Here is a 72,089-nt window from a genome sequence, read left to right as displayed (position 1 = left end):
ACATGTCCTGGCCACGTCTACCCACGGGCCTGCCAAGTTTCTGGAGATAACGAGGAAATTATAGATAAGGCCAGAATTACTCACGAATATATTCTTCCCTCCATTGAAATAGTTAGCTCGCGCCAACTCATTACTTTGTCCAAGACAAAAAACCAGGAAGTCCCGCCTCCTATTTATAGTCTCTGCAGATGTCACTGCATGACAATTATGACTTGGCTTTGTCCCAACTCTTCCGCTGCTGCGCACGGCGATTACGTCTACGTGACCTTGCATCGCTCCAAAACTGTTCTTGGGGCGTTGCCAAATCAGAAGGAGGCTCCATGGAATCAGGCTGTGCCGGCCCCTCCCCATCCCTTTGAGTGGGTGCCAGGGAGGGAAAGGGCTCAAGAGAAGCAGGGCTGGCCAGGTCTTCTCCCTCACTTTCTGAATCATCCGAGTCCAGGAGTCCGGGTCCAGGAACCTGGGTCACAACAGGAGGATAAGGCAGTGATGAAATCCATTTTTTTTTACTACTGGTTCTGTGGGCGTGGCTTGGTGGGCGTGGTATGGCTTGATGGGTGTGGCAGGGGAAGGATACTGCAAAATCTCCGTTCCCACCCCACTCATGGGGGAAGAATAATGCAAAATCTCCATTCCCACCCCACTCTGGGGCCAGCCAGAGGTGGTATTTGCCGGTTCTCCAAACTACTCAAAATTTTCACTACCGGTTCTCTGAACTGCTCAAAATTTCTGCTACTGGTTCTCCAGAAACTGTCAGTACCTGCTGGATTTCACCCCTGGGATAAAGAGTGGCTTAGGTGTCACTTCCACAAATTGCCAAATCAACATTATTGGGGAAAAATGCTTTAGTACACTCTCCAATATGCTGGATTGTAATAGGTAAAATTCCCATATTAATTGAAATATCTTTTACTTTGCTGTCCCTGTTTTGTTTTGTTTTTACCTTTTAACTATGCTGTACCTTGGATAAACAGTTTTACAGCATTTGGTTTTTTTTCTCAAAATAACAGGAATTTATATTGCACATTTTTGGCAATCATGCGGCTGAAACTTGGCCATCCAGAAGATGCTCCAGTCGGTGAGAAACAGACTCACCCGTCAGAAATTTGACAGAGTCGTGAAGTGAAGCAGCAAGCAGTTTCTGACATGTAAAATACATTCTTGCAAGAGCGGGTGGCTAGCAATGTAGGCACACAGAGGAATACATTTCTCCAGGTTTTTATTCCCTCCAGCTGAACCACAAATCCCTACCTGAAGCCCCCATTGACAAAGTTACACGGTTACAATCTTCCTGGAACCTCTATTTTCACTCTCCATGAATTTCCCCATTCTTAATCTGTTTCCCCATCTTATTGCCCAGTTCCCCCCCTTTTTAGACTACCTTTTGTCCTTTAAAAAAAAAAAATTCTTAAGCTACATTTCCTGTTCCCTTACAATCCTAGAAGTATAAACATAATGAATTGAAACAAACAGTTAATTTCTCTACTATATACCAGGCCAGGGGTCTCCAACCTTGGCTACTTTAAGCCTGGCAGACTTCAACTCCCAGAATTCTGAGAATTGAACTCCGTCAGGCTTAAAGTGGCCAAGTACAGGAAACCCCTGTACTAGGCTGTGTGGTTAAAACTGTGAACTATTCCGCTTGCCCAAGCTGACTCGCTTACCAGAATAGCAGACCCTTCCTTTTTTTTCAGTCATGACCTTTTTACCCTTAATGTCCCAATGTCCTACTGAACTTTTAAACCCACATCTTTCAAAAACGGTTTTCTTTGCAAAAACAACACTCGCTCCATCAGTTTCATACAAGTGGTTGTAGAAAAAAGTTGGGATCAGGGTCTTGCATAGAATATAGGAGACTATGATGTAATTTGGTTTAAGGCAGTAACACCAATTCAAAGTCCTATGTGGCATTTAAACTTTGTATTCCCCCCCCCCCCGCCATTTTTTAGATGGTCTTTTGCAAAAGCTTGCCAGACTAAAATAGAATCTGTTCCTGACATGGGTACGAACAGATCACCTTATTAAAGGTTGATGGCTAGACTGCAGCTTGAAAGGTCACTCAAACTGGAATATCAGTGCGGCAGGCACGTCTGCTACGTGTTTTATGCTGTCCTACAAAAGGGGGGGGAAAAGGCATCTTTACTTGGGAATGCATTTGTCGCTTCTGGCTGAGATTTAGACTTTAGCGAATGCTCTAGAGGATATTCAGCAAAGGCTGTGCTGGTTGCCTGCAGCTGTCATTGATTTTGAAATGAAGCAGAAAGGATTCTGCCGTGATGTATTGAATGTGGTCAAGATGGTTACTGCTATCCTGAAATGAGCAAGGAAGAACAACCAAAGGGGAGGGGGTGGGGGAAGGGAGATTGAGAAAGCAAACAAGAAAGAGCATTTCTCACAAATTGCCTGCCAATAGATATCTACCTTGATACTTTCTGCCAATGGTGATTTGGAAATAATTCTTTCCTTAGGGCAGCTACTGCAGCTTGGCTTCAAACAGCTTGAATTATATTCCCTCTTCTTTGGCCTTAATTTAAACCTTTGCAAGAGTATACTTTCTTGTTTGTTGAAATGGGAATGAACCAGTGGTGGGATTCAGCCGGTTCGCACCACTTCGGGAGAACCGGTTGTTAACTTTCTGAGCAGTTTGGTGAACTGGTTGTTGGATGAAATCGTTAGGACAGAGAACCGGTTGTTAAATTATTTGAATCCCACCACTGAAATGAACCACTGTTTCTGGAGAAAATGCTGAGTATTGATGTTATAAATAGCCATTTGGCCAGACAGTGCTTCAAATTCCAGGTGAGCGTGGCAGATGCGTGTGTTGGAACCCAGATATAATTTACAGAAATGCTAATTTGTCTTGGGCTTTGTGTTACTGTGCCATCCAGCTCTAGAAGATTAGTTTCTTTTCATTTTAGGCTAAGGTCAACCCTATTATACTAGGGTTAATCCAAATGTATTAAGCGCCTAATAAAATAAATTTATGGGTTGGGAAATATTCATTCCTACAGCACCGTTTTAACAGCTTTGTCTTTTTTTTTTTTATACTTTGTATGAATCTGATCTTAGATGTTCGGAGTTGTTACAATTTAACTGACATTCAAGCTGGAGCAAATAAAATGAAAATGAAATAAATTGAAACCAAGAGGAAGGTGTATTTGTGCTTTACCATGTTATTGAATCCTGGATCTATGATGTGTGTGTGTGTGTGCACAACAAGCCAAGATATCTTGCTGTTGCCTCTGCTAGTTTTGGACAATAGAAACACAAGTCTATTCTAAACACACGAGAAAGGCATTAAGTTGCCTACTTCCCTTATGTTTTACAGCTTTCATCTGGAATATATCAAATAATAGGATTGCTTTGAAAACCATTTTAAAACAAATGCAATAAAATGCTTTAAAAAGAAGAGAGGGGGAGGGCTGGTTAAAAACATCAGCATATGGTATAATCAGAATTTTAAAATGGTGATTCTGAAGTTGCAGCAAAGAAAACCTGCACAGTTCTATATAAAATGGGTTCTTATTTGTTTTTTCCCTTTTTCCCTCCCCATTTTCTCAATATGTCATCAGATTTACTTTTTTAAAAAAAAATTATACTGATCAGAATGCACATCCATCCCTCCACACCCATCATGTTATTCCCTTTCAGGATAAGCAATGTTGTGCAGAGCACAGATAAGAAAAATTCAGCCATAGAAATTAAAGGAGTGAGATAAGAAACAGAAAAGGAAATTTAGTTAAATGGAATATTTGTTCCATTTCCAGTAGTCCTAAAAGGGTTGGCTCATGATGATTTTGGAGGGCAGGTAGGTAAGCTATAAAACGTGTCTAGGTCCATTTCCCCCCCTTTTTCTTGTTACACTGATATTTTGAATAGATTTCTGAACTCCATAGCGAAATGATAGGACATGTTCTTTACAATGGTGATACATCACCTGCATTTCCAATGGGATAAAAGAGGGTTGACATGAAGGGGCCTTGGCGCTCTCTGAGCTTGTTTGCTTTCTTGCAGACATGTCATTACCCAAATCTTCATCAGTGCTAGTCAGCAAACAGGGTTGTTTGCTAGCCCGGTCAATCTGTTTTTCCGTGCAATTTGTTACATGCTGTTGAGGGTCTGGAGAAGGGAGTGAACGTCAGGTATCAATTGGATGGCTCTCTCTTTGATCTTTGCTGCTTAAATGCATGGATGACGTGACTCCTTACAGTTATTCAAGAAATCCTCTTTGCTGATGATCCCGGGGGCCGGGATAGCTCAGGCAATAGAGAAGCCTGTTATTAGAACACAAAGCCTGCAATTACTGCAGGTTCGAGCCCGGCCCAAGGTTGACTCAGCCTTCCACCCTTTATAAGGTAGGTAAAATGAGGACCCAGATTGTTGGGGGGGGCAATAAGTTGACTTTGTAAAAAATATACAAATAGAATGAGACTATTGCCTTATACATTGTAAGCCGCCCTGAGTCTTCGGAGAAGGCGGTATAAAAATCTAATAAAACTAAACTAAACTAAAACTGATGACACAAATGTGAACAGCTTCAAAGACTTGGGAAGTATCAGCTTGGAGTGATGGATCATTTGACAAAGAAATGTACACCAGGATCAGCAAGATCAGCCAGGCAACTGCCTACTACACTCTTCAATCGATGCAATATCCATACCTTCACAAAGCAAAAAGGCTACAAAGCCGTGATTATTCCTTCCCTCCTAAATGAATGTGAGTCCTGGACTCTGTACGAAAGGCTCATCAAACAACTGGAGAAATTCCACAGGTACACTTTCTGCTCCATCTTCAGCATTCATTGGCAAGACCATGTCTCTCCAACCTGGAATGCTTGGTTCATGTAGAGTTTATCAGCATTGAGTCTCCGATTCTTCAGAGCTCAGATGAGATAGAATGACTGCTGTATGTCTCATTGGTTGCTCTTTAGCGTACTGGAGTCTGGGAAGGGACCTTGAGGTCAACTATGGAAGTGCCACAAAGACACTGTAAAGAAAACTTTATGCCACGTTTGACATCAGCTATGAGAACTAGAAGCTGTGGCTACAGACAGAACCCACTGGTGAGTCCTGTGCATGAAGTTTCCACTGGCTTTGAAGAGTGGCATTGACTCCAAAGCCACCTCCACAGATGAACTGCACAACGTGTCTTCTTGGAACTTGAAGAATCTCTTTCTCTTTCTTTCTCCTTCTCTTATCCATCCATTATCTATCTATCTACCTACCTACCTACCTACCTATCAACTACAAGATCTGGAACTTGCCTAGAGTATCTTCAAGACTGATTCAATAGATCCAAATTACTGATTTGTTGTATAAATAACCAATAAATCATTTGAATCCAAATTTGGTTTTTGAGAGCTATTAAGCACGGTTAATGTCCTTTAAAATATTTTTCTATCCTATGTAAACGTGTGAATAATTGCTTTAATTGAATCCTTTTACTTTCATTTGCTTTTGCAAGAAATAACTTTCTCTCCATCTTCAGCATTCATTGGCAAGACCATGTCTCTCCAACCTGGAATGCTTGGTTCATGTAGAGTTTATCAGCATTGAGTCTCCGATTCTTCAGAGCTCAGATGAGATAGAATGACTGCTGTATGTCTCATTGGTTGCTCTTTAGCGTACTGGAGTCTGGGAAGGACCTTGAGGTCAACTATGGAAGTGCCACAAAGACACTGTAAAGAAAACTTTATGCCACGTTTGACATCAGCTATGAGAACTAGAAGCTGTGGCTACAGACAGAACCCACTGGTGAGTCCTGTGCATGAAGTTTCCACTGGCTTTGAAGAGTGGCATTGACTCCAAAGCCACCTCCACAGATGAACTGCACAACGTGTCTTCTTGGAACTTGAAGAATCTCTTTCTCTTTCTTTCTCCTTCTCTTATCCATCCATTATCTATCTATCTATCTATCTATCTATCTACCTACCTACCTATCAACTACAAGATCTGGAACTTGCCTAGAGTATCTTCAAGACTGATTCAATAGATCCAAATTACTGATTTGTTGTATAAATAACCAATAAATCATTTGAATCCAAATTTGGTTTTTTGAGAGCTATTAAGCACGGTTAATGTCCTTTAAAATATTTTTCTATCCTATGTAAACGTGTGAATAATTGCTTTAATTGAATCCTTTTACTTTCATTTGCTTTTGCAAGAAATAACTTTCTCTCCATCTTCAGCATTCATTGGCAAGACCATGTCTCTCCAACCTGGAATGCTTGGTTCATGTAGAGTTTATCAGCATTGAGTCTCCGATTCTTCAGAGCTCAGATGAGATAGAATGACTGCTGTATGTCTCATTGGTTGCTCTTTAGCGTACTGGAGTCTGGGAAGGGACCTTGAGGTCAACTATGGAAGTGCCACAAAGACACTGTAAAGAAAACTTTATGCCACGTTTGACATCAGCTATGAGAACTAGAAGCTGTGGCTACAGACAGAACCCACTGGTGAGTCCTGTGCATGAAGTTTCCACTGGCTTTGAAGAGTGGCATTGACTCCAAAGCCACCTCCACAGATGAACTGCACAACGTGTCTTCTTGGAACTTGAAGAATCTCTTTCTCTTTCTTTCTCCTTCTCTTATCCATCCATTATCTATCTATCTACCTACCTATCAACTACAAGATCTGGAACTTGCCTAGAGTATCTTCAAGACTGATTCAATAGATCCAAATTACTGATTTGTTGTATAAATAACCAATAAATCATTTGAATCCAAATTTGGTTTTTTGAGAGCTATTAAGCACGGTTAATGTCCTTTAAAATATTTTTCTATCCTATGTAAACGTGTGAATAATTGCCTTAATTGAATCCTTTTACTTTCATTTGCTTTTGCAAGAAATAACTTTCTCTCCATCTTCAGCATTCATTGGGGTTCATCTATCTATCTATCTATCTATCTATCTATCTATTCCACTAAGCTTTCTGCCCTGACTATTAGCCTGAATAAAACTGAAGTAATTTACCTGTCTGTGCCAAATAGCAATAGCACTTGGACTTATATACTGCTTTAAAGTGCTTTACAGCCCTCTCTAATTGGTTTACAGAGTCACCATATTGTGCCCCCAACAATCTGGGTCCTCATATTACCAACCTCGGAAGGATGGAAGGCTGAGTCAACCAAGTCTGTAAACAAAAAAAATCACCATTGATCCCAAAGGAGGTGGTTCGCAACTTGGGCGTCCTCCTGGATGGCCGGCTGTCCTTTGAGGAACATCTGGCAGCCGTCACCAGGAGGGCTTTTTACCAAGTTCGCTTGGTTGCATGATTCGTCCCTTCCTTGACCGGGATGCCTTATGCACGGTCACTCACGCTCTGGTTACGTCTCGGCTGGATTATTGCAATGCTCTCTACATGGGGCTGCCCTTGAGGTGCACCCGGAGGCTGCAGTTAGTCAGAATGCAGCTGCAGTGGTAATGGGAGCCGCTCGAGGCTCCCACGTAACACCTCTGCTCCGTGGTTGCACTGGCTTCCTGTGGTCTTCGGTGCGCTTCAAGATCCTGGTTACCACCTTTAAAGCGCTCCATGGCTTAGGACCCGGGTACTTACGAGACCGCCTGCTGTTACCGTATGCCTCCCATCGACCCGTACGCTCTCACAGAGAGGGCCTTCTCAGGGTGCCGTCCGCCAAACAATGTCGGCTGGCGGCTCCCAGGGGTAGGGCCTTCTCTGTGGGAGCACCGACGCTCTGGAACGAACTGGCTTACGTCAAGTTCCTGATCTTCGGACCTTCCGTCGTGAGCTAAAAACATACTTATTTATTCAAGCAGGACTGGCATAAATAGTGATTTTAAATTGGGGTTTTCGAGATTTTAAACATTTGTAAATTTTTTTAATTTTTAAATTATCGGCCATTTATTAATAGTTTCTTTTAATTTCTTTTAATTGTATATACTCTGTATTTTATTTCGGCTGTACACCGCCCTGAGTCCTTCGGGAGAAGGGCGGTATAAAAATCTAATAAAACTAAACTAAACTAAAACTGATGACACAAATGTGAACAGCTTCAAAGACTTGGGAAGTATCAGCTTGGAGTGATGGATCATTTGACAAAGAAATGTACACCAGGATCAGCAAGATCAGCCAGGCAACTGCCTACTACACTCTTCAATCGATGCAATATCCATATCTTCACAAAGCAAAAAGGCTACAAAGCCGTGATTATTCCTTCCCTCCTAAATGAATGTGAGTCCTGGACTCTGTACGAAAGGCTCATCAAACAACTGGAGAAATTCCACATGTACACTTTCTGCTCCATCTTCAGCATTCATTGGCAAGACCATGTCTCTCCAACCTGGAATGCTTGGTTCATGTAGAGTTTATCAGCATTGAGTCTCCGATTCTTCAGAGCTCAGATGAGATAGAATGACTGCTGTATGTCTCATTGGTTGCTCTTTAGCGTACTGGAGTCTGGGAAGGGACCTTGAGGTCAACTATGGAAGTGCCACAAAGACACTGTAAAGAAAACTTTATGCCACGTTTGACATCAGCTATGAGAACTAGAAGCTGTGGCTACAGACAGAACCCACTGGTGAGTCCTGTGCATGAAGTTTCCACTGGCTTTGAAGAGTGGCATTGACTCCAAAGCCACCTCCACAGATGAACTGCACAACGTGTCTTCTTGGAACTTGAAGAATCTCTTTCTCTTTCTTTCTCATTCTCTTATCCATCCATTATCTATCTATCTATCTATCTATCTATCTATCTATCTATCTATCTATCTATCTACCTACCTACCTACCTACCTACCTACCTACCTACCTACCTACCTACCTACCTACCTACCTACCTATCAACTACAAGATCTGGAACTTGCCTAGAGTATCTTCAAGACTGATTCAATAGATCCAAATTACTGATTTGTTGTATAAATAACCAATAAATCATTTGAATCCAAATTTGGTTTTTTGAGAGCTATTAAGCACGGTTAATGTCCTTTAAAATATTTTTCTATCCTATGTAAACGTGTGAATAATTGCTTTAATTGAATCCTTTTACTTTCATTTGCTTTTTACAAGAAATAACTTTCTCTCCAAGAATTTTACATTCTAACGCAGGAATACAGAATGCAATCATAACTTGATTGCAGTTAGATAATCAAACTGGTTAAGGTTAGGGTTAGGGTTAATTGAGAAGCAATGCCATGCTCTTATCTGAAACTTTATAGCTGATAGCAAGAAAAAAGTTTGTAGAATTTTGACTGTAAATGTTCAACACTAGCAGAAGGCTTTTTCCAGTTATGACTAGGTGCTCAGTTAACTTACTCATTCAAAGTAATGGAGTATAGCCATTTGAAAAACTGTTCCTTTACTCTAATACTACAGTAAATATTACAGATTTGGCTGGGCAGACATAAAGGCTTGATGTATCACTTTTCCAGGAGAATTTTTAGTGAGGCAATTTGGCTCAAAGCCTGACATTCTTCTAAACATAATGAAGTTCCTAATTCCTCAAAGTTTATTTTTCCATCGTATTTTAATCATTTCCATAGTCATTAAATATTTCCATATCCACTCGTCAAACAGCACACTTGTGGAATTGTCCCAGGTTTCTATCAATAGAGTAACATATATACGTCTGTCCTAAATAAATAGAGTTGTTAAGATCCCATGAAACTAGTCTTTCACTTATGACCTAAAATGTATGTAATAATGCTTCTTGTTTTTTCAGATGTTTCCTTGGAGCATGCTCATTTACAGAGTGTTCCCATGACGGAAAGTGGGATTTTGGCAGGGTCTAAAGCGTTCTGTGCACCATGCTGAAATCTGCTCCAGAACTCAGGGGATAATTTGGTGCACAGTGGTGAGATAGTTAGAAAGACAGACAGACAACCTATATTGTCCCTTTGAATCAGTGCTGATTCCTGGCAACTGCTTGGACTACTTGGTGCAATTTTCTTGGCAAGATTTCAGAAGTGGTTTGCCATGGCTTGCTTCCTAGGGCTGAGAGAGGGAATAACTGGCCCAAGATCACCCAGTTGGCTTTGTGTCTAAAGTAGAGCATGAACTCATGGTCTTCTAGCTGAGCCTGGGTCTCCAAAAAGACCATCCCTGCTTCCAGATACAGGGATACACTTTCTTCAAACTGTGCAACCTTCTCAGATCTTTCAAAAATCAGGTGCTAATGAGAGAAAAGGAGAAAGAGGCTGACTTTCAATCCAAGGGAGTCTTTACTCCATTCTTCCTGCTATTCTCTCTTTTTTTTTCCAGAGTCTCTTGTCTGATGAAACTACCTACAGATTCAAAACTTTAGCAAAACTTCTCATGAGCACTGAGTTAATTTAAGAAGGTATTCACTAAGATGGATTGTGTAATTGGTACAAGTGTATCAAGAATATCTACTCCTGTATTGAACACATCGTAAAACTTCTGCTGAAGGAGCACAAGCAAGAAGACATCTTCCCCTAGTTATTAATGACTAGCTTAAAGGGGAGGACAGTCCATACATTACAGATTCTCTTGTTTATATATATCAGCCTGTTCCTTCCCAAGGTGATTTTAGATAAAGGGTCTCTTCTCATGGATCACTTAAAGCGCTATCAATCCATCCTTGAGTTGGCCCAAAATACTGATGGGATAACATATGCTGCCAATCTCTATCTTGCTTCTGCTGCTTCTATTCTGCATCTCTGCCAAGTGGTATTGTTCTGATAGGCGGAAGATTGGTTTTGGCTCTGACTTTACTGCCCTCTCCTTCCACTAAGGCAGGGAGGAAAACATCCATCAACAGGGGTGCTACAGTAGGAATGAGGAAAGTCTGACCAGAACTTTGCCCATATTTTCTAGTTTGATTTCAATATCCCATTTGTCATGGTTCCAAGTAATGCTCCCAATCAATTCAAGACTCTGAGGCCTTGGCTTCCTCAAAAATCCTGTTTATTGGGTATATCATATCAGCACTGTCAAATATGAACCCAACACTGAATAATTCCCATGCTTTGGTATAATTAAAGAATAGATACTGCTCGCCCCAACCAAGCTGGTGATGAACTTCTTAGCACTCCCTCCTGCTGTTGCTAGGGCATGTTGATCTGGCCTTGGCTTTCAGGAGCCTTATCATTGTTATGTCTTGCACATTGGAGGAAAGCATTCTACATTCCATAAGTCCCACTCCCCCCCATAAGTATGGCAACTAAGAAACAAAGCAAGAAAAATATGGCTTCGGCTAGAGTCATTTCGAGAGTTGACACTCTACTCCTCTGCTTGCAACAGACTACCTTATGCCATCAGACTTGAAATTTTGAGATTAGACAATTTAGAACTATGCTGCCTTCGGTCTGACCTAAGCGTAGTATACAAAATTATTTGCTACAATGTCCTATCTGTCAATGACTACTTCAGCTTCAACCACAACAATACACGAGCAAATAATAGATATAAATTCAAGGTAAACCGCTCCAAATGCGATTGCAGAAAATACGACTTCAGCAACAGAGTGGTCAATGCCTGGAATACACTACCTGATTCTGTGGTTTCTTCCCCAAACCCCCAAAACTTTAACCTTAGACTGTCCACTGTTGACCTCACCCCATTCCTAAAAGGTCTGTAAGGGGCGTGCATAAGTGCCTGCCATCCCTGCCCTAATGTTCCCTTTTATTCGTATCCATTTCATGTATTCATAATCATGTTTATACTTATATCTGTTATCTAATACATGCTTGACAAAATAAAATAATAAATAAAATAAATAAATTTAGTTATGCCCAAGTCTACAATTATGCGAAATAGTAAAATGTAGGTAGAAAATGGGAGATAGGCCAGCCTAAGCTTCTGCAACCATCTGGCTCCTTTAGACCAGGGGTCTCCAACCTTGGCAACTTTAAGACTTGTGGATTTCGGGCTTCCGGGTGGCTCCGCTTCGTTAATGGCGGGCGATTTCAGTCCGCCAGTTCTGTGTGATTCTGTAGAGCTGTTTAGACAGCGTTAATCTGCTGTCAACAGCTCGTAAATCTCTGCCCTCGGGCAAAAAGGGAGAGATGAGCATTTGAGCTGAAGTAGAGCCCCCAAGAAAGGCCCCAGAATGATTTCTGGTGGTTTGCTGGGAACGCTCCTTCTATAGCTCGAAAAAAGCTCCAGAATCCAGAACGCTTCTGCAAAAGCAGAACAAAACGCAGCGTCCATCTCCGTGACTGAAAAGGATTATTGATAGATTGCCAACACGGAAAGAGCCGAAAATAGGAGGGCTGGCATTTGATTGTAAGATGATTTTAACTCCCTGACAGAGAAGGTATTTGTATTTAAGAGTGGAGATGATGAAAGATGGCGTTCTTGAAAGTGAAAGCTAAGATAAGCGAAAGCTAAGGAAATGCTGATTACAATTGCTGGCGTGGAACCTTTAAGAAGAATATAACAAGATTTTTTTTTATTTTTTTAAATGGAATTCTTTCTTTTTTAAAATCTCTTTTTTTATTATCTTTTTCTTATAGTGTTTAAGAAGAAAAGTTTATTGATTTTTTCTTCTTTTTATTCCTTTTTTTCTTCTTGAAAATTGATATTACTTAGTTTAAAAATGGCCTTTAAGCAAAGAGATTTAACCACTTCTAAAATATTGGAAATTTCTTCACTTCAGGTACGGAAATTGAGAGAGGATATTAAAGAAAGTCTAAGGAATTTTTTACAGGAGCTCATGGAGGCTCATCTTTCAGAAATAGATCAAAAATTTAATGAAATGGAGAAAGAAATACTGGATTTTAAAGATCTGGTGGAAGAGCAGAGGAGGGAGATGGAAAAATTAAAGGAATCTATTACCCCATTATTGTTATCTAGCACACAGACAGAAGAAAGACTGGATGAATTTAACCAAATTAATTTAGATTTGCAAAGGAAAATAGATGAAGTTCAAATTAATCTGAATTTAGAAAATAAAATAGACGATATTCAGGTTAAGGTTGATAAGGCAGATGAAGAAAGGGTTATATTACAATATAAATTAATGGAATATGCTATAAGGGTGAGAGGATTAAGAGAGTGTAAGGAAGAAAATTTGAAAGAGATTTTTATTCAGGCCTTTGCTCAGATAGAAGGAGTGGAACCAGAAGATTTTGAAGTTAATATTGAAAAAATTTATCGTGTTAATTCTTGGTGGGCAAGGCAGAAGTGTTTACCGAGAGATGTGGTTATTTATTTTACAAATAAGAAGATTAGGTATGGAATTTTGCAAGCATTTTATGAAAATAAATTTCAAATATTAGGACAAGATATAATAATGATGAAGGAAATTCCTCCTAAAATGTTAAGAAAGAGAAAAGAATTTGCTTTTCTGGTGGATGAGTTTAAGAAACATCAGATATATTTTAGATGGGAGGTTCCAGCTGGTTTAACAGTGAATTATAAAGGAAGAAAGTATTTTCTCAATACAATTTGTAAAGCACGAGATTTTTATACTAATGTATTAAAGATTGGGAATTCTTTATTAATAGATGCTAAGTTGAATGGTGAAAAAATGGTGGAAAATGTAAGACAGAAGAAGGGGAGGGAGAATGTTTAACTTTATTATATATGATTATGGTTAATTTTTGTAAATGATTTATTGTGGATATAAATGTGTAATTTTAGGGGTACTATTTGATATATTTAAGGTATAAAGGAATAGGAAGATGGAATATTGTTTAACTTTAGAGGATAGATAGTAAAATTTAGGAATTTGGATTAAATATTATATTTAAGAGATGGATGTAATGTTGTTATATGGCTAATTAGAATGTAATTGTTATAATAGATATATTTTGGATAAGTTATAGGTGTAATTTTAATAATGTTATTTGATATAAGTAAGGTAAAGTGAAGATTTTAATTATTACAATTGATATATTGGATATTTGTAATACTATTTGTTGTATATAAATGTTAAAGATTTATTTATTTATTTATTTATTGTTCACATTTATATACCGCCCTATCTCCCTAGGGACTCAGGGCGGTTCACAGGCACTTAAAAATACACATAAATACAAACTAAAATAACAAGTAAAAAACTTATTCCATAGCCGAATTGTTAAAACCATATAAATAATAAAACCCATTTAAAACCATAAAATTTAAAATCTAATCCAGTCCTGCGCAGATAAATAAGTGTGTTTTAAGCTCGCGACGGAAGGTTCGGAGGTCCGGAAGTTGACGAAGTCCTGGAGGGAGTTCGTTCCAGAGGGTGGGAGCCCCCACAGAGAAGGCCCTTCCCCTGGGTGTCGCCAGACGGCACTGCCTAGCTGACGGCACCCTGAGGAGTCCCTCTCTGTGAGAGCGCAGTGAGGTCGGTGAGAGGTGTTTGGTAGCAGTAGGCGGTCCCGTAAATAGCCCGGCCCTATGCCATGGAGCGCTTTAAAGATTGTCACCAAAACCTTGAAGCGCACCCGGAAAGCCACAGGTAGCCAGTGCAGTCTGCGCAGGATAGGTGTCACGCGGGAGCCACGAGGGGCTCCCTCTATCACCCGCGCAGCCGCATTCTGGACTAACTGAAGCCTCCGGATGCCCCTCAAGGGGAGCCCCATGTAGAGAGCATTGCAGTAATCCAGACGAGATGTCACGAGGGCGTGAGTGACCGTGCATAAGGCATCCCGGTCTAGAAAGGGGCGCAACTGGCACACCAGGCGAACCTGGTGGAAAGCTCTCCTGGAGACGGCCGCCAAATGATCTTCAAAAGACAGCCATTCATCCAGGAGGACGCCCAGGTTGCGCACCCTCTCCATCGGGGCCAATGACTCGCCCTCAATAGTCAGCCGTGGACTCAGCTGACTGTACCGGGATGCCGGCATCCACAGCCACTCTGTCTTGGAGGGATTGAGCTTGAGCCTGTTTCTCCCCATCCAGACCCGTACGGCTTCCAAACACCGGGACAGCACTTCGATAGCTTCATTGGGATGGCCCGGTGTGGAAAAGTACAGCTGGGTGTCATCAGCGTACAGCTGGTACCTCACACCGAAGCCACTGATGATCTCACCCAGCGGCTTCATATAGATGTTGAACAGAAGGGGCGAGAGAATCGACCCCTGCGGCACCCCACAAGTGAGGCGCCTCGGGGTCGACCTCTGCCCCCCTGTCAACACCGTCTCCGACCGGTCGGAGAGATAGGAGGAGAACCACCGATAAACGGTGCCTCCCACTCCCAATCCCTCCAACCGGCGCAGCAGGATACCATGGTCGATGGTATCAAAAGCCGCTGAGAGGTCTAATAGGACCAGGGCAGAGGAACAACCCCTATCCCTGGCCCTCCAGAGATCATCCACCAACGCGACCAAAGCCGTCTCAGTGCTGTAGCCGGGCCGGAAACCGGACTGGAACGGGTCTAGATAGACAGTTTCATCCAGGTGCAGGGGAAACTGATATGCCACCATACTCTCTACAACCTTCGCCGCGAAGCGAAGGTTGGAGACCGGATGATAATTACCTAAAACAGCCGGGTCTAGGGAAGGCTTCTTGAGGAGGGGCCTCACCACCGCCTCTTTCAAGGCGGCCGGAAAGACTCCCTCCAACAAAGAGGCACTCGTAATCGCCTGGAGCCAGCCTCGTGTCACCTCCTGAGTGGCCAGCACCAGCCAGGAGGGGCACGGGTCCAGTAAACACATGGTGGCATTCAACCTACCCAACAACCTGTCCATGTCCTCGGGAGCCACAGGGTCAAACTCATCCCAAACAATATCACCAAGACCGCCCTCAGACGCCCCATCTGAATCGCCGCAATTTTGGTCCAAACCGTCCCGGAGCTGAACGATTTTATCGTATAGATAACCGTTAAACTCCTCAGCACGTCCCTGCAACGGGTCATCCCGCTCCCCCTGGTGAAGGAGGGAACGGGTCACCCGAAACAGGGCGGCTGGGCGGTTATCTGCCGACGCAATGAGGGAGGAGGCGTAGCAACGCCTCGCTTCCCTCAGTGCCACTAGGTAGGTCCTAGTATAGGACCTAACTAGTGTCCGATCAGCCTCTGAACGGCTAGACCTCCAGGAGATGTGAAAAGATGTGAAAAGATGGACTATTGTTTACCTTTGAAGATTGGACAGAAAAATTAAAGAAATTAAGTTGGAAATATGAACTATTCTTGAGAGACTGCTTAAGGAAGAAAGACATTTTAGAAGAACCCTTGGTGAATATTGGAAGATGGAACGTTGTTCTGATATTGATTGATGAAGGTTGGATATTAAAAACTATGTACTTTATTCAAGAACAAACACTAACTCAATCGGAAATTTCTGAGAACTCTAGGAGTGGAATGGTCTGATATATAATGGATTGGAAGAAAAGTATCCTCTTTGTCTCTGGAAGGGGAGTGGAGGTTTTAAGGAGTGATTATGGATTATGATTTGTGCTATATTTTAATTTTTGTTGTTAGTTTTATACCCTGTATTCGGTTCTCGGAAGTCCCGGGGTGGGGAGGAAGGGAAGGGAGGGGAGGGGATGAGGGTAGAAAATGGATTGATAGTTAATGTACAAAGATGATTGAAGATGTATAATTAATGTAAGATCGGAGCTGCCTGGCTACCACTTCAGAATGATGGGAAAGAAGGAAGTAGAAGAGAGAAGGAGGTAGGAAAGAGAAGAGGAGGAAGAGGAAAGGAAGGAAGAGGGATAGAAGAGGGAGAAGAAAGGAGTAGGGAGGAAGGAGGAGAGGATGTAGATAAGAGAGGGGGAGGATGGTTGTGGAAAGTAGAAGAAGGTAGAGAAGGAGAGTAAAAGGAAGGGGGTGGTGACCGGGAAGATCCGATAAATTGTATATGATGGTACATTAAATATGTTAGGGGATATGTTATTGGATAAGAATGTTAAAATAAAACCTTTAAAAAAAAAAAAGACTTGTGGATTTCAACTCCCAGAGTTCCTCAGCCAGCTTTGCTGGGAGTTGAAGTCCACAAGTCTTAAAGTTGCTAAGGCTGGAGACCCCTGCTTTAGAGGGAGAAAACAGAAATAGACTAACTACAGGATTAACTGGATTAACTGAGGGAAGGGAGGGGAGGGGATGAGGGTAGAAAATGGTTTGATAGTTAATGTACAAAGATGATTGTAGATGTATAATTAATGTAAGATCGGAGCTGCCTGGCTACCACTTCAGAATGATGGGAAAGAAGGAAGTAGAAGAGAGAAGGAGGTAGGAAAGAGAAGAGGAGGAAGAGGAAAGGAAGGAAGAGGGATAGAAGAGGGAGAAGAAAGGAGTAGGGAGGAAGGAGGAGAGGATGTAGATAAGAGAGGGGGAGGATGGTTGTGGAAAGTAGAAGAAGGTAGAGAAGGAGAGTAAAAGGAAGGGGGTGGTGACCGGGAAGATCCGATTAATTGTATATGATGGTACATTAAATATGTTATGGGATATGTTATTGGATAAGAATGTTAAAATAAAACCTTTAAAAAAAAAAAGACTTGTGGATTTCAACTCCCAGAGTTCCTCAGCCAGCTTTGCTGGGAGTTGAAGTCCACAAGTCTTAAAGTTGCTAAGGCTGGAGACCCCTGCTTTAGAGGGAGAAAACAGAAATAGACTAACTACAGGATTAACTGGATTAACTGAGGGAAGGGAAGAGGGGAGGCATTGAAACTGATAAACACAGGAAAATGGCAAATGAAATAACGAAGGACAGTTCTCTTCTTTTCTCCTCTTGGAAAGAAATTAGTTTCAAAAGTGGAAGAGAGGGAGAGGGCAAGTGTCAAAAGAATTCAAGAAACAAACTGGTAATGAGAAAAGCAAAGGCTGAGAGGAAAAGGGTTGTTATGGATATTGGATGTGACTAGAAGGGAAGATGCTTGTTCACACATTCTGACATTCCCTAAACATAACTTTGATTTCACCAACGTAGCTCATCTGCCCTCACTTTCCAGATCATAAGTAATTAAGCATTACAGATTTTACAAACCACAGGACTTTCTTTTGGTGGTGTTGGCCCATAAATATCACATTTATATTGGATAACTTAAAGTCTTTTTCACTCAAGGGCTGGAGATGAAATAAGGACAAGCAGGGAAATTGATGTTACCAAAGCACGATGGTACTGTGGTTAAGTATTTATTTTGTTGACTCTACCACATCATAGACAAAATGAGGACCCATCTCTTCATAATTAACCATCATGATCATATACCACAGAACAGTTGAAAGCAATGCAGTTGAGAATCCTTCATGAGGGCAGAATTCTCTACATTTACCATTTAAACATTGTGAACCTTTTGTTAAGGTCCTGGAGCACTTTAGGAGAAAGAAAGTGACCTCTAGGCTAATCCAATTTTAGGGGAACTTTCTCTAGAACTGAAAATACGATGGTCTATTACAGGGATCTCCAGCCTTGGCAACTTTAAGCCTGGCGGACTTCAACTCCCAGAATTCTCCCAGCCTTGGCAACTCCCAGAATTCTCCCAGCCTTGGCAACTTTAAGCCTGGTGGACTTCAACTCCCAGAATTCTGGGAGTTGAAGTCCACAAGTCTTAAAGTTGCTAAGGCTGGAGACCCCTGCTTTAGAGGGAGAAAACAGAAATAGACTAACTACAGGATTAACTGGATTAACTGAGGGAAGGGAAGAGGGGAGGCATTGAAACTGATAAACACAGGAAAATGGCAAATGAAATAACGAAGGACAGTTCTCTTCTTTTCTCCTCTTGGAAAGAAATTAGTTTCAAAAGTGGAAGAGAGGGAGAGGGCAAGTGTCAAAAGAATTCAAGAAACAAACTGGTAATGAGAAAAGCAAAGGCTGAGAGGAAAAGGGTTGTTATGGATATTGGATGTGACTAGAAGGGAAGATGCTTGTTCACACATTCTGACATTCCCTAAACATAACTTTGATTTCACCAACGTAGCTCATCTGCCCTCACTTTCCAGATCATAAGTAATTAAGCATTACAGATTTTACAAACCACAGGACTTTCTTTTGGTGGTGTTGGCCCATAAATATCACATTTATATTGGATAACTTAAAGTCTTTTTCACTCAAGGGCTGGAGATGAAATAAGGACAAGCAGGGAAATTGATGTTACCAAAGCACGATGGTACTGTGGTTAAGTATTTATTTTGTTGACTCTACCACATCATAGACAAAATGAGGACCCATCTCTTCATAATTAACCATCATGATCATATACCACAGAACAGTTGAAAGCAATGCAGTTGAGAATCCTTCATGAGGGCAGAATTCTCTACATTTACCATTTAAACATTGTGAACCTTTTGTTAAGGTCCTGGAGCACTTTAGGAGAAAGAAAGTGACCTCTAGGCTAATCCAATTTTAGGGGAACTTTCTCTAGAACTGAAAATACGATGGTCTATTACAGGGATCTCCAGCCTTGGCAACTTTAAGCCTGGCGGACTTCAACTCCCAGAATTCTCCCAGCCTTGGCAACTCCCAGAATTCTCCCAGCCTTGGCAACTTTAAGCCTGGTGGACTTCAACTCCCAGAATTCTGGGAGTTGAAGTCCGCCAAGCTTAAAGTTGCCAAGGCTGGAGACCCCTGGTCTATTAGACTTTGAGCATGTATGCTGAACTTTCTGTTAGTGCATTCAAGAGGAATGTTTCTTAGTTTTAAGTGTAAACCCAGCCTGAACAACAGCCCACCTCCAGCTGTGGGACTTAAAAAATGATTCACCCTATTATGATCTCATCCATGCTTGTGCTCTGCTGACCTTCTGGCCTGCATCCAATGTACAGGCTTCTTTGCAGCTGAACTATCTGTGTTTCTGTGTTTCTCTTCTGTCATTCTGTGGTCAGACTGCCTAGGCATTACAGAAGAAATATGTGTTCCTTTCAGTAGGGCTTGTACATCGGAGTCTCAATATGAATTCTTCACTTTGTGAGCAACATAGTTGTTGCTTTTTCGTATGACCAAATATTTGAACACCAGACATTCAGATTGGACAGGAGTGGTACATAGAGGGACCTACATGTAGAAAGACATTCAATTGTTTGGATACTTTTGTTGCTGTTGATCCCTCAATGTCTTCAAGAACTGGATAGTTTATCCAAGGCTAAGTATGCCATGCTGGTCTTTTCTACAGCTCCTGCTAAATTTAAATTGCTTAAAATTGGTACTATGTTTTCCTTTTGTTTGGAGGTAGGAAGCCTTCAAAAATTCTTGTGAAAGAAAAGTATGCCAGCTATAAAAAGATACACTGGCTATAAATAGAACTAGACCTCAAGAGTTAAGCCAACTAATACGATTTTCCCCCCCACTGATTCTGGCATCTATTAATCAATGTGGCAATTAAGGGAAAATGTAACTTTAATCTGCAAACAGATTAAACTGTTCATACAACTATTTTAAGTCAGGATCTTAGAAAGGTATACTCAAGAAATGCATACTGTTAACCATTGTTAAATAATAACCCAACATCTCCATCTAAATTAAAAACACTTTCATCTTAATATTTTCCCATAAGAACACAATTATCTATATTCATGATGGCAAACCTATGGCATGTGTGCCAGAGGTGGCACACAGAGCCCTCTCTGTGGGCACACGAGCTGTCGCCCCAGTTCAGCTCTGCCACACATGCACACACACTCCTGCCAGCCACCTTGTCTCTGGGTCCCTGTGGGGCGGGGGAGCAGGGCATGCACGGGGGCTGCGCATGCATGCACGGGGCTGCGCATGGGGGTGTATGCATGGGGTGCATGCATGGGGCGGGACGCACATGCCCATTGCATTTGGGGAGTTTGGGCACACATGCATTTGCGCACCAGTGCATACTTGTACACACACAGGCGCTTTGGGCACTCAGTCTGGAAAAGGTTAGCCATCACTGATCTATATGTTTCATAATATAAAGTCTTTCCAGGGGTTTTTCCATGTTAGTTTGTTGTAGCAAAAGCAAAAGATATAAAGCAAATTTAAGGCTAATTAAACCAGATATTGCTATTAAGCTGAATGTTTATACATTCAATTACTAACAGAATTCCAGCCTGTTAGTAGTTGGGGGACACACTGAATGTGTATATGTTCATGAACGAACTTCAATGAGGAATGTCCTATTTCTCAAAGTATTTTTCTTAAAAAAATAAATATTTGAAGTTACTTTCTAATTTTCATGTATTTTCCTGTCAACAATTGGCAGTACAGGAATGTGTACTGCCAATTGTTGGCCATCATAGCTAAATGGAATGATGGAACCCTCAAGAATGTGAGAGAGAAATTAATTTGCAACTGTTGGTCTCTAAGAAATCATAACATTTATAAGCATAATAGGAAAAGGCCAAGGTATGAAATTTCATCGTCAGCTTTGAGTGATGCAAAGTATTGTGCAAGATGAAGTTCTGGTTAGGGAATTCTGGGAGGTGAAATCCACACATCTTAAAATTGCCAAGGTTAAGAGACACTGGTCTATATGATGCTGAAGCCTTTCTATTGGTTAATTTCTGAATCTCCATGGAAACAGTCACCAAGCTCAATTGGTTCTTTCTTTCCTCCTTTCTAAACCATTTAATTGATGGGCAAGAAATAATGACTGAAAACATTGGTTACTAAACTGTATAAGCTCAGGTCCACTGAAAACACTTCAGCAAAATTCCTCTTTGCTTAATTTCTATTTATCCAATTCTTTGGATTCAATGACCAATTCCATTTCTTTTAAAGTAAGAAAAGAGGTCAGCATATTTAATGTAAAAGTCTGATTATGCTTTACTTGAATTAAATCAGAAAAGTAATGGTTTGATATTTGTGATCAAGATGGGTTTTATCTGATTCATGTCCATATTGATTGGTCAAATTATTATTAATTAAATAATAACTTAAATAATTATTAGGTTAGATATTGTTAAATATTTGAGGGTGTAATTATGCCTGAAGAATCGTTTTGATATTCTTTTGTAACTTGTGTGGTTTCTTCTTTTTCTTTTTCTTTAAAGCACCACATTTATCATTTCGGGATTGCTAAATATTTTTGTTTACCCTTCTTCTTTCCTTTAAATTAGAGACAAGATCCGGAAGTTTCAGTTTTGGAATTTCACTCATCGTGTGCCAGTTTCCTTATGCTAGTAAAGAACTTTGAAAGACAATGGCTTCAGAGGTTTTTTCATGCAGAAGAGGTTTTTCTGGAACATTGACAATCTACTTTCGAACAAGAAAATTGGTTTGGCTAGCCCACCCTCCTTTTTATTTTGTTTTGGTATGACTGCATGTGTGATATTTGGAGTCAGTATTGAATTTTGATGCAAGAGTTTGCAAAAAAGAAGTATTCTCAAAGAAGTTTCTTGGCTATCCTAGGAAAGGCGGTATAGCGTTGCAATTAAGGCATTTGATTGAATTGTGGAAGTCCCAGTTCAAGTCCACCTTCAGCTGTGGAAGACTCCTGGATAATTTGTGCTCTTAGCTGCACCCACTGCATGAAGTTTTGACTGTGGGAAAAATGTAAGGAGGGAATGCTCCATATACCGTCTTGAGTTCCATGAGAAAAGGTGGGATTATCAATCAATCAAATAATCAATCAATCAATCAATCAATCAATCAATCTCCTGGATAAAATCCAGAAGTAAAAAAAAAGATTCTGTGGTCTCTTCCCAAAATCCCCGAAGCTTTAACCAAAGACTATCTACTATTGACCTCACCCCATTCCTAAGAGGTCTGTAAGGGGCGTGCATAAGAGCACCAACATGCCTACCATTCCTGTCCTAATGTTCCCTTTGATTGTATCCAATTTCTTATAGTTATTACATACTTACTCTTATATATATGCTTATATATCGTATAGTTATTTCTTGCTTATGCTTATATATACTGTGTGACAAAATAAATAAATAAAAATACGTCAGTGTTGGATTTTACTGTCTGTGGAACTTCCTGTCCTCAATGTTAGAAATGTCCTCTTAATATTACTATAAGTTATAATCATTCATTACATTAAAAAAATATTAGAGATAGCTCTCGTTTTACAACCATTCATTTAGGGACTGTTCAAAGTTACAACGGCACTGAAAAAAGTGACCTATGACAGTTTTTAACATTTACGGATGCTGCAGCATCCCTGTGGCCATGTGACCAAAATTCAAATGCTTGGCAACTGACATGTACTTACGATAGCTGCAGGGCCTCAGGGTCATGTGATCTCTTTTGTGACCTTCTCACAAGCAAAGTCAATGGAGGAGCCAGATTCACTTAACAATTTCAATGATACACTTAACAACTGTGGCAAGAAAGTTTGGGGTAAAAAGGGGCAAATTTCACTTAACAACTGCCTCAGTTAGCCATAGAAATTTAGTGCTCAGTTGTGGTCACAAATCAAGGACTACCTGTATTGTTTCATGGCAGTAAGCTAATTCATTTGTTTCTGTAATTAGCATCAATCTCAAACTAGTTAATGGTTAGGCTTTCTTTTTTCACTGTTTCAAGGAAATAAATGCTTTAAAACCAATGTTTGACCTGCCAGTTAACAAAATTAACTGCCCAATTCTGTTAATTGCTTAATTCTCCTGTTACTACTTTCTAACAGGATAAGAACCAGTAGTAATTATAACCCAAGAAAAGAGAATGGCTTTTTTTTTGCTTCTTATTTCTTGTTATCTTTGCTGGAATTGGATAGGAAATGTAATGCAAATTTTTACACAGTATTTAGGCAGTAATGAACCTTTGCTTCATTAAATCTGAATGCTAGTATCTCTATAGTATTAGCATCGAAGGACACCTATTATATATGATAGATGCTGGAAAGAAAACCAGTACAAAACAATCATGGTTTTTTTCCCTTCACAATGTGCTAAGTCAAGATAGAGTTTGATTGGTGTAAAGTAGCGTGTCAATGCAGCCAATGTGGCTTGTTAACCATGGTTTGTGGTTTAGTATGTTGTGTGAATGCAACAAATTGTGCTTTTTTTCAGTAATTCATGGATAAGCCAAAGAGGGCTTAATTATTGTGTGAACATAGTCATCGTGAAGATTCAACATTGTCTGGCTAAACTAGCAAAATAGGACCAGCTCCCCCCTTTTTTTTGGCTAAAGTACATATAAATAAAAAGGTTTTTTCAACAACCCCCCCCCGTCTCCCCCCCCTTTTTTTTCTTGCCAGAAAAGGACTAGAGCTAAAATTCTGCTAGATTTCCAGAGGAAATAGATATGCATCATCAGAAATATTGTTCTCTGTACTGATGAACTTTGGAATATGTACGTAACGTTTATTATTTCTTGCAATTAATAGGTTTTAGGCAGTTGTTCTCTTTTCCTTTTTATCTTCTTTTCTATTTGACATGGAATGTCAAATTTCTGGAATGCTAAATTTCATTTAGCATTAAATGAAAAATGACAACAATCTGAGTTGTTCACTTTTTTTATCCTAAAAATAAGCTGGCTTGGCATTGGAAGCCTAATTACCATTAACAATCCCAACACAATTGATTGTCCAGGAGAAAATCCAATTGCCATGGCAGCAGTATTAAATGAATGGTCCAAAAAGCTTCCAGGCTATTTATTAAAGTTCTTTGGAGCTTAGGACTAATTCAAGTCACGACAGGATGTGATGATTTGTCACCTTTTTAAAAACTCCCAAATAGACTTCCACAAAAACTCTTTGTGATAGTTTAGGAACTGGGTAGTAACATGTGATCCAGTTGATTCTGGAATCTGGGTTTTACTCTTAACTATTTATTTGAAACCAGAGAAGAGCTAATGATTTTATTGCAATCTTTGGTTCTATAAAACTTAAACGTGTAATTGTCCCATTGGTGACATTCACCTTCTGATTGCTGAATTCTATTGACTACAATTCCAGGTAGACAGAGAAGGAATGGTGACACAGGGAGTTGGGATGTTTACAAATGCTGTCTTGGTGATTTCTCCTTATAGCAATGTGAAAGGGGGAAATTAATTAATTCGATTTTCTTTTGTACCTTTTTTTTATCTTTCTTGGAGAGGGAGTGAATTTTTAAAAAAATTTCTTGGACTGATGATTCCTCAGAAGGGAGAATATTAACCAAACAAAAGTTCTTTGCTGTCTCTTGCAGTTCATCTTGAAGGAACGTTGATTGTGTGGTTTGCTGCTGTGTTCTCAGCATTCTGAGGTTGGCACAAGTTGAAGATGATGACAGGTAGGGTTGAAATTGGAGCAACTGAGAAGTGGAAATGGTGGTTGGGTGGGAATGCTCAAAGTCCGTAAACAGAGGATGATATCAAAAGGAATAAAAAAAAAAGACAAAGCAAAATTATGATTGGTTGTGGTGTAGCTGTTGATGTCTTCCATTCCACTGTTGGTCAGAGAGACATTTAGAGACATAGACTTCTACATTTCTTTTTGTACAGTTGCAGTTGCTACACATTATTCCCAATGAATCCAGTTTTCCCCTGGGTTTACCACATTCAGCTGATTAATGGTGTCTGGAGGAGTCCAAACTGAGTGAGAGGTTAAAGGAGGACTGTTTGTAGCAGCCAGAAACCAAAATCTAAGTGTTGTAGGTAGAAGTGGTTTTGGGAGCAGGGAGAATAGGAGAAAGCCAAAATAACTATGGCAGTGAAAGGCAGGAAAAGGAGGGAACGGCAAGGGAGAAGCTGAGAAGATTTGGAAAAGAGAGAAGTCAGTGCCACTTTGGAAATCTATCCCTTACTGCTGAAACTATTGCATTATGGAGCAGATGCATGGGCCAGTATATCAGCAGGTACACAGAGGTGTAGAAAGAGGGAGTTAGATTTGCAAGTAGAAGCCTTAGAAGATTCTAACATGAGAGTACGATCCAAAAGAGTAAAATCTTTAGGGATATAAGAACATCTACAATATCTATGCAGAATCAACAAACAAGACCCTGAAGCAGAAGACTTCACTGTGTTTTAAAATTATTATGAGTTTAATTCAAACAATTATTCTGAACTACTCTAATTTTGGCAATTTTCCACTCTGATAAGAATGCAAGCACAGACAGCACTCAAAAGAAAACAAAAGAAGAAAGTTCAATTAGGATTTTCTATAAACTAATATTCAAAGATAAAATTGTCTTTAATGGGCCTCCCCTTCTCTTTGCTAAATTCAGTCCTTGGGCATTTGTAGCCAGGCATATGAGTCTGTTCCCTCTTTCCTAGTATATAAATCCACTTTTTTCCCCTTATTATTTCCTTAACCATGTTGCTTGTATTTTTAAATTTTATTTTGTTCTGTTGTTTCCTAGTATGATTTGATTGCTTATTAGTAACCTATGACTATCACTAAGTGTTGTATCTTATGATTCATAATGAATGTATTTTTTCCCTCTTTTTTCTTTTATGTACACTGAGAGCATATGCACCAAAGACAAATTCCTTGTGTGTCCAATCACACTTGGCCAATAAAGAATTCTCTTCTCTTCTCTTCTCTTCTCTTCTCTTCTCTTCTCTTCTCTTCTCTTCTCTTCTCTTCCCTTCCCTTCCCTTCCCTTCCCTTCCCTTCCCTTCTGTTTTCTTCTCCTCTCCTCTCCTCTCCTCTTCATTATTATGATATGTGTATTTGTCTTTTGTATCCTCTATGCAGTGCTTAGGTTACATTAAACTTTGCAGGAACATTTTACGTTTCAAATAAGTTAATATTGGTAGGCAAAACAGATAGAAAGCTGATTAACATAACAATCATGTCATATCATGTCATATTAGTATGTAATTTACTAATGAAGTTTTGTTTGGTAACCCTCTCCAGAAGCTTTGTCACAAGGCCCTCCAGAAGTCATAAGCCAGTCCAGCTTTGAATTGTTAACCCCTGCCAGTAACCCTCACTCCTTTTCTCACCTTTATTATCATTAAATCACATGGCTCTAGCATTGCCAATCAGATACCATGAAGCACACCACATAATGTTTCCCCTAACCGGTAATGTCTCCAATCTGAGTTTGGTTCAGGACTATGCACATTTGCAATGACAATGGCTGGAAGATGCAAGCATTTAAGAATGAAAAGGAATGGAAGGCTATTTTGGTCAAAAGTGAAAAAGAACCTGAACCTGCAGTTTTGTCTAAATTCTTCCTAGCTTAAGGCTATTGAATTTTAGGACTGCGCTAGCTCAGTTTCTCGCTTTGGAAGGATTGATGAAGTTCTATTGGTACCATGAGGGAGAATGAAGCAGCTCATTACAGATGTCATTGGAGAACAGCAGAAGTGCTTGTTCTTTAAATGACTATTATTGTATTTTTGCTGTCAGTGAAAGAGAGAAATACTTATTGAATTTTCTGCCTCAGGTATCACAGCAGTTCAACCAGGTTTAGATACTGTATACTTTGGCTTGCAGGGAGAGGTCAGTTATTTATTTATTTTCCTCAGGTTCGGACAGCAAAATATCTCAGGCTATTCTGTCCTTTTTCTCTTTCATAAATTCCTCCTGGGTCAAGAAACAAGACACCCCATTTTACAGCATCTTAAAACTTGGTTGCTGTAATAGAATGTGTAAAACACACAATACAATATATTATTGCATTCTTGTATTCAGGAATACAAGGAGAGAAATGACAGACTAGAGAGATACAGACATGATAATAAAAACTTCATGCTGAGTACTTTTGGAGAAGGAACAGGTAAAATAGGTCTCTGCTCTGTTTTTAATTCTTGTTCTGTGAGGCATTTATATTTCTCTAGGTAATATGTATAAAGAAACAAACAAAATATTTATGTTATTACTTCATTGAAATCAGCAGCTGCCCTATTGATTGCATCAAGACAGGGAACTCCAATTGTAATTGTGGATTTAATTATGACATTCAAGTAATGTTACTTTACTTTAATAGCACATTCACAATGAGAAATTAAGAGTTCCATTCTTGACTAATTAGCTGATATTTTCACTGCAATCTTTTCTGAAGTAAACAGCAGTAAACAGATGGTTTGGAAACTATTACTTTTTAATTTTTCATATATTAAGATACAGCTTTGCTTAGGCTGTGCTCTTTCATTTACGTACTTATTTGGAAATGAGTCCTTTTGAATATAATGGGAATTAATTTTACAGATCTGTAGGTTGCAATGGTGAGCAGTTCACTGCTTGATAAAAGAACTTTGAACTTTGATTCAGCATGTTTCTTTCCTAAATTACTTCACAGTTATTTAATACAGAATTGATTTATTTTCAGGACAATTTGACATTTTAAATTCATTTGAAAAATAGCAGTCTGCTGCATGAGGAAGAAAACAGCTGATTCAATATTGAACAGCTGATTCGATATTAAGAGATTCTTCTATAAGAAACCTCTTGAATGTCTCTGTGTATGTAACTATATAGAAGAAACAATATAACAATATCTCTCTAGCTAACCCTAAAATTGATTTCAAGGCCTTACATTCCATGGAACCAACTATCAAAGACAGAAAAGTGCATTTCAAGGTCAGTATTGTCTTCTTGGAACCAGTGATTGATAGAATCTCACCACAAAAACTGAGAAAATGCCATTGGAGAAAAAGCAAAAGGATTATAACTTTAAGATTTAACACCAAGGGCTTAATTTCAGTGACTTCAGACATGCTGTCAATAAACGGGAATCTTGTGAAGTCGCTGTCCTATCAATACTTTTACCACCTTGAAACATTCCTGGTGTTACTGAACTGTGAAATATTGAACTGTAGTCAAATATTGACTACAGTTATATTCTGTAGGTCATCCAGTTGGAAAAATCTCCCAACAGTGAAGATGAAATCTATACAACAGGAAATATGTTTACGATATCAGGCCATTCTGTTGATAGTCAATGAAGAGATGACAACATGGGTATGATCTGACATGGGTTATATAATTCAAATATATCACATCAGGTGTTTTGACCTGACAGATATTTCATCATCCTTAGAAGCTGACTACCTAGTAGAAAAGATATACATATCATCAAGGTCCTTAGGTAAACTTGATATGAGCATGAATATGTCTATATAATATATATATATTATGCATAAATATATCTATATCTATATCTATCTATCTATCTATCTATCTATCTATCTATCTATCTATCTATCTATCTATCTATGTCAATGAAATGTAAAGGTTAAAGTACTGGACTAGGAGTGGGGAGACCTAGGTTCTAGTCCTCCCTTAGACACAGAAGTTGGTTGGGTCACTTCAGAGTAGTCTTTCTCAATAACAATAGCAATAGCACTTAAACTTATATACTGCTTTACAGTGCTTTACAGTCCTCTCTAAGCGGTTTACAGAGTCAGAAATTGCCCCCAACATTTTGGGTCCTCATTTTACCCACCTTGGAAGGATGGAAGGCTGAGTCAATCTTGAGCCTGATGAGATTTGAACTGCCAAATTGCAGGCAGCTGGCAGTCAGCAGAAGTAGCCTGCAGTACTGCACTCTAACCACTGTGCCACCATTGGTCATGGACCCAATGAGTCTTTGACTCACTGGAAAGTCAAAAAACTCACTTAACTGTCTCACGTAGAATGGAAACTTTGGACTCAGTTGTGGTCATAAGTTGAAGACTGCCTGAATTTGTGAATGGAACATCCAAAAGGGGTATTGCTAGTTATTCAACACCCCAAACAGGAACAGTCCTCTGTCTGTTGTTCCTTTTGAGGATGTTGTTTCAAATTCGGGGCCATCTTCCTTCTGGGTAACTATAATCTGGGTGGGGTTTTGTGTGTATCAGAGCAGCTCTCTCAGTACAATCTATTGAAAGCCATTCCTCAACACAAGCAGAAAACCTGGGGCTAAATCATTTATAGGAGACCTGATTTGGGGTCAGGGTTTTATGAGTACAGACAAGATATAAAATGCTGTCTTTGGCTGTTAATGCAGGTAGAAAATATAGCCTCTCACACACAGCTGGTGTCGTACAGTTCTTAGTATAAGTTGGCTCAGAATCAAATCTTTGCTCATCCAGATAAGCATGTCAGCCTCATCTTACTTGAAAGACTGTGTTAGAATAAAAAGGAGATGACGCAGGCACACCATGGATGAAGAATGAAATAAACATACCCCTAAAAAGTAATCCTTAATAAAAGAGGTCTTGTGATTTATCATATGGTAAGGGAACATTACTATCTTTCCTATTAACGTTATTTACAAATTACATTTTCTCATGAAATTATAATAGCAGTAACACTCTCTTTTCCTGATGCACTTTAAATATTTTAATTTATATGAATGTTTCCATCTGATTTAATTGATTCTTTGTGACTTTCTCATTCAGAATGATTAGGATTCTTCATTTGGGTGGTTTTTTTGTGGGGGCACCGATTTTATTTTGTTTTAATGATGAAACTCAATTCCCAGGGTTTAGATTTCAGTAGGGCAATTAAAAACGGGCAATTCTTAAGATGGGGAAGGAAAAGCAAACATCATTCTGTATTTAAAATTCCTGGCTGTTGAATACCTGGGAAACTTTTATTAGTCATGTGAAAAACAAAACCCGATGTGAACACAATTTCAAAAAGAGATAGACCATGAAATAATATGTTGTGTATGCTGGTAAGCACGAAGTAACCAAAAAGGTTTTTTATTTTTTATTTTTTTTATAATAAACAGTGTTATCTCTCTGGGAGGTAGACAGTCTGAAGTGCCAATAAAAACTGTAATTACACTCACAATAGGAAGCTGCATAGCAAGTGACATCAAGGCTTTTTCTCAAGACCTGTTTGGGTATGTTAAGATTGCAGGTCTCCATTATACAGTCCTGGGCCTCTGCTCTCATATTTTCCTTCGGAAGGAAAATGAGGGGGAGTGGAGGGTGGGGGGAGAGTTAATTATAACCTGTTCTGGGATAAATAGGACTATAATAGGTAGACATAGAGGAACCAGTTGTGAAGCTTCTTTCCTCGCAATTTTTCCCCCAGCCTTTCTATTTCACAAAGGTAAGGCCTGGGCCACATGGATGTTCCCCCCCCCCATCGCTTCTTGTTTAATCAGCTTGAATCTTCAGATAGCTGTCATATGATAAAGGTTGACCCAAATCACTCTCTGAGAGTGGAACAGAACATCATTTACCTCATGGCTGTGGAACTTCTAATTTCTTTTGTGTCCTTTTAGAAATCAGTGGGGCATCATTACGTAGACACATATTTCACCCTTGGCCTTGTAACTGTGGATCACCACAGAGAGACCTGCCAGGCTAATTCATGTTATGGCTTTGGCAGCAAGGGACTTTTTCTTCATCTCTTTCTGTGGTTCTCCCCAAGGCTGTTTCAGGTCAATAGCCATAACAATGGCAGTCAGCCCTATACCCACTGGAGGTCATACTATAGCAGAAGAGCAAGCTGAGCTGGAAAGCAGGGTTAAACATGTCATCAGTTTGGAATCATTGTGTTGCCACAAGACACCCAAGTCCAACACCCACCCACCCCAAATTCTGTTGACTCTTAATTAGTGCCAATTTAGCTTTGATTGTGAGTTGATTAGATTAGTGTCCGGTGCAAACAACTAGGAGCATTTGTTGAGTTCAAAGTCCAGAAGAGTTTATTGTTGCTACCTATACAGAAGAAGGGGATATGGTGGCTCAATGGCTAAAGACACTGAGCTTTTTGATCGAAAGGTCGGCAGTTCAATGGTTCAAATCCCTAATGCTGCATAACAGGATGCACTCCTGTTACTTGTCCTAGCTTCTGCCAATTTAGCAGTTTGAAAGCACATAAAAAATGCAAGTAGAAAAATAGGAGCACCTTTGGTGGGAAGGTAACAGTGTTCCGTGCACCTTTGGCATTTAGTCATGCTGGCCACATGACCACAGAGACATCTTCGGAAAGTGCTGGCTCTTCGGCTTTGAAATGGAGATGAGCGCCATCCCCTAGAGTCGGGAACGACTAGTACATATGTGCGAGGGGAACCTTTACCTTTATACAGAAGAATGCTGTCAACTAATGATCAAAGATAAATTGCTGCTAGATAAGGATCAACAGAATTCAAAGGGTCTCTTGGACTTGGGTCTCTTGTGGCAACTCAAGGACTCCAAACTGATGACATGTTTAACCCCATCTTCCAGCTCAGTCGCTCTTTTCCTAAACATAGTCTGTAAAGAAGAATCAGAAGGGAACTGAGCCAGAATGGCAGACACTCATAGATTCAAGTTAAAGAAGGCTTTCTTTCAGCCCTCTGCCCTCAAATTTCTATTTCTGCACCTTGTGTCTCCCAAGCTGCCATCTAATACAATATCTATAAAAGATAAATAAGCACAACTACTGTATATCTGCACACACTCACACACGGATGCCATAATTTTAGGAACATATTTTGTGAGCCGCCCAGAGATTTGAGGGTAGGGTAGCATGCAATCTATTTCCTTCTAGAGATTCATCTCAACAAAGTTCTTTGACTTGCCAAGGCCTGTTGCACCTCCAAAATGCTTTGTGAAACAGCTCCAAGCAAGTCAGATCACTCATGGCTTAGGAAATATCTGTACTGAGTAACTTAGCTTTATTGATTAGAAGTAGGGTGTTACTTCATTTTGTGAGAATTAGGTATACAACACTAATTGGAAGTGCCTTTCTCTGAAATGTTCAAAGTGTAATCCTGTCACCACTAGAACCTGCAAATTTTAGGCTGCTCTGCTGTGCATGTTGATCCTCCTTATGTATAGAAACAGAGAAACGAACAAGCTATTTGGTTGGGTTCTTAAGATAAACCTTCTGGATTGACATGTTTGGATTATATTCATGTAATGGCTGCCATATTAAACTAGCATATGCACAAAATGGCTGATGCAAAAGGCCAGTTTATCAGAAGACAACTTAAGCACTTTAGTAACATTTCATTAGGAGCTCTGCGGAGTCCAGAACAATTCTGCTAATAAAGATAATGCTTGAGATCTACTGCTTTGCTCTGCAGCATGGCAGTTTTCAATTTAATATTCAAAGCAAAATGAGTAAAGTGAGGTGAGGCAGAAAACCTAATAGGCACCAAAGGACGAATCTAAGAGCATGCTGCCTATCACTGAGTCAATAGGGCAGGAGTGGGGAACCATGCCCCTTTTATGACCTGTGCACTGCCTCTCCCAGAATTCCTGAGTCAGCCATGCTGTCTCAGGAATTCTAGGAATTGAAGTCTACAGGTCATAAAAGGGTCACAGTTGCCTACCCCTGCAGTAGGTGGATGATCTATCCCCAGGTTATTAGATGTCAAGACGAAAGTAAGTAACTTCTGAATGATTGTTCAGTTGTTCCAAACATATTTAATGGACTTAATGAAAACAAGGTGTTTTTTAAAAAAAACACTATTCCTCCGTTTATAATATCCAGCTTATATTTGGCTATTCTAGTATGCTTTACACCTAAAGGCAGAAATAATTGGAAATGCAACCAGGAGGAGAATACTAAACCCTTTGCTATATCCATACATTTTTTCTTGTTAATACTTTTTTACAGGAAAGTTCTTTATTCAAAAGTCCAGTTTCATGGAAGAAACAAACAGATCAAAAATGTCATTCTTCCATCTGCTAATCCTTTCCCTAGGTGCCCCCCACATTCAAATTGTGGGTCTCCAAAACTGTTATTTAATTGAATATCTATAAAAAACAGATAAGCGCATTAATGCATGCACATACTCACAGGCAATTTGTTAGAAATGTTGTATACAGCCCTACAAAACAAGCAGAAAAACACATCTGGACTGGAGTTAAGAGCTGGCAGGATATATGCCTAATATAATTATTTTCATTTTACTTGAAAACTGTGGTAAACACAAAATTTCTTTGTCAGATTTCAGCCATGACCTAAAAGTAGTTGTTAAAGAAAAATCTACATCGTATGACCCCAAATAAAACAATCCAACTGTCTTCTATTCTGAGCTAAATCAAAGCAATAAAGATAAGCTTAATTATTCATAGTACTATGCAGTAAAGAATACCAAAATGAGAGTTCAAATATTACAGGATGAATGTTGAACATAATAAAGGTGCAGCAAGGAAATTATTTTTTTCTAACCTTATAAAAAAATTATATCTGTGAAATGTCATTGTAATGAACCATAATGATAGGAAACGAGGGTCTAATTTCAGATCATGGTTTTAAAGTGCATTTTTGGAATGCATCTGGATCCTATTGGGAGTAACGAAGGAATCCACAAGGGACCACTTCAAAGGCCATTTCCTCACGACTAAATTATCACGCGTGAGCATTCTGTTGCATGTACCATGTTACATTATGTATGATTTTTGACTGCTCCTAATGTTCCATTAGTGATTTCCGTTCTAGCTGTAAGGCTTCAGACAGTTCCTTGCGCTTTTCCTTGTAAAATCAATAAAATCACATAATTTTCTATGTACTGTCCTAAGCAGCAATTCTGCTACATTTATTATATGCAAGAGGGGAACAATAATAATTTTGAAGGGAATATAATATTTAATATTATATTATTAAATTATATTGGATGGGGTGGCACTACCCTAAACAGACCCTGTGCATAATATGAGGGTTCTCCTGGACTCATGACTCTTGCTCGAAGAGAAGGTGGCTATCGTGGCCAGGAGGGCCTTCGTGCACTGTAGGTTGTGTGCCAGTTACGCCCTTTCCTGAACCAACAATCCCTACTCACAGTAACTCATGCCCTAGTCACTTCCCGTCTTGACTATTGAAACATGCTCTACATGGGGCTGCCCTTGAAGAGCATCCGGAAGGTCCAGTTGGTGCAAAATGCAGCAGCCCGCATGGTTTTGTGCAGACCCTGGTGTGCACATGTATCACCTCTCCTCTGGGAGCAACATTGGCTGCCGATTTGCTTCTGGCTGCAATTCAAGGTACTGGTTGTCACCTTTAAAGCCCTTCATGGCTTGGGACCAGGTTATCTGAGGGACTGTCTCTTGCCAGTCACATCTACCTGACCCATCAGAGCGGGGAGGCAAGGGATGTTATGAGTCCCATCCCTGAGGGAGATATACCTAGTGAGATCCAGAAGAAGGGCCTTCTTCATGGTGGCTCCCTCTCTTTGGAATATCATCCCCCCAGAGATTAGAACGGCCTCCACTCTAATACTCTTCTAGAAGGCGCTGAAGTCCTGGTTCTGCCAGTGGGCCTGGGGGACTTAGAACAGGATGGAGCCCATTAAATGGCTTGTGTGATCTGCTGTTGCTGGGTTGGAGTGTGTGTGGGGGGTGATTTTATTATATTATACTATATTAATTTATTTTATTCTTTTTATTAGTTTGTGGTTTTATATTCTGTAAGCTGCCTTGAGTCGCCATGGGCGAATAGGCAGCAATATAAATTTAACAAACAAAGAAACAAACAAACAAATATTGTACATAAAATATATATTCTGAATTTTCACTGTTAAAACAATAGCAAAGAGAAGTTGCTGTAAAAACCTTTGCACAATATTAACAATACGGCTAAAAGAGGGCCTAGATCAGGGGTGTCAAACTTGTGGTGTCATGGCAGAGTCACGTGACATATCATGACTCCCCCCCTTCACTAAACTGGGTGTGGCTGTGGCCAGCACATGAAGCATCTGGCCCATGGGCTGGGAGTTTGACACCCCTGGCCTAGATTAAAGAAATAATCTGGCACTGGGTTGATCCAACTTTATACCTCTTCTAGACAATTTTGGGGTCCTCACTATTTCTCAGTCCAACAAAAGTTGTTGTGAGGATTAAATGGGGGGGTGGGGGTGACATCCTATTGTGCTCTGCCTCTGTACATATTGATCAACCAGTTACTAGATCAAAAGCCATTCAGAGTGAAGAGAGTAGCCATAAACATTTTAAATAAGAATTATGACTCTACAATTATCCTGATTTGCACTTGGAAATAATAATAGCCAATAATGAACAACTATTATGGATTATGTTAAGTTCGGGAAGTAACGAGGCTGGAGACCAGGGTAGTAACAACAGCTCTTTAATATAGGGTGAACCCAGCAACAGGCTGGGGCAAAAACCTCTCCTTTTATACAGTTCTGTTGAGGTTTCCAATCAGCAACGTGCTGATTTCCGCTCAAATATTTAAAGGCACAACTGTTAATACATAACACTCCTCCCTCCCAGAAAACACTTGGTCTTATTTACATATTTATTTTATTTTATTTTATTTTATTTTATTTTATTTTATTTTATTTTATTTTATTTTATTTTATTTTATTTTATTTTATTTTATTTTATTTTATTTTATTTTATTTTATTTTATTTTATTTTATTTTATTTTATTTTATTTTATTTTATTTTATTCTTTTATTAGTTTGTGGTTTTATATTCTGTAAGCTGCCTTGAGTCGCCATGGGCAAATAGGCAGCAATATAAATTTAACAAACAAAGAAACAAACAAATATTGTACATAAAATATATATTCTGAATTTTCACTGTTAAAACAATAGCAAAGAGAAGTTGCTGTAAAAACCTTTGCACAATATTAACAATACGGCTAAAAGAGGGCCTAGATCAGGGGTGTCAAACTTGTGGTGTCATGGCAGAGTCACGTGACATATCATGACTCCCCCCCTTCACTAAACTGGGTGTGGCTGTGGCCAGCACATGAAGCATCTGGCCCATGGGCTGGGAGTTTGACACCCCTGGCCTAGATTAAAGAAATAATCTGGCACTGGGTTGATCCAACTTTATACCTCTTCTAGACAATTTTGGGGTCCTCACTATTTCTCAGTCCAACAAAAGTTGTTGTGAGGATTAAATGGGGGGGTGGGGGTGACATCCTATTGTGCTCTGCCTCTGTACATATTGATCAACCAGTTACTAGATCAAAAGCCATTCAGAGTGAAGAGAGTAGCCATAAACATTTTAAATAAGAATTATGACTCTACAATTATCCTGATTTGCACTTGGAAATAATAATAATAATAATAATAATAAAAATAATAATAATAATAATAACAATAATAATAATAATAATAATAATAATAATAATAATAATAATAATAATAATAATAATAATAATAATAATAATAATAATAATAATAATAATAATAATAATAATAATAATAATAATAATAATAATAATAATAATAATAATAATAATAATAATAATAATAATAATAATAATAATAATAATAATAATAATAATAATAATAATAATAATAATAATAATAATAATAATAATAATAATAATAATAATATAATAATAATAATAATAATAATAATAATAATAATAATAATAATAATAATAATAATAATAATAATAATAATAATAATAATAATAATAATAATAATAATAATAATAATAATTCTGTTGAGGTTTCCAATCAGCAACGTGCTGATTTCCGCTCAAATATTTAAAGGCACAACTGTTAATACATAACACTCCTCCCTCCCAGAAAACACTTGGTCTTATTTACATATTTATTTATTTATTTATTTATTTATTTATTTATTTATTTATTTATTTATTTATTTATTTATTTATTTATTTATTTATTTATTTATTTATTTATTTATTTATTTATTTATTTATTTATTTATTTATTTATTTATTTATTTATTTATTTATTTATTTATTTATTTATTTATTTATTTATTTATTTATTTATTTATTTATTTATTTATTTATTTATTTATTTATTTATTTATTTATTTATTTATTTATTTATTTATTTATTTATTTATTTATTTATTTATTTATTTATTTATTTATTTATTTATTTATTTATTTATTTATTTATTTATTTATTTATTTATTTATTTATTTATTTATTTATTTATTTATTTATTTATTTATTTATTTATTTATTTATTTATTTATTTATTTATTTATTTATTTATTTATTTATTTATTTATTTATTTATTTATTTATTTATTTATTTATTTATTTATTTATTTATTTATTTATTTATTTATTTATTTATTTATTTATTTATTTATTTATTTATTTATTTATTTATTTATTTATTTATTTATTTATTTATTTATTTATTTATTTATTTATTTATTTATTTATTTATTTATTTATTTATTTATTTATTTATTTATTTATTTATTTATTTATTTATTTATTTATTTATTTATTTATTTATTTATTTATTTATTTATTTATTTATTTATTTATTTATTTATTTATTTATTTATTTATTTATTTATTTATTTATTTATTTATTTATTTATTTATTTATTTATTTATTTATTTATTTATTTATTTATTTATTTATTTATTTATTTATTTATTTATTTATTTATTTATTTATTTATTTATTTATTTATTTATTTATTTATTTATTTATTTATTTATTTATTTATTTATTTATTTATTTATTTATTTATTTATTTATTTATTTATTTATTTATTTATTTATTTATTTATTTATTTATTTATTTATTTATTTATTTATTTATTTATTTATTTATTTATTTATTTATTTATTTATTTATTTATTTATTTATTTATTTATTTATTTATTTATTTATTTATTTATTTATTTATTTATTTATTTATTTATTTATTTATTTATTTATTTATTTATTTATTTATTTATTTATTTATTTATTTATTTATTTATTTATTTATTTATTTATTTATTTATTTATTTATTTATTTATTTATTTATTTATTTATTTATTTATTTATTTATTTATTTATTTATTTATTTATTTATTTATTTATTTATTTATTTATTTATTTATTTATTTATTTATTTATTTATTTATTTATTTATTTATTTATTTATTTATTTATTTATTTATTTATTTATTTATTTATTTATTTATTTATTTATTTATTTATTTATTTATTTATTTATTTATTTATTTATTTATTTATTTATTTATTTATTTATTTATTTATTTATTTATTTATTTATTTATTTATTTATTTATTTATTTATTTATTTATTTATTTATTTATTTATTTATTTATTTATTTATTTATTTATTTATTTATTTATTTATTTATTTATTTATTTATTTATTTATTTATTTATTTATTTATTTATTTATTTATTTATTTATTTATTTATTTATTTATTTATTTATTTATTTATTTATTTATTTATTTATTTATTTATTTATTTATTTATTTATTTATTTATTTATTTATTTATTTATTTATTTATTTATTTATTTATTTATTTATTTATTTATTTATTTATTTATTTATTTATTTATTTATTTATTTATTTATTTATTTATTTATTTATTTATTTATTTATTTATTTATTTATTTATTTATTTATTTATTTATTTATTTATTTATTTATTTATTTATTTATTTATTTATTTATTTATTTATTTATTTATTTATTTATTTATTTATTTATTTATTTATTTATTTATTTATTTATTTATTTATTTATTTATTTATTTATTTATTTATTTATTTATTTATTTATTTATTTATTTATTTATTTATTTATTTATTTATTTATTTATTTATTTATTTATTTATTTATTTATTTATTTATTTATTTATTTATTTATTTATGCTTCGCTGTGGTGGACTTCATAAGTATGATCTCTAACCATTTGGAAAATGCGCCCACCACCACTAGGAACGTTTGGCCGTGAAAGGGCCAGCAAAGTCAATGTGGATTCTTGACCAAGGCCCTTGGGGCTTTTCCCATTCTCTGACTGGGGCTGTTGGGGTAGCGGTCTGACTCTTGGCAAGCTTGGCATTTCCCTACCCTCTCAGCAATCTCTGCCCATGAGTGGCCACCATACATAGCTTCTAGCTAACCCTTCATCCTTACGATGCCTGGGTGACCTCGTGGAGGAGGTCCAATACCTTGCCCTTAACTTAACAGGAATTATTACACGATCACCCCATAACAGGCACCCCTTGAGCCGAGAGCTCATCACGCTTTTTAACAAATTCTTTGAACCGTTCGCCCGCGCAGCGGCCACCCTCTCTGTACCCAACCGAGTACAGTCCTTAACACAATGTCCCGGTATGATGCCCGAGCCACTTCCTTTGATGTGACTGGGCCAGAGTCCAACGAGTCAATAAGGAGGATGGGTGTCCCCGAGTGGGGTCTTCGGTCGCCCTGGCAGTGGGCATCGGCTCAATGCGCCTGCATGCCCCACTTCTTTCCCGGTCGATGCTGCAGCTTGTATGAGTAAGCGGCTAAAAATATAGTCCATCGAGTCAAACGTGGCGAAAGTGCCACAGGCGTTGGCGGTCGCCAGCCAGTAATCCCAGTAACGGTCTGTGGTCAGTCACGATTTCAAAATTCCGCCCAAAGACATACTCATGGAATTTTTGACCCCTGATACAATGGCTAATGCTTCTTTGTCTAATTGGCTGTAGTTCCTCTCTGGGAGGACATCGTTCTAGAGTAGAACGCTATAGGGGCTTCTGTGCCGCTTGAAGTCTATGGCTGAGTACAGCCCCACCCCATAAGGGGACGATCGCAAACCAGCACTAGGGGTAATGAGTCGTGATATTGGATGAGCAGGCTATCACTTGAGAGCAGGTTCTTTACTGCTTCAAAAGCCCTATTTTCTGACTTTCCCAAGACCAAACAGTATTTTTCCTAAGAGCCTATGCAGCGGTTCCAAGAACGGTTGCTTTGTTCTTTAAAAGACCGTAAAATTAACCAATCCCAGGAATGCCTGCAGCTCTGCTTTGTTTTTGGGCGCTGGAGCCTTCCTAATTGCCTTAACTTTGCTCTCAGTAGGGTGAATTCCTTTCTTGTCTATCCGTAGCCCAAGAAATCGACCGATTCGACCCCTATCTGACATTTATTTGTCTTGACTTTTAATCCGCTGTCCGGAAAATGCTCAAGACCTTTCTTAACCGCCTCCCCAATTCCTCCATGTTTTCCCTGAAATTAGGACATCATCAAGTAGGGAACTACCCTGGGAGCCCTTGCAGTAGTCGCTCCATCAGGTTTTGGAACAGCCCTGGTGCCACACTAACCCCAAATTGCAATCGGTGCACTTGAATGCCCCTGTGCGCCACAATCGCTTGGGCTTCGCCAGCGGGCGCCTACTGGCAGTTGTTGGTAGGCTTGGGCCAAGTCTAACTTTGCAAAGACTTGCCCTTGCCCCAAAGAGTGCAATAAATGTTGCACCACGGAACCGGTACGCGCTTTTCTGTAAGGCTTTGTTAAGCCGCCTTGTAGTCAGCGCAAATTCTAATTGACCCGTCCGATTTGATGGGGTGACGATTACGCCTCCCACTTTGCGTGATCGACTGGCACCAAAACCCCTGATTTATGAGCTTGTCCAGCTCCTTATCAATTTTGGTTTTAGGGCAAAAGGGACCTCCTCGCCTTAAGCCTAATGGGGCTACCTGGGGTCTAAGTTGAAGGAAATAGGGGTCCCTTGTACTTGCCCAGGCAGTCCTTGAAGACATCTTCGAACTCGTTAAAGAGAATGTCTTTCAAATTGCAGTCACTTCTGTAGATGCCAGTCACTCCCATGCCCAGGGCACGAAACCAGTCTAGTCCCAACAGACTGGGCAGAGTTCCTTCGACGATCGTGATGGGCAGGGTCTTCTTGTGAGGGCCGACTCGACTCGGACGGAGGTGGTCCCTCGAACAGGGATGCGATTCCCTGGTAGTCGTGCACTCGTAGCCGCTGTGCTTGCAGATGGCGCATGACGGACGGCAGCGACTTCGCCAGGGTGTCCCAGGACATGATGGTGATCGCTGATCCCGTGTCTACTTCAAGCCTGCACCGTACTCCCTCGATCTTGGGCTTTGTGAAAATCTTCTTTTCCACTTTGGTTGAGGCGCGGCCTATAATGACAGTCGTTTGGTTAGACTTCGCCTTTCTTGTTTGAACCAATCGCGGGCCGCCTTTCCGGTTCCGCTTTGATTGGCCGATTTGAATTTTCGGCGGAAGGTTGGGCCGCCTGCAAACCTGAGCTAAGTGTCCTTTCTTCCCACACCGCCGCATGTTGCGTCTTTAAACCTGCAGCGTTGGCGCTGATGCTGCCCTCCGCAGCTTCCGCACTCGCCACGGTCCTCAGTGTCGCGCTTCGGTCCGCAGACCCTTCCTCATCCTCGCCTCACCTTCGGATTCGGACTGAATCTCCTCCTGGTGTACTGGCGCTGGCTTTGCGCCGCCTTGGATTGAAGAGGCTTTGCAGAGTCTCTGCTGCTTTAGTAGACATTTCGTGTGCTCTGGCCTCGCCCAGAGCGGTGGCTAGTGTCAGGTTGCTCCTGGCTAGCAGTCGCCGCCAGAGGCGGATGTCCTTGACCTCGGATGAGTTGCTCGAGTAGCACTTCGCCTAAGTCTCGGTATCCGCAGTCCTTGGACGCCTTCTTAAAGCGGCCATGTAGTCACCGATGGACTCGCCTCCATCTGTCTACGCTTCTCAATTCAAACCGCTGCACGTATTTGGACGGCGCCGGTGCGAAATGGTTCTTCAGCAAAGTCTGCAGAGTCGGCCACGATACCGATTGTATCGGCGTTGGCTCTGCCAGGGCTTCCGCAATCTCGATGACCTCGGCCCGCAATGGCTTAGGAAGTAAGCCCTTTGCGTTATCAGGATCCCCTGTAGTTCGTTGGCTTCTAGAAAGCTTTCAAACGGGTCATATGTTCCCCATTTCTCCTTGCCGGGTTCGGTGCGGGTGGCGTGTTTGCCATTTCCGCTTTCTGCCCTGAGTTTGCTGGGTTCGGAACTAGCGTTTCAGCTCGGTTCTGGTTCTCCTTAGCCTCGAGATCCCACCTTCGCCGCCAATGTTAAGTTCGGAAGTAACGAGGCTGGAGACCAGGGTAGTAACAACAGCTCTTTAATATAGGGTGAACCCAGCAACAGGCTGGGGCAAAAACCTCTCCTTTTATACAGTTCTGCTGGAGGCTTCGTCCAATCAGCAACGTGCTGATTTCCCGCTCAAATATTTAAAGGCACAACTGTTAATACATAACAGATTACATATCAATAATGATAATAGGTAACAGTGCAATACAATCCAATTTATTGCACCAATTTATTTATTTGATTTATATCCCACCTTTCTATCTATTTAAGAACTAGGGCAGTTTATAATAGTAGAAGAATATAAAATAGGAACAGTATAATTAAATTCAGATAAAAGTAAAACATTAAAGTGGCAATTAAAATGAACTCTTGAAGTTTGGCTATACTGGGAGAATGAGGCCAAGAATGAGGCCAAGATGAGGCCAACCATCTGACTGAGATGGTATAGGGTTTCCTGCCTGGGCAGGGGGTTGGACTAGAAGGCCTCCAAGGTCCCTTCCAACTCTGATGTTATGTTATGTTATGTTATGTTATGTTATGTTATGTTATGTTATGTTATGTTATGTTATGTTATGTTATGTTATGGTGATGGACTTCAACTCCCAGAATTCCCCAGCCAGCATGAGCTACAAATATGAACAAGTTGGTGGCTGGGGAATTCTGGGAATTGAAGTCCACCACTCTTCAAGGGGCCAGATTTGGACATCCCTCCTAGAGAAAGTATTCCACTCCCTTTTGGAGCTACAAAGAGAAGGCTTATTTTGATGAACCTCTGGCAGGAGGGGGTCTCCTGCTGATTTGAGTGTTCAGGCATATAATGGGATAGGGTTTTGTTATAGACAGTCAGGCTACTTTTTTACAGCTTGAAAAATCAGCATCAACACCTTGAATCAGGCAGTTAATTGTCAGTGCAGATAGTAGTATGTGCTTATGTCTTATATCTTATATTTCTACATATATTCACTATATACACACATACACATTTTGCAAAGTTATCTAACTCCAGCACCACCATAATTTAAATTGGGAACTGCAACTTGAAGGAATGGTCTTTCCAGCTTCATAAAGTCCTGGGGTGGGGTGGAAAGTTAGAGTAATTTCTAAATCTCAATCTCAGGAGTTCAGACTCCAAATGTAGTTGAATTTTTTCAGTATAGGAATCACATAATACTATGTGAACGCCTTTCTCTTGGCTGAGGCATCCCTGAGCCAAATCCCTTATTCCCCTGGTTCTCCAGGTTCATTCAGATTGCTGTAGGAGGGAATGGAGAGGAAAGTTCATTGTAGCTATTCCCTCTTTGGTCGATGGATGGAGCCAGGATATTGTGACAGTACGAGGTATTAGATGGAAAGCTGCCTTAGATACAATTGCTACTATAGTCAGGCTTGAAGTTGACTGTTTAAAAAGCATAATAGAGGAAAGTTGGTTAAGGAAAACTGGTTATAGTTGGAAGCAGATTCAGAGTTGATGAATTAGCATATTTTCAAGAATCTTCCTGGAATAAGGCATAAGGTTAGGCCTAAGAACAAAGGTGAGTTTCAAAGATACTTCATTAAGTAGCCACACATTTTGATCAAGCAGTAGTATTCATTGTCAGAACCAAAATAATTGTTTAGGATGAACTTCAACAATTAGTTTTAAAACATTTGGATCATTCTTGAAGTCAACAGTAGGGAGACAGCCTGGAACAGGGGAAAATTGTAATGTCCTTCCTGTTAAAGACTACTTCAGCTTTAATTGCAATAATACTAGAGTAACTAATAGATTTAAACTTAATGTCAACTGCTTTAAATAAATAAAAAAAATAATTTAAATAAAATTATAATAAAATAAAAAATAAATAAATAAATAAAAATAAATAAATAAATAAAACGACGTTATAGAGCACTGCACACCAGAACAACTAGACACAAGAACAGTTTTTTTCCGAAGGCCATCACTCTGCTAAACAAATAATTCCATCAATACTGTCAAACTATTTACTGAATCTGCACTACTATTAATCGTTTCATAGTTCCCATCACCAATCTCTTTCCACTTATGACTGTATGACTATAACTTGTTGCTGGCAATCCTTATGATTTATATTGATATATTGACCATCAATTGTGTTGTAAATGTTGTACCTTGATGAACGTATCTTTTCTTTTATGTACGCTGAGAGCATATGCACCAAGACAAATTCCTTGGTTGTCCAATCACACTTGGCCAATAAAATTCTATTCTATTCTATTCTATTCTATTCTATTCTATTCTATTCTATTCTATTCTATTCTATTCTATTCTATTTAATCTAGATTGCAGAAAATATGACTTCTGTAACAGAATCATCAGTGCTTGGAATACTTTACCTGACTCTCTGGTCTCTTTTCATAATCCTAAAAGCTTTAACCAAAAACTTTCTACTATTGACCTCACCCCATTCCTAAGAGGACCATAAGGGGCGTGCATAAGCGCACAAACATGCCTACCGTTCCTGTCCTATTGTTTTTCTTTTCTTCTTCCTATATATATATGCTTATACCTCCTTATATTTACTCATATATGTGTTTATATACTATATAATCTTTTTTGTATGATACCTACATATATTGTTGTGACAAAATAAATAAATAAATAAATAAATAAATAAATAAATAAATAAATCCCAAGTCAAAAGTATTCAGTTTCTTTCTTTCTTTATTTTCTTCTTCCTATATATATATATGCTTATACCTCCTTATATTTACTGATATATGTGTTTATATACTATATAATCTTTTTTGTATGATACCTACATATATTGTTGTGACAAAATAAATAAATAAATAAATAAATAAATAAATAAATAAATAAAATTGCTATACAACCCTCGTACCTGATTGAGAGAGTTAGGTTAAGTCAGTGTTTCTTTTTCTTTTTGCATAAAGTTTTTTATTTTATAGCATATAAACATTCCATTTTTGGTTAAACAGTGTGTTGTCTGGGTACAAACAGTTTTAGGAAATAATCATCAAAGTGTTTGAAACAATGTTCATTACATTGATATTAATTCTATAATAATAATACTAATAATAGTGTTACTTGCTTATCCATTTTAACAACCCTCCCTTTTTTCATTGGTCCTTTTCTTATATTTCCATGTTTCTAACTTCTGTTTTTGTCAGCTAACCATTGATAAAATAAATCCCAAGTCAAAAAGTATTCAGTTTCTTTCTTTTCCTTAATTGTAAGTGTTAATCTATCCATTTCTGCATATTCTAGGTTAAGTCAGTGTCTCTTGACCTTGGCAATTCTAAAATGAGTGGATTTCAACTCCCAGAATTCTGGGCGTTAGTCCATCCATCTTTAAGCTGCCAAGCTTGAGAAACACTGAGCTAAGTAAATATCAAGGAAACTAATCTTAGGGAAAAATAGTGAGGTCATATTTCACCTTAATTAAGTTAATCATGGTTCCTAAAATATTAAAACAATGCCATTCCCTCCCTCTTCCCCCAGTTGAAATCATATGTGAAAAATCAATTTGCATATTGTTTAAATAATAAATAATAATACGGGTAGTCCTTGACTTACAATAGTTCATTTAGTGACTGAAATTACAATAGCACTGAAAAATGTGACTTGTGACCCATTTTCACACTTACTACTTTTGCAGTATCCCCAAGACCACATCATCAAAATTCAAATGCTTGGCAGCTGGCTCATATTTATGATGGTTGTACAAAAGGTCATGTGATCACCTTTTGTGACCTTCTTATAAGCAAAGTCAATGGGGAAGCCAAATTCACTTAACAACAGTGGTGAGAAAGGTCATAAAATGGGCAAAACTCACCTTACAATTTGCAACAGAAATTTTGGGCTGAATTGTGGTCATGATTCAAGGATTACTACATTGGATTCTTGCTCCTCTTATAAGTGTATTTTTGTGTTTCTCGATCTTAAGGGCAGCCCAGGGCCTTGAGAACTTTGCCACCTGAAATGAGGATGCCCAAGGATCCAGTAATTACTGTATTTTTCGGAGTGTAAGACCTACCGGAGTATAAGACTCACCTTAGTTTTTGGGGAGGAAAATAAGAAAAAAGCTGATTGGCAGGTGGATTGGCCTCCTGGAATACCCCCAATCAGCTCTTCCCAGAAATGAATTTTAGCAACAGGTTCCTTGGTTGTGAGCTCTGTGCCTTGCTTGTTTTTGCTTTTTTTCTGCCTCTGAAACTCTGTTTCAGAAAAAACTTTTTTCTGCCTCTGAAAGCCTCCGAAACAGCTTCAGAAAAAAAGCCTCTGAAGCTCTGTTTGGAGGCTTCTTTTCTGAAGCTCTGTTTGGGGGCTTCTTTTCTGAAGCTTCATTTCTTTTGCTTTTTTCAGTCTCTGAAACCTCCGTTTGAGAAGCTGGGTAAGGCTACATTCGGAGTATAAGACGCATCCAGATTTTCACCCTCTTTTTTGGGGGAAAAAGGTGCGTCTTATACTCCGAAAAATATGGTATTTCATAAATTGTAGCCTAATCACAATCTTGTCTTTCCATTTTTGATACCGTCTAAGATCAGCCAAGCATCATTTCTATTTTATGCAGTCCAGATCACTGTATCCTCTCACCTCATCACTACAAAGTCTTTTCTATATTCCAGCCCAGTTGTCTCCAACCTAATGCCTTCCACAAGAGTTTTATTCCAATTCCAACAATTCCCAGCCAGCATAGGAACTATGGTGGTTGCAATTCATCCCATCTGGAGGACCCCAGGCTGGAAAAGATCAGTCCAGACTATTCCTTGTTCAGGTTACTCAAACTGATTACTTCTACTGTTACTGCAGCCTGTTAAGGAGATATTGATAGTGACATAAACTGCACTATTCTACAAGGTTAATAATGACCAAGAGAAATGCTCAATCAATTGCCTCAGTTATTTAGTTCAGGGGACAATAAATCTTGATGGGCACAGAAACAAGGAAAAGTAACTCAATGATGGAGGCACGTTGCAATCAGCCGCCGAATTAGACAAAAGAATAAGGGCAGCTTACCCACTGTTATATAATACAATTCTGTGTACACATATGAGGGGAAATTCCAACTGAACAACACAGCTGAAATTTGAGTAGGCAGAGTTTTATATGGGTATAATCTGATCCTGTGCTTTGTATCTGGGGAGGAACTTTGGAGATTCTCTACCCATTCAAGTAGGCTGAGAGCCAGTTCTCATTTCTTTGAGGGGATTTCCTCCATAAATAAATAAAGGGTAGGTTCTTTGCTTATCCCTGGATTGAAAAACTGTTCTGCTGGTTCTGATGTTATACATTGTGAAAAGATAAATATGCCAGAAACTCATTAAGGTATGTCAGACAAAGCAGAATGATGACTTGATGAAGAATGAGGAGTAAATTTCCCACAGTCAGGTGACTGAGTAGTTGGTTTAAATGTAGTGGATGAAAGATGACAGTTTGTATGCATCGTAAAGCTCCTGATGAACATCTTCAGTGACATTAAAATGATGCATATACAGTAGCTGTTATATGAAATGTTAAATTAATGAAATTCAGTTGATTTGTGTTTGGTAAGACAAGAGTCTGGCAAATATTTATAAATGCACACACAGAGACACAGAGCCTGGAAGAGCAATTTTAAGAACCAATAGTGGCTAATGGAATTAGTTAATAAGATTCAGTAGACCATGAATTTTGGACCAAGGATGAAATAATTCAGCTTTACTGATTATAATATATTGATGCAGAAGGCAACATATAATATATAGCTTATGAGGTCACTACAGACTTCTTGCATGCAGGATAATAATTACAGCAAAAGCTATATTGCATTTACAGAAATAGGATAGGATGGCTTGCTGCAACTGAAGTCATTTGTATGAAAATGAGTGTATGAAAATGAGCATTCTTCTCCTTCTTTTTCTTCTTCTTCTCCTCCTTCTCCTTCTCCTCCTCCTCCTTCTTCTTCTTCTCCTCCTCATCCCTCCAATGCAAGATTTTGGAGTGGACAAGTAGGTTGGTCCATTGGTGTTCTTCAGTTTGGGGCAGTGACAGCTAATATTTATTTATTAATTTTTTAATGCTGCCCAACTCCCTTATAAAGTGACTCTGGGCAGCTATTAATAGCTTTATTACACTATTCCTTGCTTTTCTTTTGCAGTCTTCTTTCTTGTTTTATATATTTTGTCTAACTTTATATATCTCAACTTTCCTTATTAGGATGTAAGCCCCTGCCCAAATCCTTTTTCCTAAATGGTTTTTTTAAAATTTGCATTTATAACCCGCCCTTCTCCGAAGACTCAGGGCGGCTTACACTATGTCAAGCAATAGTAATAATAATAATAATAATAATAATAATAATAATAATAATAATAATAATAATAATAATAATAATAATAATAATAATAATATTTTAATTTGTATACCGCCCTTCTCCCGAAGGACTCAGGGCGGTGAACAGGCAGATAAAATATAAATACACACAATAATTAAAAACATCCCTTAAAAAACTAATTTAAATGCCCAAAATGTTAAAAAGCATACTCCCCCGTAAAATCACAAAATTTTAAAAAACCCATCCAATAAAAATAAAAATCAGGCTAGTCCAGCCATACGAAATAAATAAGTTTTAAGTTCGCGGCGAAAGGTCCTAAGGTCAGGTAATTGTCGAAGTCCGAGGGGAAGTTCGTTCCACAGGTCGGAGCCCCCACAGAGAAGGCCCTCCCCCTGGGGGCCGCCAGTCGACACTGTTTGGCTGACGGCACCCTGAGGAGTCCCTCTCTGTGGGAACGTACCGGACGATGGGAGATAGAAGCCGGCAGTAGACGGTCCCGTAGATAGCCCGGTCCTAAGCCATGGAGCGCTTTAAAGGTGGTAACCAATACCTTGAAGTGCACCCGGAAAACAACAGGTAGCCAGTGCAGTCTGCGCAGGATAGGTGTTATGTGGGAGCTCCGAGACGCTCCCTCAATAACCCGCGCAGCCGCGTTCTGAACTAGCTGAAGTCTCCGGGTGCTCTTCAAGGGGAACCCCATGTAGTGAGCATTGCAGTAGTCCAGGCGAGAGATAACGAGAGCATGAGTGACTGTGCATAAGGCATCCCGTTCCAGGAAGGGAAGCAACTGGCGGATCAGGCGAACCTGATAAAATGCTCTCCTGGAGACGGTCGCCAAATGGTCTTCAAAGGACAACCGACCATCCAGGAGCACGCCCAAGTTGTGTACCTTCTCCATCGGGGCCAATGATTCACCCCCGACCGACAGCCGCATCTGCAGCTGACTGTACCAAGGTGCCGGCATCCACAGCCACTCCGTCTTGGAGGGATTAAGTTTGAGCCTGTTCCTCCCCATCCAGACCCGTACGGCTTCCAGACACCGGGACAGCACTTCGACAGCTTCACTGGGGTGGCCCGGGGTGGAAAAGTACAGCTGGGTATCATCAGCGTACAGTTGGTATCTCACCCCAAAGCCACTGATGATCTCACCCAGCGGCTTCATATAGATGTTGAACAGGAGGGGTGAGAGAATCGACCCCTGCGGCACCCCACACATGAGGCACCTTGGAGTCGATCTCTGCCCCCCGTCAACACTGTCTGCGTCCGATCAGAGAGGTAGGAGGAGAACCACCGATAAACGGTGCCTCCCACTCCCAACCCCTCCAACCGGCGCAGCAGGATACCATGGTCGATGGTATCAAAAGCCGCTGAGAGGTCTAATAGGACCAGGGCAGAGGAGTAACCCCTATCCCTGGCCCTCCAGAGATCATCCACCAGTGCGACCAAAGCTGTCTCCGTACTGTATCTGGGCCGGAAGCCGGACTGGAACGGTCTAGATAGACAGCTTCATCCAGGTACTGGGGTAGCTGACATGCCACCACACTCTCCACAACCTTCGCCGCAAAGCGAAGATTGGAGACTGGCCGGTAGTTCCCTAAAACAGCTGGGTCCAGGGAAGGCTTCTTGAGGAGGGGTCTCACCACCGCCTCTTTCAAGGCCGCGGGAAAGACCCCCTCCCACAAAGAAGCATTTGTAATCCCCTGGAGCCAGCCTCGTGTCACCTCCTGAGTAGCCAGTACTAACCAGGAGGGGCACGGATCCAGTAAACATGTGGTGGCGTTCAGCCTACCCAGCAACCTGTCCATGTCCTCGGGAGTCACAGGATCAAAGTCATCCCAAACCACCTCAACAAGACGGGCCTCAGAACCCTCGCCTGGATCTACCCAATTTTGATCCAATCCGTCCCGAAGCTGAACGATTTTGTCGTATAGATAACCGTTAAACTCCTCGGCACGCCCTTGTAGGGGGTCCTCCCGCCCCTCCTGTTGAAGGAGCGAGTGGGTCACCCGAAACAGGGCAGCCGGGCAGTTATCTGCCGACGCAATGAGGGAGGAAACGTAGGAACGCTTCGCAACCCTCATTGCCATTAGGTAGGTCCTACTATAGGACCTAACTAGTGTCCGGTCAGCCTCAGAGCGGCTGGATCTCCAGGCACTCTCTAGGCGTCTTCTCCGGCGCTTCATCTCCCTCAGCTCCTCGGAGAACCAAGGAGCTGGTTGAGACCGACGCCGGGTCAGAGGCCGCAAAGGCACGACATGGTCCAAAGCTCCAGCCGCGGCCCGTTCCCAGGCCGCAACTAGCTCTTCAGTCGAGTCGTGGGCCAGGTGCTCGGGAAACAGCCCAAGCTCCGTCAGGAACCTCTCCGGGTCCATCAGGCGCCTGGGACGGAACCAACGCATTGGTTCCGTCTCCCTGCGGTGGTGGGTAGCGGTCAGAAAGTCTAGATGAAGGAGAAAATGATCTGACCATGACAAAGGTTCAACAACTAAATCATTTAAAACCAGATCATTAGACCACTGGCCAGAGATAAAAATCAAGTCTAGGGTACCTCCCCCGACGTGGGTAGGGCCGTCAATTAACTGAATCAGGTCCATGGCCGTCATGGAAGCCATGAACTCCTGAGCTGCCGAAGATGCTACGCCGGCTGATGGCAAATTGAAATCCCCCATGACCAACAGTCTGGGGGTTTCAACTGCCAACCCGGCCAGCAACTCCAACAGCTCAGGCAGGGCTGTAGTCACGCAGCAAGGAGCCAGGTACGTGATCAACAAGCCCACCTGAGTTCTACGACCCCACTTCACGAAGAGGGATTCACACCCAGCTATCTGAGGCACAGTGGTTTCCCTCGGCTCGAGACTCTCCTTAATGATAACCACCACCCCTCCACCCCTACCCTGGGCCCTCGGCTGATGGAATGCTCGGAAGCCTGGTGGGCACATCTCCACTAGGGGGACCCCCCCTTCGGTGCCCAACCAGGTCTCCGTAATGCCCATAACGTCCGCGGTCCCTTCCTGAATAAGATCTGAAATCAGGGGGGCTTTATTAACCGCGGACCTGGCATTATATAACATCAGCCGGAGGCCCAGGTCCCGATTACTCTGGCCACTTGGGTCACGGGAAATTTCTGGGGGGCCGGAGCACGCAATTGCTCGTAAACAGCTCGTAAACAGCCTTCAATAGTCTTCATCCATTTGTATATTATATAAAAAGTCAACTTTTATTGCCCCCAACAATCTGGGTCCTCATTTTACCTACCTTATAAAGGATGGAAGGCTGAGTCAACCTTGGGCCTGGTGGGACTAGAACTTGCAGTAATTGCAAGCAGCTGCTGTTAATAACAGACTGCATTAGCCTGTTGAGCCACCAGAGGCCCCTTAGGTTTGATTCATTATTTTTATAGTATTTGGTGCCATTTGGGGATTATATCTTCTTTTGGGTAAATGAAATTACTAACATTTACACAAAACATCTTAAATATTGCAGAGGAGGAAGAGGACAAATAAAACAAGTTAAATATACAATTATCAGAACTCATGAACTTCTATCCGAATTCACCTTAAAACTTATGTTAATACCTGTCACCTCTCTCCACCAGTTCTTGGTTCCTACTACCTTATTTTGGTTGCTTAGAACATTGTTCATCACCAATGCTGCTGCAAATCATCCATCACAGTTTTATTAATACAGTATCATAGTTCTTTTTGGTTCTTAATTCTTCTATTGAGCTTTTCTACATGTTCATTTTGATGATACTAGAGTGGAAATGGCCTGTCCCAATTAAAATGATATACGTAATTTTAAAATTTGCCTTCATTTTACAAAAAAAGAGAAAAGAACAATAACTGTCAAAACATAAGTGGGTATAACGGAGATTACAAGTAATATTAAATATCTTGAGATTCTGCCTGTCATTTAAAACATCTTTTCCTCACTAGCCTGTATAGTTTAATGACACCTAGAATCATAAATGGTCTTTCTTTGGTTTGATCTGCATTTCACTGTCAGAAATATAATTTTTTTTCCCTGAAGGAATTTATCTATATATTACTGAAATTCTTATCTCTGTTTGATTGTTTGTAAATTCAGTTGGGCAAAATAGTATATCATATAGGGAAACAATTTTTGAAGAAACATATATTAAATGGGCTAATTTACAGAATCCACCCAAAATCTGGAACCTATGGGATTGAAATTTGGCAAACTTGTTGTCACTTCAACATTACTGTGCTGTTGTGATTGGCCATGCTCCTTTAATTGTCATTTACAGCTCTCCCTCCCAGCTTCTTCCAATGGGAAAGCCAGCAGAAAGTTGGGAGTGGCTCCCATTTTAACTGCTTGTTTTGCCTGCTGTGTTCATTCTGCTTCTCTGTTTGAATAAGGAAAAATCTCTGAAAGCGATGGTAGTGGATCACGTGTTGTCTAGTCAATTATAAATAATTTAGTGTCGGCTTAAATTAATGTCTTTTTCCTATACCTGTATGCTTGGATAATATACAGTGTAGAAGAATTATTTACACATTGCTCTAGTTTAAAGATAAATCCTTGCTTCTCACTTAAAGCTTTGTTCTGTGTACTCTATCTCTTATTTAGCAGGTATGTATCCTACAGAGCTAGGGACGTGGTGGTTCAGGGGCTAGGACGTTGAGCTTGTTGATCGAAAGGTCGGCAGCTCGGCGGTTCGAATCCCTAGTGCTGCCATGTAACGGGGTGAGCTCCTGTTACTTGTCCCAGCTTTGCCAACCTAGCAGTTTCGAAAGCACATAAAAATGCAAGTAGAAAAAATAGGGACCACCTTTGGTGGGAAGGTAACAGCGTGTTGGTGTTAAGTCATGCCGGCCACATAACCACGGATATGTCTTCGGACAGCGCTGGCTCTTTGGCTTTGAAATGGAGATAAGCACCGCCCTCTAGAGTCGGCAACGACTAGCACGTATGTGCAAGGGGAACCTTTACCTTTACCTATCCTACAGAGCTACATCTTTGAAATAAAATGTGACTTCTTAAAAATGATATCTTGGCATAGGATCAGAAATTGACCATAGTAGTGACAGTGATGCCCACATGGAAATGGGGTGGAAAGCAAGATGGTCAACTGGTGAAAGTAGCGTTGCGGCAAGCCAAGTCCTGCGTCTTTGTGCGACACTTTGCATGAATACCCAAAAGGAACAGAACAAATTTATGTTGATGGAAGCAGAAAGATTCTGTGGGCTTCAGTGAGTAGCAGACATCCATACAATTGTGCTACACTCATTTTCTTTATGCTGCTTCAGCCTTGGTAAACATTTGAAACAACTTATTGTTAGTCCTTTGAGATAGTCCAGACAAGAAGAACCAACCAGGCTACTGTAATAGAATAGAATAGAATAGAATAGAATAGAATAGAATAGAATAGAATAGAATAGAATAGAATTTTTTATTGGCCAAGTGTGATTGGACACACAAAGAATTTGTCTTGGTGCATATGCTCTCAGTGTACATAAAAGAAAAGATATGTTCATCAAGAACCATAAGGTACAATACTTAATGCTACAGTAACAGGGTCTAGCAATTATGAATGTACCTCTCCTGTCTCTTACTTTTACTCTCCTAAAAACTAAGGAGGGTCCCTTCTGAGACATTTTCTCATCCCTACTCAGATTTTGTTTATCAAACATTGACTAGGCTTTGACTCTTTCCCCTCTACAAGGTCATCTCCACATATTGTTACACTTATGGACCCACATGCAAGTAAAATCTTGTTCAAGTTGAGCTCAACTAATGGTGACTTCATGGATGTATGTGTGAAGTTTACTCAGCACAAGTAAAGAAGTAATTTGCCATTTTTGGATTTTTTAAAAAAAATCCCTAATCTAGTCTATATTCATTGCAAATATGTGTCTTCTCCACCATAGTGATGTTAGATAACAATTGCACTGCTTAGTCATTTCCCTTTTAGCGTTGAACCTACAATGGGCACACAGTTTAGGGATTGCAACTATCGTATAGTCAAGACCATGTATAATTAAAACTGGATTTTATTATAGATTTTAGTTGTTATTTATTATTTTATACTAGAATTTTGAAGTGTATATATACTGAGTGCTTTTATTTTGTTCTGGTCTAAGACTGTAATAATAAATTGTATTGCATTGTATAGTCTATATACTGTGGTATTTTCCAGGTTTTTTCCCAACCAGGTATTAGCTAGACATAACCTACCCTATGTTGAAACTCAGAGAAGGTCAGCCAGCTGAGGCCATGGATTCACATTCTTTGTTCTAATTAATATAACTTAATCTCATATCTTGTAGCAATCAGAACAATTGCAATCCTTGGCTTTATACCATTTTTCACCATTCATCACTGGGACTAAGAAATGAATATTTGTTGTCCTTGTTCAGTACCCTTATCAAAGCAGAAATACAGATTGATGGTCTGCTCAATAGTAAATATTCATCAGAAATCAGTCTGTATTCATGTTTTGCAGAGCCACTGAGCTTAGAAGATGAAGCTGCAGAGTTAACAGTATTGATTAATTGAGGTAACAAAGGTCAAGCTAATTTTTCACTATCTCAAAGGCTTCAATTGTGCTCAGCAGTATCTTTGAAAATTATTCTGGTCTTAAAAAAGAGAAATAATTAGGAAAGAAAATGCAAAGAAATCCAAGTGCAACCTATTCAAAACGTCACTCAGCAAAGGTTAATGGAAGCTTGATTTCATACAAATACTTTGTTTGTGTGTTAGGTGGGAGAAAGCAATTATTAAGGGCAAAATTATGCAGAATGCACAATGATGAGCATTTTCATCAAAATATCACTCACAAAAGGTTAATTGAAGCTTGAGATAAAACTGATATTTACATTATATTTTGACTATATTTCATTCTTCAGATAGATTTCTACTTTGAAATTATGATACATTTTAACAAGATCTCTCAAACACACAAACACACATACCCAAACATGCATACACATATATAAGATTTAATTTAATTTTTTTTCACATTTTTAAAATGAAGTCACATTGGTGTTACTTACATTTTAAAAAATAAACAAGGAACTCAGATCACCTCAGTTAGCAGAATCACTGACAAAGATGTCACTTAATTGAATATATCCCAAAGTTTGAATAATGGCGAGTGAATGAATAATTGTCTGATGTAGAAACCATGATACTGCAGCAATCTTGGAACTAATTCATACCAACTTAAACAATGTGAAACATATTTCAGGATCATTTCTATCATAGTTTAATAGAGAACCACTAAGAAAAAAAAGAAACTACACCAGTGGTATATATAACTTTAACTAACTTTAATGGCAGTACCTAAACAAACAAGCAGAAAACTCTTTTGCTATCTATCAAGCTGCTTTTGAAATCAGGTTGTTTAATTGAATTGCAATCTGCACAGTGACAAATAAAAAAGATATCTGATCATGAAGAGAAAACCTAACCATGTTTTATATAAAAGTAAGGCTGGCTCATTTGAATGGGACAGCCTGTGTACTGTAAGTAGACATAAGCTTGTATGTAGCATTGCACATACAATATACCTGAGAATTCAAGGAAAAATATCGATCAATTTGTCATACTCGACAGGTGAATATTTTTTTCTTTTTGCTGAGAAAAGCTTTTGAGTGCTTGCCCTTTTGAAAAAGGCTTGGCAGTTTAACAAAGAGAAGCATACAGAGAAAATTAATAATATCTGAAGCGCCCCCATTTTTTTAAAAAAAAGTATCAAAACTTAGCACAATGAACAATTTTCTAGATTTAATTCTATTACAAATTGTACTTTTGGGAACACACAAGGTGGTCACAGGGCTTAATACATCCCATTCATTCCCCACCCCCCCACAACCCTGATGTAAAAAGTAGTTATAGGTGACCTTTTGGACTGGCAGACTAAAGATTGGTAAGTTAATTGTTAAATGATGATTATTTAACGTATTTAACTGAGCACCACCAACTTTAGTTCTTTACAGAGCAATTAAAAAAAACCCTCATGTAACACTTCTAAATTTAGGCCATGAAAGCAAGGTCACGTAAAGCACCCACCCACCTTGTCTTTTTTTGGGAATCCAGGTGAGACAGGAAACATTACCTGTTGTGTTGAAGCTGCTTAAGGCAGCATTAGAAATAGTAAAATGGAAGCAGCAGCTCTTATTCAGGTCCATCCTCACCCTCCTCAGGTGGCTTCCCCTTCTTTCTCCATTTAAGGGGAAGGGGGGAAGGTACATTTGGGCCTTGGCCAGGATCTATTGTTCTACTATTTATTTATATATTTATTAAATTTGTATACCGCCCTTCTCCCGAAGGACTCAGGGCAGTTCACAGCCAGTAAAATCCGAAAATACATATAATACAGGTTAAAAAACAATATAAAAAACTAATTCAATATATAATAATAATAACAACAACAACAACAACAACAACAACAGAGTTGGAAGGGACCTTGGAGGCCTTCTAGTCCAACCCCCTGCCCAGGCAGGCCTAAAAGATTTTGAATACAATTAAAACCCCCGTTTAAAAACCCCAATTAAAAACCCCAATTTAAAAACTACGTTTGAGCTAGTCCTACACACACCGAAACAAAAACGTCTTCAGCTCGCGGCGAAAGATCCGGAAGTCGGGGAGTTGACGAAGCCCTGGAGGCAGCTCGTTCCAGAGGGCAGGGGCCCCACAGAGAAGGCCCTCCCCCTGGAGGTCGCCAGCCGACATTGTTTGGCTGACGGTATCCGAAGGAGGCCCTCTCTGTGCGAGTGCACTGGTCAGTGGGAGGCTACTGGTGGCAGTAGGCGGTCCTGTAGATAACCCAGTCCTAAGCCGTGTGAATATGTGTTCCTTTTAACACGCCTAGGTAACAGGCAAACATGATTGTTGAAATACTTCCTGCACGGTAACAAACCCAGAATTTCTAAAGTTGGCTATACATAAAATCCTATGCTTACGTCAAAAATGTACCGTATGTCTGTATAATCAATAAAGTTGTGGCTGTTATTCTCCAACTTTCTGAAAACAGGATTTCAACAATGATTTCTTTTCAGGAAGGAATGGAAAAAATAGATCCATAAGAATAACAAGTGTCAGAAAAGAGGATAAAAATGTGGGATAAATGAAGAAAGTTGCAATTCCATTTTTCAAAATCTTTTGGTCCTGTCTTAAATTTTCATAGAGAGGGTAGTAGCTGCATCACACATGTAAAAATTATCTGTCATTGGACAACATGGGCTTTTTTTTTTTGCTTCCTGGTTTTCTCCTCTTCTTCATATCTGAGGACAGTGAAGTATGTAATGAAAAGTGATTAAGCTATTAATTATATATCATCCATTTGGTATATGATTGATTATGAAGTCAGGAGTTTAATTTGCACCTCTGGAAATTGCACTAAGAACTGTAATCAGTGTCTCAATAAAAGGTCCTGAAGATGAGGTCAGTCTACAAATTAACTGTTCTCTTTATAGAAAAAATAGATGTGACAAGGAAGGTTAGATGAAATTTTAGGTGAGTAGAAAGACTTTGTGTACTGCTCCAGTCAACTCCTGTACAGGTTTGTTGAAAATAGATACTTTACTAACAACAAAACTTATAATTTGTACTATGAATGGGAGATGTGACCTGGGATTTCTTAGAATTCCTTATTGCTAGGGCGCAATGATGTGTTTGTAAAGACCCCAGAAAACAAATTCCCTTAGGTAGGCATTCTCAGCCCATTCTGAGTGAATCTCAATCCTGCTTCCTGGATGCAGTTAGGAACTAACTTAGGGTTGGTTTCAAAGCTAGTCTTTGTCAGTACAATAGAGGTGCTTCTCAGGTTATGTCTCTTCAGAGTTATAATGGTACTGAACAACAGGGACTTATGACTGGTTCTCTAAGTTTATTTATTTATTGAATTTGTTTGTCTCATAATGTATGCTTCCAGGTAGCTTCCAGCATTAAAACATTAAAATCTTAACAAATAAATATCTTTAAAAGAATAAAAATTGAAATCGCAATCAAGTTGCAGATGTCCCTGTGGTCATATGATTGCAATTTGGGCACTTGGCAATCAGCTCACGATTAAGATGGTTGCAGTATCCTGTGGTCACGTGATCACCATTTGTGACCTTCCAAGCCAGTTTCCCACAAGCAAAATCAATGAGCTCATGCTGCTTCTTCAGCTACTCCATAGTGTTTGCCTGTGGCATTATTGGAGATGACTCAGGAAGGAAGAGAGAAGAATACTGGCTACGGTGCCAAATGCTGCCAAATGGAGCAATTTAAATTCTTTAATAATGAAACACATTTCCACAATAAGGCACATCTGTGAGAAGATGGATTGTACTTCATAAAAGCAAGGGAGAAAAAATGTATTCTCAGAATCCAACTGCTGCAGACCCTTTTTCCTCAGTGAATGTGATAAGCAAAGCTTAAACAAAGAAGCTGCATATAACCCCTTACTAAATTCAGTGCCTTGACCACAATTTTAGGCCACACCACTGCAATTTTTTTGGCCAAGTATTTCAAGCCAGGGGCTATAATTGAAAACCGTGGAGAGGCAAGTACCACAGTAGGTGGGATAATTATGCAAATGGGCAAACAATTTAATTCACTTGGTCTGACCAGGGTTTTTTATTTTTCTTCCTGAGATTGTGGAAGAAAGTATTCACATTTTTTCCTATCTTTTTCTATAATTAAGCTAAGCTGATTTTAGGGCTTAGAGTTAATACCCTTCTTTTAACAGACAAGAAACAATATTGTCCGTGTTTACCAGTTCCGATTAGTGAAGATTCTGTGAGCCACAAAAAAAGAAATGAAGGGGATATATGCAGACTGAGGAAATAAAATTACCAACACTGGCATGAGACCGTTAACCATTTAATCTATGTTGATTAGGCTTGGAAGATACTTGAGTTAACCAGTGGTGGGATTCAGCCAGTTCACACCACTTCTGGAGAACCGGTTGTTAACTTTCTGAGCAGTTTGGTGAACTGATTGTTGGAAGAAATCATTAGGACAGAGAACCGGTTGTTAACTTATTTGAATCCCACACTGGTTAATATGGTATTTCCCCAAGCTTGTGTCCTCTATTGTGTTGTAAATGTTGTACCTTGATGAACGTATCTTTTCTTTTATGTACACTGAGAGCATATGCACCAAGACAAATTCCTTGTGTGTCCAATCACACTTGGCCAATAAAAAATTCTATTCTATTCTATTCTATTCTATTCTATTCTATTCTATTCTATTCTATTCTATTCTAGAAGGGTTGCGACAAAAGCACATAGAATCTTGCTGCCTGAAAATTTTAGAAGTGGTCATCTCAATTTATCTGGAGGTCATCAGACTGCCAAATACTGTCCTATAGGAGCAGTATCCTGCATGAACTCATGAAGTCACTCTTCAAATATCACAGGAAAATTTAACATGACCATATTCCCACCTCCTGTGATTAAGTTCATAGAGGCAAACTTCTAAAACGCAGGAGAGGTTGTTGGTGTCTTTTATTTGCAGGAGGACTTGAAGCTGCTTTAGAGAAAGTAACAAAGGGCAAATCTTCACCTTTGGATGGATGAGCTAATTTTTGAGGGTTATTGCGGAATGGCAAAATAGGCTCTTTTTTATTTTGCCTTTCAGAAGACCTTTCCGTGTAACTGCTCACACCAGTCAGAAATCAAACTGACAATCTGCCTCAGGAAGCCAATCAAGTTGCCCAACTAAAGAGACGGAGTGACATTTTACAGGCTGGAATGTGAGGCCTATCCTCAATTTTCTTCCATCAGCCCCAATGCTTGTTTCTTTGAGGCCTCTTGGTTAGACAGGAGAAGGCCTGGGGTAACAAAATCCAAGGACCCAAGAGGTAACTGGGACTGACAGTTTGGCTAAATATTCTAGAGACTTGTATGTGACAAGGAGCCAAATTTAATCTATCCTCTGGCAGTCTGGACACCTAGACATAATTTTTATATTTTCAACATTGTGGTTTAAAGACAGACCTTAGATTTCATCTTTTCTCCAGAGGTATTTGGTGAAACACTGAAACAAACTTTTTTTCTGTTTTGCACATAATGATGATTTGCCATCTAAGCGGCCCTCATTATGCTTGTAAACCCTGGTGAAAACCTAAATTGAGTATTAGTTTAAGTAGATCGCAGAGAAATAAAACCAGTAAGTATGCTTTCTTTATCACACACTCTCTTTCTTTATCACACTCCCTCTTTCATTGAAAAGAAAGAACATTTAAGATGTGCATGGGGGGGGGGAAACAATGAAATATATCTGTGAAAAAAACCTCTTGTATAAAAAGAAAACAAAACATTGGAACATTGAGCAATACCTTATTCCTCTATTTACCTTTTCCCACTGGTTGTACATGGCCATAAGTGCGGAGGCTACAAACTCTGACATTTGCAACTGACCAGCTCAATTTACATGCCAACTAGCATCTCAGTTTGCATGTGTATCTCCTGAGTAGATGGAGTCTACTCACCTACATACGGGTGATAGAGTCACCTACATAAAGGGCTGATTTTCCTAGTTTCTTCCACTTGGAGACAGAAAATTTGGAGACAGTAAACTTTTGAAAAGTGGGTGGAATTGGAGAAAATCAGAAAAGAAGTAAGGACTGATTTTGGGACAAGAGGGGCTTACCAGATCAACAAGCAACATCTGATTAAAGCTTGAATTTTCTAGGCATCTAGCAGGAGCCCACATAAAATAGAGGTCCCATTGGTTCAGAAAATGGTCTTATTTTATGGAGATGGTAAAGGTGCTATCAGAAACGTAAATTCTTAATTTATTTTTTGTGTGGCGCTAGTTAAATTTTACTGGTTTAGTTCATATTTTTAGAGGTAGGGAAAGATGGATAATCTTTGCTCTTTTTCTCCCTAGCTCAAGCTGTGTCCAAGAAGATTTATTTTCTTTTTTATTGACTTTCTTGTGAGCTGAAATATAATTTGGAAACACGATCTGTTCTGAGATCCTGCCTTAATCTACCCTCACTATTTGTAGTTTCACCTTGTAATCTGTGTGTTATTTTTCATGTATCTTTGTACATTTCTTTTAAAATAAAAGCGCTTTCTTTTATTTTCAATACATTTTCAATACATTTTTATTTTTAATCTTTTAAATAAAGTTTTATTTTGTTTATAACTTGTGAGATTGATTGGTCCCTCAAAGAATGGCTGATATTGCCAGGAAATTTCATTATACCTATCTTTTATTTTTTCCTCCCATTTTTGCCTTTTAAATACCAGAAAAGAATCATAAGTTATGAATGTCCAATTTCTCTTACACAGTTGGGTTAAGGGAAGGAATAATAGGTGAAATGTTTCCTGAAAGATAGGTTCCTCTAGATGTGAAAGAAAGCTCACAGAAATTAACATAAAGAAACAGTATTTTGAATTAAAGTCCATTCTGTCTCAAAAATACCTTAGTTAAAGTATGCTGCATTCAATGAAGAATTTTTCTTTGGGTTTGAAATTTCTCTTTTCTCTCCTTTCCTCTCTAGGTTAAATGGAACAGTGACTACACATTGGATTTGTGGCATAAAATGGTGTCATTGGGAAGAAACGTGTATGTTATGTGATACCTGCAAAAGTCAAAGTGACATCTTTGACTCTGCAATGAAACGGAAGGCATTACTGCATAAGGATGTTCAAGTGATCTAGTGGTAAAGACTCTCACCTCCCATTTGGAAGGTTGAGAGTTCCATCCTAGGTGGTGGCAAATGTTTCCCTCATAAGGCGCAAAGAAAAAATATTTGCTGCAAACTCCGTGTGACGTCAGGAAGGCCATCCGGCCAGTAAACGCTCAGCTCCATCCAGTCGCCTTCACTAGACCCCAAATTAAGAGATTACAGGGTTTTAAAAAAAGAGGTTGTTGTTTTTTTTTAATAAGGCTGTTCCTCCAATTTCTCAAAGCACAATGTCCCATAGTCTTCCCTATTGCTATTTTGGTTGCTAAAGTTGGAAGGATGCTTATTTATATCAGCAGAATCTCTATTTTATAAAATATAAACGAACTACAGATATTATAACGAAAAGGGAAGATTGGCCCTGTCTTGTTAGTTCAAGCATTACTATTATATAGCTTCAATAAATGATTTATCTTCCAAAAGTTATTTAAATATTAGACATTAAGGAATATATTCACAGGGGTAATAAATTGGAATTCTGATAATGTTTTGGACAGCCACAATATGAAAACATCCTTCTTTTTATTGTTTTCTTTTTTTGAAAAATGGAAGCTAACACAAATCTTCCTGGAGCCTAGCTCAGATTTTGTATGCCAGGATTTTTTTCTTTATTACTCTCCTGTATTTATTGACTTACAAAAAAAAAAGGACTACTTTAGTTTTAAGTGCCATCTGCTGTGTTTGTGATTACTTTGTTCTTTTCATCAACTTGAGATTTGATGAATGGCTTTAAAACATCTTAACAAACAAATAAACAAATGAAACCATTACCATGCTGTATATACATTAGGCACTAACTGATTGTGAATATTGCTTCCTGGTGAGATCCAACCAGATGCTTCCTGATCATTTAGAGGAATACCAAGAGGAGATCAAAGAGATTCATCACTATCAGAATTCTGAAACTCCAGAGGACACTTTATGGTTGCTACGTATTAATTTTCTTCATATATTATACCAATTGATTGTGTGCCACGAAGTAGCATAAAGCAAAGACATGCTTTTTCTGGAAAGCAAGTCATAGTCCAATCAATCAATCAATCAATCAATCAATCAATCAATCAATCAATCAATCAGAATAGAGCTGGAAGGGACATTGGAAATCTTCTAGTCCAACCCCCTGCTCAAACAGGAGACCCTATATATTTCAGATAGGTGGCTGTCCAGTCTTTTCTTTAAAACCTCCAGTTTTTAATCATCAGATCCAGATTCATTTTTCTGTTATTTAGGTTCAAGAAACACATGATGTAGAGATCTAGAAAATCAGGAAGTATTAGGAAAAGATATTGTACATATTGTTTTTTTTTTCAAATGCAGTTCTAAACTGTGCAGACAAACACTATTGTTAAGTAAAGGGAGAAGAGGACTTCCGGTGGCTCCACGCACGTTAGAGATGGTTCTTTTGGACCGCCGCCCCTGTGATTCTGTTAAAGCTGCTCAGACAGCGCAAATCAGCTGTCTGGCGGCTTGAAAACCTTTCCCTTGGGAGAAGAGGGAAAGATGAGCAGCCGGGTGGGGGTAGAGCTCCCCAAGAGCTCCAGGAATAACTCCTGGAGCTCGAAGGGTGAGAGCTCCCTGTTTATACCTGGCAAATGCTCCAGATCCGGGAAGCATTTATGCAGAACAAGCGCTCATGACCTTCTCTGCTATCAAGATGAAGATATTCTAGTTACTTTAAGCAGACGGAGCGGAGGCACGAGGCAGGGTGGATGTATGCCTTAGACCTCATCTCGATCTTCGATCTTCGAAAGGTATTTGAGAAGAAGGAAAATGGCGGATTTGGTTAATGAGGCGTGAAAATGAAACTTAAGGAAATCCTTGTTAACATCATTAGCACCTTGTTAACTCTGCTTAAAATTGATGGATTTTATACTTAAGTGAAGAAATCATAAAGAGAAAAGCCAAAGGTTAATAGAACTGATTTACCCATTTCAAATAAATTGCTTGAAAAGATTTGACTTTGTTGCAATTTACAAAGTTAAAGTAAGATGGCTTCTAAACAAATACAGCCTATTGATTCTAAGGGAGCTGCCTCGCTAGTTCTAATACACAAATTACAAAAGGAGTTGAAAGAATTTCTGAAGGCTCAAATTTTTGCTCGAGACAAAAAACTTAAGGAAATTGAGGAGAAATTATTGGCAATTAAAAATTCTACTACAGTTGAGAATGAAGATTTACAAGAAGAAATGAGGTCAGCCTTTATGACTATAATTGAATTTATAACAAAGCTGAATGGAACAGTGCATGAGATTGATCAAATTAACTTGAATTTAAAAAGTATTTAAATAGAGGAGCTTCGGAACAAGGTGGAGAAAGCAGATGAAGAACGGATTTTATTACAATATAAAACAATGGAATATGCATTGAGGGTGAGAGGTTTAAAAGAAAATAAGAGAGAGAATCTGAAAAAGATATTTGCAGAAGCCTTCTCACAGGTGCTTGGACTGATATTAGTGGATCTTGAAAATCAAACTGAGAAAATTTATCGTGTTAATTCATGGGTGGCAAGGCAGAGACAACTGCCAAGGGATATAGTGATTTATTTTACATCTAGGAAGATTAGGAGTGAAATTTCACAAGCCTCCTATAAAAGTAAATTTCAAATATTGGGTCCAGAGGTTTTGATGTTGAAAGAAATTCCTTCCAAAATATTGAGGGATAGAAAAGAATATGCTTTTTTGGTAAAGGAGCTTAGAAACCACCAGGTATGGTATAGATAGAATGTGTCAGCTGGATTAACAGTAAATTATATGGAAGGGAAGTATTGTCTTAACGCAGTTATCAAAGTAAGAGATTTTTATGTTAAGGTATTGAAGTTTATTAGATTCAGAAGTTAAGGTGGACGGAAAAGTGGAAACGGCTAAAACAAGGGAGAAGGAAGTAAAGCAAACACAATTTGAAATTGGGGCTGTAACTTTGGGAGAAGAAATACAGAAAATAGTGGGGGAGGAGCAAAGGATGGTATCTTTTTAAAAAAGAACAAGGAGTAAAGAAGCAACATTGTCAGATTAAAAGTGTTTCTTTTTATGGGAAAGAGTAAACTGTAAGTAAAAATTTCTGAACATAAAAGAAATAGAGGATAATGTGCATTTGTTTGAGTCTGTAAGTTAAATGTGGGTGTATTATATTTATGCTGTTATTATTATATATGGTGGATTTATCTATTTTGGATAAAAATTGAATATAAAATATATAAAATGTTTTATAAATGGTATTTAGAAATTAAGTTGGGGTGTATTTGTTTTAATTTGTAAGTAAAATGAGGGAGATATATTTTATTGATGTTATTTTATTAATGGTGGATTAAGCTACTTTGGATAAAAATTGATGTTGGGTTTAAAGTGTTGGAGGGGAAAATTAAAATTAAAATTAAAATAGAAAGGGAGTTGCTTAAGGTTAAAATGTTAAAATGGTTATAAAATATTTGTAATTTATTGTGAAGATGTTAGTGTAATATTGGAAGATGGATTATATGTTTGTTATCAAAGACTGGAGGTTATAAATATTGAACTAGTTGGAAACATCAACGTACCAGACTGAAAATCCACAAGAAACTATACTGGAATGAGGAAGATGGACTGACTATAATCAGAACAATTATTGGAAGAAGAAACATCAAATATTTTATGAATGAACATTTCCTTCTTTTTTGTTTCTTTTTATGGAGAAGAAGAGTTGAGGTTTTAGGGGAGGGAGGGGAATGTATGTATAATTAGGGTATTCTAGCTTATGATTGTCAGATCGTATACCTTGTACTCTGCTCTGGGAAGTCCGGGGGTGGTGGGTGGGGGGAAGGGGGTGATGGTGGGTGGGGGGATGGGAGTGGGATGTAATGGGGAAAAAAAATTATTGTAAAACTTTCTCAATAAAAAAAAAAAGTAAAGGGAGAAGAAATGGATTTGGGATAATGTACCAGGCACAGTTGTTTGAGTTGAACTGTCACTTTAATGGACTTTGGATTCCATATACTTTTCTAAGCATCAGAATGGAAGTAGTTTAGCCTTCTTGGATATCTGTTGGTTTCTAAATCTAGGCCTGAGATTTCCTAAGCAATCTTGCTTTCTAACTGTAGTTTTATTTTTCAAGATTAATGAGGTTCAGTTAGAGTTGTGTATTGAATCGTTTTACTTTTGGATCCCATATGGGCACTTAATAATACAACTTTTGTATTTTGTATTTTGATGTTGTGACAAAATAAATAAATAAATAAATAAAATAAACTTGACTTGAATTTGGAATGAATCAGAGGCTGCCCATTTTGATGTAGGCCTTCCCCGAGACAAATGTTTTTTTTTAAAAAAATTAAATTAGATTTGTTTTATACAGGTATAGACTTGACTCATATCAGCCCACTTGGTCTTGTATTTTGATTCAATCTGGGGCATACCCCAATTTAAAAACTTTGTGAATTGTGTGGGGTTGACTTTAAAAATTGAGGCTCAGTTTAAGATTTAAAAATGAGCAGCTCCAAATTCCTATTGATTTCCCAGAAATTAGGTGAAAAAGCATCAGAGTTATATGGGACTGGGAATAAATATCGTTAATCCTCTCCAGAATACCCTAGCTGGAGAATTTAAAAAAAAGAAGCTTTTTTCTTATTTTAAAAGATAACTCATATTTACAGTGCATCACTGTGATTGATATACTGCAGTATCCACTCCTTTCCTAGTGCTCTCCAGCTGGGTAATACCATGTCCAGATTGCTAATATAAAATCCTGGGAAGTCTATTTCCAATTATTTAGAAGCAGCCAGTTGGGAAATATTGCAATAGTCTCCCACTTGTAATCTTTTAACAGGTAATGATGAACAATTCACCAATGCGAACAATACATTTGAAACCTGAGAGAGAGTAACGATTGTTGGGTTTAATTATTGTGGTGTTTCGATATAAGCATGTCCTTAAGAATTTTGTGGATTTTTATTTATTTATTAAAAACAATTAAACCTAATAGCAGAAGCTCTCTGGGTAGTTTTCATTAAAACATTGTTTTTCTAGAGATATCCTACCCACAAACGCTTGGTAACTGCTATAGCACAACCATTGCCTCTTACCAAATCCATCTGGATGTAAATTAAGTCCCTTTTTTTGGGATGGTGCAGAAAATGCAACAGCAGGCAGATATTACATTTGCGCTTCTAAAACTCCCAGATGGAGACAGCACTTCACAATGCAAAATATATGGTTTAGAAAGGTGAACAAAGAAAGCAACCAATTGCAAATAATCACCCGTTTGAGCAAGAACAAAGAGTGGCTTAGTCAATTCCCACAGCCCATAATGGACCCTTTGAATTGTGCTGTTTTTCTTTTAAACCTGGACGGTAGTCATAAAATTATGGAAATAGACACAAACGTCTTCTATTGCGAGTGAACACTTCTTCACCCTTTAAAGCTTTTTAAAATTATTAACAGCTTTAACAGCAGGAACTGAACTGGTTGGGGGGGGGGGGAAAGGAGCTTATCTGTCTGCCCACCGTCAACAGGAATCCCTAATTTCTTGCAATTACATCAGGATGATTTTTCTTTTGATTAGGTTGTGCTGTTTAATGAGGATTACAAGACATTAACCTTTAGGGGAAGTCTAGGAAAACGAGTGTGATAAGCTAAAAAGAGGGGCTGCATATGCACAAGGATTGCCCCATGAAAGTGTCGACTTAGAGCCGGGAAGCTTTTCCTCTTGAATTGTGCGAGTATACATTTTAAGAGTACATCAGACACAGTGGTTTTGTTGTTACTGTTGTAGTGTTTTATGACGTCAAGTAGCAGATTGAGTAGTGCTGCTGCAGAGACCTCGGGGAAAGAGATACGTATAAATCAGTCCCTAATTTAAGCCAAGAAATAGGAGAGGAACCGTCTTCTAAGGTATGACTGTGAGGCAGGGGTGAAATGCTACCGGATCGGACCAGATCACATGATCTGGTAGCGATCCCAGACAGTAGTTTGGCGATCCGATAGCGATGGCAGAGCAAAGCTCTGCCTACACACCTGGGTGTCATTGCTTCCTGGTTTTAACCAATAAATAATGTGGTTTTTACCTTCTGCGCATGCTTATGACTATTGCAGCATTTATTTATTTATTTATTTAATCACATTTATATACCGCCCTATCTCCCAAGGGACTCAGGGCGGTTTACAGCCTAATAAAAACATGCATATAAATACAGAATAAAGCACCAATTTAAAAAACTTATTAAATAAGGCCGAATGTTAAAAATGCAATAAAAATAATAAAACTCCATTAATACCAAATTAAAATTTAAAATTCTAGTCCAGTCCTGCGCAAATAAATAGATGTGTCTTAAGCTCACGGCGAAAGGTTTGAAGGTCGGAAAGTTGACGAAGACCTGGGGGAAGTTCGTTCCAGAGGGTGGGAGCCCCCACAGAAAAGGCTCTCCCTCTGAGCGTCGCCAGTCGGCACTAACTGGCTGACGGCACCCTAAGGAGTCCCTCCCTGTGAGAGCGCATGGGTTGGTGGGAGGCAATCGGTGGCAGCAGACGGTCCCATAGATAGCCCGGCCCTATGCCATGGAGCGCTTTGAAGATAGTTACCAAAACCTTGAAGCAACCTCACAGTCATGTGCTCAACATTGAGGCGCTTGGCAACTGTTTCATATTTACGACGGTTGCGGTGTCCTGGGGTCATGTGATCACCCTTTTATTCCCGGCCACCTTCTCACAAGCAAAGTCAATAGGGGGAAGCCAAATTCGCTTAATGACTGCCTGAGTCACTTAACGACTGTGGCAAAAAAGGTCAGAAATGGAGCAAAACTCACTTAATAACTGCCTTGCTTAGTAATGCAAGTTTTGGCCTCAATTGTGGTTGTAAGGTGAGGACTATCTTTATTCTTTTCTAGAGAAAATATTTTGTTTAATAAATTCATTAGTGTGAATGAATCAATGAGCGTAGATATTTTTAAAATTAGGTTTACGTTACTCTTCATATTCAGATGTGCAAGATGGTCACGTATTACTGTATACCCCTTCCCATTTTTATCCCTATACTAACCCTGTGAGTTGAATAGTAGTACAGTGATTGGTCCAAAGTCACCTACGTATCTTTGGTAGTTGAGGATAAATTAGAAGCTTGATTTCTCCAGCCATATCTTAACCATTAGAACAGGGGTGTCCAAACTTGGCCCTTTGAAGAATGGTGGACTTCAACTCCCAGAATTCCCCAGCCAGCATGAGCTATAAACATGAGCAAGTTGCTTGCTGGGGAATTCTGGGAGTTGAAGTCCACCACTCTTCAAGGGGCCAAGTTTGGACATCCCTGCATTAGAATCTCAGTGTTTTGGAGGCAATTAGTTTGAGAAGTCTAGGTAAGAAAAAAATTCCTGGCAAAGTGTAAATTGATTACATATAAAAATGTGCTATGAAAATTATTTTATTTATGCATTTATTTAATTAAATGTATATAGTTGTCAGTCTCACATATGTAAAATGATCAATAAACAATATAAAAATTAAAACAGTTAAAACCCAGCTGTAAATAGGACCATGAGGGATGGCCTACACAAAATTATCCTTTAAAAATTAACATTATTCCCTAATGAACTGTCACAAAGAAGTTCCCAAGATATGCGGAGAAGGTCATATTGGGGAAAATCACTATAAACCTAAAACAGCATACAACTTCTTTGAGAACAATACCTGATAATTCCCTATTGTATTATATTATATTAACTACAATAGATTATTTATTATTATTTTACTTGCAATAGTTATTGAAAAATGCAATTTATATCTTACTTTCCCCTAGGAGCAGAGGGCAATGTACTCCCCCCCATTTTTTCATTTTGTCCACCATTTTTATAATAATCCAATGAGATGAAAAAAAAAAGCTGGCTCATTGTTGATTAAGGACTTAAATCCAGATCTTCCCAGCTGTAATAAGCTCTACGACATAAAAGGTATCTGTAGTGACTTCTTTATTAGTTTCTGGGGCTTGGTGGTAATCATTAGTTATTGGTTACAAGGCCTTTCTAAAACTATGGAGTTTTACGAAGCTGGTCCCTGAGCATAGCAAACTCCTCATTTTCCCTTTTTTAAAATGTCCAGATTGAAGCTTGAAATATAATTTTTGACTGATTACATTGCAGTTTTTCATCTTGGAAGCACACTGAAAAGCAGCTGGGCTGAGCGAGATCAGTAATGGCTACTAATCAGTCATGCCTGAAGTTAAGCATTTTATTTGCAAGCATTCAAATTAATAAATACAGTGACTGCCGCAACAAAACGAAACAAGGTACCAAATACAAGTTTGCAAACTGCATGACATCACTTCCCTCCCTCCTGCCTTTTTTATTTTTTAAATTCAGATGCTTATGAAGCAGGTTTCTATGAAGAAGTTTAGAGATATATTTTTTCACATATAGTTCCATGAAAATGTATCTTAAATTTTAAAGGAGAGTGATCAGGGGAACTGTCTTCCTCTATAACCCTGGATTATAAAAGTGAATTCTCTCCAAAATTTCTCAAGCTCCTGGGAAGCAAAGGAATCCATGTGTAGCACAAGTTAATTCAGGGTGTTGCTAGTATAGGAAAGGTTGACATATACACAATACTGTGAAAGTATACATAAATGCAATGGATGGAATTGGTCCTCCTCTCCTCTCCTCTCCTCCCCCTAACCCTCTCCTCTCCCCTCCCCCCTCCTCTCTCTCCCCTCCCCCTCCCCTCCCCCTCCTCTCTCCCCCTCCCCTGCCCTCCCCTTCCCCTCCCCCCTCTCTACTCCCTTCTGCTCTGCTCCTCCTTAGAGGATCCTTTCCTTTCCTTATATGTTATACATTCCTGTGGATAAACTGCCAACACACTGAATATTGGACCACTCTTTGAATGTGGCTGAAGTTGACATCTGCTCCAATGAGTTGTCTACTTAGCTACAATATTTTAGGAAGAGAGAACAAAGAGGATGCCAATGGCTGTATGAGGTTCCCCTCCTTTCCCACTGTTGCAGTTGGGCAAGAAAAGGCAACGCAAGTACAATGTGTTGTTTGTTTCCTTTTTTTGTGTGTCATTTCTCTCCCTGTTTTGGAAGAAGAGTTGAACACATAGTGTGTAGGGAAAAGCAAATGGACAAAGGGCTGAGGAGATCACTAGGCATCCCCTTCAGGAATGTAGATCTCAGCATTTTCCTTACAATAGTAGCTTCTAACACCAATGAGATAAGTATGTTCAATTGATCAGATTTTGTGCATGTTTATATGCAAATATACTCTGAAATGGAATCAGAGATTCTTGGCTGTTCAGGTTGATCGATTGAATGATTGATTTTGATTCCTGGCAATTGCCTGGTCATGTCCCTGCTGTTTTCTTGGCAAGATTTAAGAAGTGGTTTGTGCTTATTTTTGTCCTAGAGCTGAGAGAGCATGACTGGCCCAAGGTCACCCAGATGGCTTTGTGCTGAAGGCAGGACTAGAACTCTTGGTCTGGTTCAAATTACCTTGACTTTTATTTGCTTCACTCGCTGCTCAAGGCACCCTTTAAGGAACAAAAGCAGATGATTAGAATTTTACTTTTAATCCCTTTATACAAGACCAAGGATAACTAATTTTCACCTCATGCTCAAAGGACAAGTGTCATAAAATCACAGACTACTTTGGGAGGGTTATCCTTAATGTAAATCAAAATAAAGAAGAATGGAGTCTTATACCTGCTTATCGTATATCATATCATATATAAAATGATGTGATGAAGAAGTTACAGGGAAGAGAAGGTTTAACTCTCTCAAAGCCACAACAGTCATTCTGATTC

This window comes from Ahaetulla prasina, chromosome 1 (assembly GCF_028640845.1).
Source record: "Ahaetulla prasina isolate Xishuangbanna chromosome 1, ASM2864084v1, whole genome shotgun sequence".
Classification (NCBI taxonomy): Eukaryota; Metazoa; Chordata; class Lepidosauria; order Squamata; family Colubridae; genus Ahaetulla; species Ahaetulla prasina.
Note: the sequence above shows the minus strand (reverse complement) of the source record.